Genomic DNA, 72,089 nt, shown 5'->3' with positions numbered 1-72,089 from the left:
CTGTTGTTATTGGTGCATTAAGTTGTCAAAACCCTGGTGCTATATTTGTTGGAAATGCTGATTTTGGGTCAAACCCAACAATTTCTAGTGACATTCTAGCTAAGGCTTTCCAAGTGGATAACAAAGTGGTGGATATGATCAAGGCAAAGTTCTAGAGCTTATTTGCATTTTATTTTTGCATTTTATTTTTGTGTGAGGATGTTGATAGATATTGGGATTGCTTATTGCTTGTTCGATTTTACCTTATGAAAGCACATTTGGACCAACTTATATGATTTTTAAGATTCGCTACATATATGTTGAAAAACTTCAAGATGGGTATATTTAGCACAACCCACCGGTTTCACCGACGATACAACCCTGCGAGGGGCTGCTCTCCCTTATCGAAAAACGACTCTCAAAACCGCTCCTTTGTCAAACCACTCTGATACCAATCAGGCCCTTGATCGAACACACAAACACGAGATTGAACAACTTGTTCGACTATTTTTATTATTATAAAACTAGGCACACAAATTACAATACCTTTAACCATCTATTTATACTAAAACTAACAACTTGCAAAACTAGAAAACTTATTATAGAACACTAAGTCACTCGTAATATTCTTAACACACTAAAATAAACATATTAAAACACTTTCACTTAGCCCCTTCACCTTTCTCGATAACTTGTTTCAGGATTAACTTCCAATAAAGGAGCATGAGTAAAGGAGACTCAAGATGACATGGATAAGCATATTAGACAATGTTTTCTAGACTTACACCTTTTCGAGAACATGATTGAAGATGGGAGTTTTGGAGACGTCGGATTAAGTTTATTGACTTGTAGAGGACTATATAGATATGTCTTTGTCATGTCTTGGAGTCTTAGCCCTAGCATTAGTTTTGTCTTAGTCTTAGCTTTGCTTTAGTGTTTATCTTGGCGTGTAGATTTTTTAGGGAGTGTATGGGTACTCTCAAGGTAATTAGTGATACATTTTCCTTTTCCTTTTGCTCTGTCGTCAATCGCTAAAAAATTATACGAATTCGAATAAAAAACATGAAATTCCGGAATCCAAATTTTGAATGTCTGTATTTTTGGATTTGGATTTGGATAGCTATTTTGAAAGGGTTTCGGATTTCCAAATATCCAAACTATATCTTTTAATTTTATAAGTAAAAAAAGTTTTTTAGAGGACGACCTCTCTATTCCTTTTGATACAAGATACATTTACATATATGATTATACCTTATCAATACTTTTATTATAAGTGAGATTTTACTAAGCATGTTTGTTTAATCTAAGATTACTTATACATGTAGTTGTTTATGAAAAAACATTTATACTTGTAGGTGGTCCATGAAAGTCCTTGTGCAAACTTATGCAAGATATTAAAAGGGTAACTTTGAATAATAGTGACAAAGTTTTAAAAATGTTTCAATTAAGTCACTTAAGTTTTTAAAAATGTTTAAATTAGGGATGAGTTGGTACTGAACTACCAATAGGAAAACTTTTATTTTTTCCTTTTATTATGCTACTGCCAACAAGTGGCATTAATTTCAGGTACCTTTTATTTTTAATATAATTAATATGCTTAATTTCATTTTTTAATAAAACTATGTATTTTGGAAATCCTGGCCATCATGTCTTCTCCCTCATTTCATTATTGACACAAAAAATTCCGTTGATGGATAAATTTGAAGGTTTAGTGACTTAATTTGGACAAAAAAAATACATGAATGACTTAATTGAAATAGTTTTGAAACTTGGTTACTATTCTATAGCATTCTCATCTTAAAAATAAGATAGACAAATCCATTGGAGTTGCACCGAACTCACAATATCACTCCCTCAATGAGCAAACTCAGCTTAATGAGCAGCCTCAAACGAATTTACTCAAATCTTTTGGGATCTTATATAACACCCCGGCTAAAGCGGAAACGCCTGAGTGTGATGTACAGATTGCTCGAACGCATGTGACACTATTAGGTGACCATAATAACATTATTTCATTTAAATCATCATGTAACACAAGTTTATCAAATAATACAAGTTGTAAACAAATAAATAAATGAAACGATAAGTTGTTCTTTGAATATCCTATAAGCATGCTATGTGTCTTCTAACCTTCATCCTCATATCTCTATACATGTAGCATATGTATAAAATAAAGTCAGCTATGAACATAGCTGGCAAGAATCCCACGGTTTGATATAGTACGTAAAAACCATACAATTCCATGAAACTTGTGAAATGGGCACATAATAGTTCTTTACACTCGATGCAATGGACATGAGTGTAAAGAACAAACGAAGGACCTTTCCAGTTGGGGCTACCAACGTACTCGGATATGAGGTCCCTTTTCCACTCGATACAAATTGACCTGAGTGCAAAGAGGGGCGTATGATCATACTTATTGAGATAACCACTTGAAATCTACGTATGTAACAAATAAGCAAGTAAGCACACAAGTCCATGATATGAATTGTAGTTTGTAAGCAATATCGTAAATACTTGAAGTTTTGTAAGATACATATGCTACCCCAAAATATGAAAACGTTTAAAAAAGGGTTGTGAGAAACTCACCTCGAAATCGAAGACAACTTGTAATAAAAGTCGAAAGCACAATACGAAACCGAAGCAACCGAACTTCAAGAACGATAATAAAACAAAAACGAAATCTAACTAACGGGATTGAAGAAATTAAGTAATTTGGTCTTAGGTGTCAAGCATCATTTAAAATAATTAATTAGCACTTAAAGATGTCGTGTTATGGTTTATTATTTTAAAGCGTTTTGGATTTTAATATTGTATTTAAATTTTACCGGTATTTTAATGAACTATTTAAACTAACGCTATTATAGACTAAGGGTATTTATAAGGCACGCATATTTATCTCGAGCAATAATTGTGTTAATGGATTAAAATTAACGAATTATGAATCAACGTATTATAATCTATCCTTAACGGTTTAAATCATTTTAATATTATAATCTACCATAGCTTTGCTATTGGTGGGATATACTGAGTACGATAGATGATGATGATGAACCTTCACATTCATGTGAAATTTACGATAATTTCAAGGTATGGATTTTAAATGGAAATTTTATTTTGCAAAGTAATTATATTAACGAAATTTAAGTTAACAATTTATAAAGCTAGCAGGTTTAAAGTCAATGAAATAAAAGCTAACGAATTTAAGTCAACGGGTTAAAAATTAACTTTAACGGTTTAACAATTTATAAGGAATTAGAGTAACGAAAATGTAAATTAATTTTAACGATTTTAACGAGTTGTAAAGTTAAAGAATTGAACGGAAATATATATTAATTTTGTTTTCATGGTTTAACGGAAAATGGGAGTTCGGTTTTTGTTGAAAATGATAAGTTATGATTTATAAAAATTTTATCTAGTTTAAACAATAATTTTATTTGACTTAAAAAGATCATAATTTATTTTAAGTGATTTTTAATATACTTATTTGGTTTATTTAAAAATTAATGGAAATGGTTTGAAACTAACAACAAACAAACAAAATATTAAATAAAATAGGTCCTGACCCAGGTTCGAACCCAGGTCTACATTCACACACTAAAATAGTCTAACGACTTGAACCAGCTTATAACTTGTGTAAAGAATAGAAACAGAAATTTATAAATTATTATGAAAACTTCATCATCTTCATTATCAAAACCCTAGCTTCAATTCCGTTAATTCGTTCAATGTTTGCTCGAGTTATGTTAGGGGTTTATTAGACGGATAAAAATGATGTAAAAACATATAAAAATTACCTTGTAATGTTTCAGATTGTTGGTGAACCTAAGTTGGTCGGAAAACAGACTTGTAGACCGATTATGCAATTTAGAGAGTGTGTTGTGTTATTTTGATGTTTGTACGAGTTTAGCTTGATGATTGCAGTCCTATTTATACTATCAATTGGAGTGTAGGAAGTTAAATTGCTGTTAATGCGTTTTGGTTTAAATCCGGCAGATTCACGACTGTTAACAGGTCAATTACAGCTAATTAGACGGTGTTATACGTTAATAACGATGCTTACGGGTTACTTATTGCATTCCAAATTTGTTATAACGAATTAATTGATCGGATAACGAGTTTCAAGGCGAGATTACCGGTTGCCGGAGCCGAACTCCGGCTTACCGGAAAAACGCGAGGAAGGGGTGGGGCTAAGGGGTAGGGCTTGATTAATTTATTATAATAATATATTAATTTGAAAACTTTACGCTTTAGTCCTTCAAGTTTTAAGTACTATTAACTTAGAATTCAAAGTATAATTACATTTTAAACTTCGAACTTTGTTATATGTTATAAACATGAATAAAGAAATTATAACTTGGGTAATTAACATATTATTACGACTCGTTTAAATAGAAGCTTTAAATCCCGTAGTTTCGATATTTGAACGAACGAACAAACGATGAACGTAAATCCACGTGTATATTATATCAATAATGAATGTTAATTATGAATATAATGAAACGACGAAATAGGTCGGTTTGAAGAACACGAATTCAAACCCAAATAAAAGAATAATGAATGACACGTAAAATATATGAAATGAACATTGAGAAAACACATATATATATATATATATATATATATATATATATATATATATATATATATATATGGGACGGTTCAGTGAAGAAATGAAATTAGAGTGAGAAGTTGGAGAAATGAATCCTGGCCGTTAGATATATTGATCAAAGGTCTACATTTATTATGCCAGTTTGGTAATTAATTATGCTTGTTTAAGAGGTTTTTTTTAATGAAAAGGATACAATAGTCTTTTTTGTGATACAATCGAAATAGGAAACTATCATAGTTGTGTAGAAAGTTGCTAGTTATAAGCAAATATTCATTTGACTTTCCATTATCCATAATTTGATTTTCCATATTCCAAACCTTCATTTAACATTATTATTATTATTATTATTATTATTATTATTATTATAGCCATTCTTAGTTTCAATTCCTAACCTCACTAATCGAATCTTTAAATTTATTGATTTGATTAAAAATTTAAGATGTTTGTGTTGGATAAATCATGGATAATTTACTATTTTGATATATGGTCATCCATGTGTTGGGTCCATGTTTAAGGATCCATCACTCTTTTGCTCACTTGGATGGAAGTTAGTTTCAATTATTTTTTTTTGTTAAAATCGTGTACACTCACATTATTATTATTATTATTATTATTATTATTATTATTATTATTATTATTATTATTATTATTATTTTTACAAATGAAGCTCCTTAATTTACAACAGACGATGCTATATTAGTATGCTTGATTCAAAGTGTAGGGGTAATTCGTCCATGTGTAGGCATGCTCGATTCTTATGTAGGTATGCTCGATTCATGTGTAGGTATATGATCGATACGTGTGTATCTATTCTCGATTCCTATGTAAGTATGCTCAATTCATGTGTAGGTATGATGTTAGATTAATATGCTCGTTTCATGTGTAGGTATTATGTTAGATTAGAATGTCCGATTCATGTGTAGGTATGATGTTAGATTAGCATACCCCAATTCATGTGTAAGTATGATTTAGAATAATGTGGGCACTGAATGAATCAACTATGTGGGTGTATATAACTACAAGATTTAGTCTTGATGAGAAGTTGTTATTGTTTTTAATATTTACTTTGTATGTAATTGTGTGTGGCTAGTATTAAAGATGTGTTGATGTCAAATATAAGCTAATAGATAATACAATCTTATTTTGGTTTAGGTTATTATAATGTATGTAGGATTGTGGTTGTTGCAAATGTAATTTATTTTGAATGATAGGTGTATGCAATATGTTTCTGTGAAAAATGGTAGAAATGAGAATTTGGTTGTGTGTTAAATGTAGATGTATGTTATGTAAGAGGTTTATGTGTAGGGAATCTTTATTTTACGTATGATTAAATTGTTTGTGTAGGATTTATGTCAGGCGTTTATGTATACCTGCTTACGTATTAATCATGTGAAGTACATTTAATATAAGTTAATTATGTAGGATTTACTTTGTAGTATTATTTTTATAAGTGTTTGAACAGTATTTTTATACGTTTTGTTTGAACCACCTGCCGTATTTATAGGTAGGGACTTTTTTTTATTTATTTAAGGAAAGATGTTAATTATATTTATTTGTTTTGTTTTTTCTTATTAAACATTTGGAAGAAATTTTTGAATATTCAAATAAATCATTAATACTTACCATATAAAATAAATGATGATATTTACTAATATGTCCCTACAATTAATTAAATGAGAAAAAGAAAAGAAAAAATCTGATTGCCTTGAATTATTTCTCACGCTAATATGACTTCTCCATTGAACTAAACCCTATATATATATAACAAGGACTGAAAATTTTAAAATGGTCGGGTTTTCGGGTTCAAAAAGTAACGAATGTTACATCTTACGAGAAGGGATACCTTATACACTTCTAGAAACCACAAATAATAAATCTTAAGACCAACAAATTTGGCTTGATACCATTAAGTCCATAAACTCTTTTATTAAGTAGACATTACCGTCATAGTTAAAGACCAAGAAGAAAAATAAAAGAAATTCAAGATGACATGATTTATCCTCGATCATGTGCGGAAATCATGGAGAAAATCAGTGAGGGGCCTACGATGTTGAGGACAACAACAGTGATGGGTCACATAAAATATTTCTTTTTAAGTTATTTCATTTTTGCAATTTCAGTAAGACATAAAAAGGTTACGAGAAATAATTTTGATGCACAATAAAGTTAAAATAAAATAAGAAATTAATTTAAGATCACTAAAACCATATCCAAGAGTGCCTGATTATATTTTACGTACATACTGCTTATCAAGTTATCAACAAACACTAGAGAGCACGCTTACGAAAAGCAAGATCATATATACCACTAGTCAGTAGTCAGTATTTCGTTAATTAACTTCCGCGCATTGGAATCAAAATGTGAGTAAAGTCTTTATCAACAAAATCAACGACAGATATTACAGATGGATCATAACATCGAATACCACTTGACGGCCACTACCTCAATATTTGTCAATGGAGCATTGGCGGATATTGCCGATATACACACTGCTAATGACAAAATGTTTACCGATGGATCACCAAAGTAATTTCTTTTAGTTATTACTTATTAGTTGTTTATGAAAATTTCTAGTTGTAAAAACAGTATTTTATTACTAATTAAAGTCTTACTAGAAATATCTAGAATACCTTATAAGATAATAATCGATGAATGATTTTATTAGTTCTTGACATTTTTTATTATTATGATTCTTTAATAATGAACCATTAACCTTTATCTAGGCCAACACTTACCAATTTTGCATCTTTCCAACGCTGTCGGTTAACTTTTCTTTTTTTTTTTTTAGAACGACCAACTAAGTAACGCAGGATACTCCGTATCCCATTGGCTAAAGGTTGCCTGAGCCGGTCACGAGTCCGGACGGACGGAGCCCCTAGCGGTCCACCTATTGAGGGATTCCCCGGATAAAACCCGACCCCCACGCCCGCCAAACGGCACGACAGCGATGAGCCGGTAAAACCGGGTGAGATCAGGACTCGAACCCTGGCTAGCCAGGGTCATCCCTCATATTTCTCATATAAATTGGTGATAGTGAGGTTTGAACCCCCAACTTCTTACTAGTAAAATGAGTGCTCTACCATTGAGCCACATCTAATTTATACGCTGTCTGTTAACGAGCCGTCTTTTTACTTTTTTTCTTTCCTTCTTTTTTTTTCTCTTTCTTTTTTAATTATATAAACATCGCATGGAATAATCAAATTCGTTAGTATTTTTTGTTTCTTATTGCACATGGACATGGGTGATTGCACATCTTCAAAACGGATTCCCTTCCATTGTTTCTTTTAAAGATTCTCCTTAGTTTATGCATCATGAATTGTTTCGCTATTTTTTTTTAACTACAAATTTCTTTATTTTAATTATTGTCGTCTGTGGGACTTGAATCTAATATTTTTCCTTCTTAAACTCATGTGTTAAAAGGTTTTTTCTTTACCAATGAATATTAATTAAGTATTTGCATATAACTTTTTTAATTAATGAGTATTCAACAAGATAGTAAGATGAATTTGATCAATAACTTAGATTTGTTGCTGTGAAGATTATTTTTATATAAACTAAAAATGTTAACTAAAAGAATTATATTATTGTCTTTCAGCGTTAAATGTATTTTTTAACAGTATTTCATATATACAATTCTTTTTTGTGTAATAATATTTAGATGTTAACTATCCTTATAATTTACTCTTAGCGTGCGTTACCCTTAAATAATTTCTTCACTGTCGAGAGTTTTTTTCACATTGGTTACAACTTTTCATTCTAGATGGTAGTATTGTAAAATAACAAATTAATCAAATATATAAAATCTGTCATTATGGACCATAAAAAATATAAGTGAAATAAGATTTTTATTTTCTTTTATCGTTTATCGACAAGCACTATCTAATTTACACCTATTCTACTTTTAAAATCATCACACCTGCACTACACAAGATTTGAACCCGTAATTACTTGATTAGAAAGTACACCACTTTATCTCAAGATTTCTTTATAAATACCTAGGATTTTATTAGTTGATTAATAAAATCAAACCGAGAACTATGACCGAATATGGGAGATGATGGTCATGTATTTCGAGACATTACCTTACATGTTTTTTATGATTGTTTTACACCTTTGGTTGCCTAATTTGCCCTCTTTCACTCTCATAAACCTTATGATAACCCGTAGCCTAGCTCATGGTTGAGGTGGTCTACTACCCTAGCCCGCCACAAAGGCAACGATGGAGGGGTTGATCATGGTGATCAATTCGTTTGCAAGAGCATAAGTTGACGGTTTTTTAGCGGGGTGAGTTAATTGTTTTTTAGGCTAGGTGAGTTGATCATGGTGATCAATTCGTTTGCAAGAGCATAAGGTGTCCTCCTGAACACCCCCGGATACTTATCATCCTTTATGAGGTTTGCCCCATCATCTTAAACAACATATGAGTGACTTTGATACCATTTGTAACACTGGTCTCTCATACCAATATTGTTTATTTTGCCCACAAAGAGCTCATAAATTTGTTTTTGGTGGCCCAGGTGGAAAATTCCCATAAGGTCACCATCCTGATACTACTCTCATTTGAGGCGCTTAGCTGTTGAGTTCTTATCTTATCCACTTGTATTAAACCCAAAATGTGTTGGTGATTTAAGAGGCGGTTCATTCCTTATAAACCAATAATCTTTCATGTCCATGACAAATTGTAATTGACCTAGTGTGTTACAGTTATCTAAATGGAACATTCGGCAGTAGATTAAGTCTAATCAAATCTGTATTGAGTACTTTGGGTTATTATTTCTCTCTGTTTAGAGCTCCAACCAAGTTGTAAAAGCAGTTAGAGACAAAATAAAAAAGAAGATTTAAGTGGAGAGGTAATAATTGAAACGAAAGTAATTTGTTTCTCGGAAAAATATAATACTTTCTAAAGACCGTGATGGCACGGCCGTCTCTTGGGTAAGCTAAATGAGACCATGGCTTTAGGCCTTCATTTTTATAAGGCCTCCATTTTAAATAGGAGCTATGTATTATAAGATTTTGAAGTAGGGTTCTTTTAAAATTAGTAACTCATTGATGTGCCACAAGCTAAAGATGATTGTTTCATATCCATTATTACTATATATCATCAAAATTCTATAATTCTTGTATACTCTCTAGCCTTATACGTATAACGAAAATAAGAGAAAAATGCCTCAAAATTTTAGTTAGTTTTAGGCCTCCGAGAACGTTGAGCCGGCCCTGCGTAGTGGTTTGGGAGTTGGCAGGTTGCGCATGGCTAATACGACCTTATTAGCCAAGTGATGGTCTATATACAAAATTGGTAAGTCTTCATTACGGGTAAAAATAATATTAGCTTTGCATGTGGGTGCTCGAACTTGGGGTTGCATTCCCATTAAATGCATATTAGGCAGAACTCGGAAATGCATTGTTAGTTTTAGACGATTCACTTTGAATTATGATTTGGACTTCATGGAGAGACTAAAGTTTCAATATGGTAGAGTGATAAAAACGCAGTTTTTGTTGCATTTTGGGACTTGTGAATTTAAAAACATTTACCGAACTTTACTTTCTAAAAAAAAAAAATCGATGTGCTAATTGGTAATAGTAACACTTGGCTAAGTGGTGGAAAAAATTAGGTTTGGAGACGGAAAAGACAACTAAGTATGGGTCAACAGACACATAATTTACGGAATTATGTAAATCTAGTCTCCAATGTGTCTTTCTTAGAAAGATCGGATATGTTGCTATAGAAAAGGTCGGATAAAGAGGAAACTTTTTCCCATATAAAACCCTTCGGTGGGAAATTTAATAGTGAAGGACATCCGGTTTCTGATTTTACACTAGCAAAAATGGGTGCCTATTAAGGTGAATTACTTGTTTTGTTTAGAGGTTGTTTGTCATACCTTGACTTAGGCCCTACATGTGTGACACCCGATTAGTACATGTTTTGTAAATATATTAGAGTTGCGAGTTTATTTTAGAGAAATACTTTGATACAATAAAATATTAATTTACATTGAAAATTTGTCAAGAATTAAATACCCCCGAGCATTTAGTTACATAAGATCCGTTTGATTAATATTACAAGGATTTCATTTATCAAAATTAAGCCATCTGAATATGTGTTTGTCTACCATTTGCGGGGATAATCCTAATCCTTGTATAATGTTTCTTAACTTAGTTACCTACAATGTTTAAAAATGCGTCAGCGTTATGCTGCTGAAACATTGACAGACTCTAAAAGAGTTTAAGGTGCTGTTTATTTTTTCAGAGGTAAAATATCTGCAGTCTGTGGACCACATCTGCAGTCATCTTTAGCAGAAGAGGTGGACCAAACCTCTGTAGTCTGCAAGAAGAAAACTGTTTGTTTTTTAACGTCTGCAGACTGCTAAAATAAAACATAAATCTTTAAATAAGCTGAAATTTAAATAAAAAAGTCATTCAACATCGAAATTTAAATAATAGTCAAACAACAGTGCAATAATATTCATAAAACAACAAGAACATTTTTTTCAAATAATGTATTAGGTACTTTGCATTAACTGCTCCACAATTTCATCTTGTAACTGCGTCATATATTCACGATCTGATGCAGTGCCATGCGCTTCAACCTCGTCTTCATCAGCAACGTGCACATGAGTATTTCTGAATGACACATTGGGTTGATCGTATTGTTCAAACAACATATTGCTCAAACCTTCTTTCCTAATAAAATTATGTAACGCGAAACATGCAACTGAAGGTTCCTTTGTGTCTCCAATGAAAATGGTGCTATCCTCTTTAGTATAGGGAGTCGTGCTTTCAGAACACCGAAAGCACACTCAATAACGTTCCGAAGTTTCGCATGTGCACTGTTAAATTTTTCTTTATTTGTCAATGCACGTCTCCGACGAAAATCTCCAAGCCAATACTTCACATTACGTTACGGAAAATCCTCGCGTGTGTGCATACGCGGCATCACAAAGATAATATTTCTCTGTGAAGATATACAAGTTAATTAGAATATTAAACTAAGATAGAAATAACTAACAAATAATAAATATTCAACAACCAAACCTAAACATAATCAATTGAGCAGCGGCAGCGTGGCGTGGAAGTGGGTGTCACCGGTGGTGGAGGTCGTGGTGGTGGAGGCCACGGTAGTGCGGTGGGGCTATGGAGGAGATGGTAAGGGAGGAGAAGGTAGAATGAAAGGGGGCTAGGTTTGGAATAAGATAGAAGATGCAGAAGATGTAAAAAGGGGTAGGTCCATGTCTTCTAGGATAAGAGGGCGCAAAGACGTTTTTTAATGAAATGTCTTCAGAAAAACAAACAGTCTGCAAGCCTAAAGATCTGCGCGTAGTCTGCGTCGCGCAGACATAAGAGGCCAGGAAGATCTTCAGACAAAAAACAAACACCACCTAAGTAAAATTTTCGTTAAGTACAAGTATAGTTTTCTGTACAGCTCGGCGGGGATATCTTTCTATCCTAGAATTTGTACCACTTCCATACACACACAACTAAAAGGTTCTTCGAGAGTCGTGCCAGTTGGAGAATTGGTTATGACCAACAGTAGCATGCCTCCTGAGGTCAGTTATGTTTGGAATCAGACACATGTGCAATCGATCTAAGTTGCTTTTATTTTTTATTGTAACGCTTTTAGATATCACATAATCTCATGTAAATGTTTGACTGACTCTTTATGACAAACAACTTGTTCATCTTATAGAGTAAAATCTGTTAGATTGGTTGTAAAGGATTAACTATTCACCTATATTGTCTATTCGGTAGTTCATTTGAAACCTTTATGATTTTCTGATGCTTAACCTATAATTATATATGTTTACATAAATATCTGGATCTTATCTCTTGATCTAGCTGTAACATCTCGAATTTTTCGTATTTGAATTCGTTTATGTACAACCCGACTTGGAATGTAATTCGGATCTTTAGAATTATTTAAATTTTGTATTTATTAGTATTTAACTTGGTTTAACTTATTTTATATTCTCATAACTTTCAAACTAGTCAAACAATGTTTAGAAACTTTTAAAATCGCTTAAAATGGCTAAAAAATGCATTTATGAAACTGCATGGACTAAAATTGACATTTTTGAAACATGTTGAAAAATCTTTCACGCCACGCCACCCTCCTATGTTGGCTATGTGACGCCTAGAGCCCCTTTATGCAGCTGGTTGGGTTTAGATCGTTTTTGGTTCGTTTCTAATGCAAAATCGGGTTATTTTCGGCCTAAATTGCATGTATAAAACTTTTTGAATAAGCTATTAAGGTTAGGAATCGACGAAGAGGTTCTGAAAGTGAATCAGATTGAGCTACAAAAAAAACACTTGACCCCGATTCATGTTAATATTCATTATCTCCGCTGTAAATACGAATATGATGTTTTACAAGTTGATTTCATCATTAAATGAATACTCTATTGCCTAATAAACAAATTTAAGCCTTTAATATTTAAAGTAACTATTCTCTAACCCTATATCTGACTGAAAACTCAGCCACCATCCCTAAATTTCATCACCTTGGTCTCCACCATTGATTTCTCTAAACAGTTGACTTTTCAAAGTTCAATCATTAATCGTTTGACTCGTGTTCTAGCTCTATTTATTGTGAATCTGGATAAGTTATCTAAACAAAAAACCTTTTGTTTCATCATAATACATAAAAACCCTCTATCAATTTCATGAATCAAAGGGCTTTTGATGGTCAATTGTAAACCGACCCGTTTAGGGTTTTTAATGATTAAAAACCGGTATTTTCTCAATTAAACCCTTTTCAGGTCAAAATTAGTTTTTGCTACATAAGAGTTTTGTGTTTGTTATTAAATTTCACATCTAAGGATTTCGGACCCGACTTTTCAATTCTGATTCGACTCATCTCGTCTAAAATACCCGTTTAACTTGTTTTAATCATATCTTTTGAACCGTAAGGCCGTTTGACGCGATTCCAGCAGCTAAATGTTCTATCTTATTAATATTATTTACTGTAAATTTTGTACGATTTTTGGTTGAGTTCGGATCAGCAACTATTTTATTATTATTTTATTATCTCTTGATCGCTTTAATTGCTAAGGTGAGTTAATCACTACCCCTTTTTCCATATTTTGCTTTGGGGAAGTATGCATTTACATCAAATCTCAATTAAAATCACAAATCATGTATTGCTTATTGTGTTGTATGCAAATCGATTGTTATGTGCAATGTGTATTAATTGTTTATTTTATCGCATTCGGAGAGGTCCATCATAGTTTATCTCATTAAGTTTGATCATGCGCCGTCTTAGTAGCCAAAGCTCGATTCGCTAGGAAATGGTCAAACGAAACCTACTTCTTACATCAATTGTATTACTCACATTATCGCATATGGTTTGTTTGCTTTATTATTAGTACATATCAAATTGATGGTTATCTCACTCAACATATTATTGACAAACTATATTATTTTTACGCATATTGCAGGTGCTATATTGGATGATTGGTAGTTGATGGAGACATTTAGTTATCGGACTTTAGGTTATTAAATAAAAGAGATAACTGTATTGTTTTGTTTTGCTTATATTCTTTATTGTAATTTCTTTGGATGATGCGTGTATTTGATTTGAATTTTAATGAAGTAATGTTAAATATTGTCATCAATTATTGTATGATGGTGTCTTGTAACCTATAATTATATATGTTTACATAAATGTCTATGATGCGAGATCAGCCCATTAAATCGTCCCGACCCAAATATTTATTTGTTATTTATAAATATGATTGTTAGGTCTTTTGTTTAATGAGTTTTTGATTAAGTTTTATATAAAAGAACATTGTTCTTAGAATCTTTTGTTCAATTTATCGTCTTTGATTAATCATAAGTCTCATGAGCCATTGAACGCTTTCGAAACTGCATCATTTGGTATCAGAGCTTTTTGTTCTCAAATGGCTTGGCGTGATGATGAATACTTTCTTGCTCGTAGATTCGCCTCTAGAGCAACGACATAAGTATGTTTGATTCGCGTGCCCCGGTAGAAATTGGAATTCTACTAGCAGAGTCGCCGCGAGAGGCAGCACTAGAATCCATCCCAACCTGAGGGATCTTGAAGAGATCAAACGATTCCAACAATGAGTTCGCGATCTTGAAGAGATCAAACGAATCCGACAACGAGTCCGGGATCTTGAAGAGATCGAAAAGCTCCGAAAACGAGTCCGCGATCTTGAGTTACTACGGGAGTGCAAGACGGAAAACGATTCGAGCACAATCGTCGGGGACAAAGGTGGCGACGGAGAGGAGCATCCGCTTTACTATCACCCACCTCGGTTCGACGAACCGATCTATCATGAGTGTGTGTCGGAAGACGGTCCAAAGTTTGATGAAGGCGGGCTGAGGTTCGATGAAGACGGGCCAAGGTTCGATGAAGATGGATTTGATTTCCATGAAGACGAGTGTTTATTTGTGGAACAATCTCTTAGCGGGATTCTTGGTGATACGGTGGTCTGTGGTGGTATAATGGTGGTTAAAGGCGGTGATGGGATAGTTACTGTAACATTTCGGGTTTTCCGTGTTCATATTTGTATTTGTTTATCGGGTTACAAACATTATTTGGATCTTTTTATTAATAAAGTAATGCAATTATTAGTGAAATAATTATTTTTATCTTATTTTATAATTCCTTAACTTTTATTTGAGCCAAATTGCCCTTAGAAACTCTTGAAATCACTTAAAACGGCTTATAAATGTGTTTTTGGAACTACAGGGACTAAAACTGTCAAAAGTTGAAAGTTTGGTGAAGCTACACCTTCACGCGGTGCGAAGATGTCAGCCTTGCATCTTAGCGCGGCACGAAGATGTCACCAGATCAGCCATTTTCGTTCTAAATCTTCGTTTAATGCTAAATCTTTCCTAAATCAACCCTAAATCACTAAAATTGAGCCACAAGTTATTGTATTTAGTGTGTAATAATATCTAGGTTCATATTCAGTAATTTGGTTAATATATCGATGATTATATGACCCGATTTCATTCTTAATTGTGTGGTTCGGTTAGCAAAATCGACCCGTTTCTTGTTCAACAAGTTGATTTAACCTCTATTTAAACCCATCATAGCTCCAAACCCTAATGGTTACTGCAACTAAGCTTTCTCAGCCGTCACCTATCATCAACCGACGTTTGCTTGCTCGTTAATCGTTATTGCTCGTTTAAGTGAAGATTCGTTAGCTGCAGTTTGACTTTATCGGTTCTATCATCTTTGACCTTGATTTCCCATTAATCTAAGCATAATCCGGGTAAGTTGTTAACTGATCAAACGTTCATTAATACCCACTTGTCGATAACCCTCAATCAATTTCTGAGATTGAAGAGTATTGACGGGTCAATTACAGTCAAACCCGTTTAATGGCAAAATAGTCAATAACTTGACTTAACGTTTTCTCATACTTCTGCTCGGATTCAACGTTCGGTCCAGAAGACTTTTATTCTTTTAAAAAAAATTGAAGGCTACTAACCAAAACCCGACTTCCGACTCGCTTTTCGGATTCTAGTCAGTACCAGCTCGCTTAAATCTTAAATATAACATAACTTGAGTTCTAAAAGTCTGTTTGGATTGATTCTAGCGGACACAAGTTCATTTTTACTTGTATTATCATATCTCAAAGATTCGGATTCTGATTATTTATATCGTATGACGTGTAGTGGACGACTCGCTTATTCGTTAGCTCGTTTAATCGCTTGTCATTAATCTAATGTGAGTTTTATCATTCCCCTATTTTACTAAATTTTCACAACGTTTTGGGGACATATGCGTATATCATATCATATTATATATATATATACATATATATATATCAAACAAATAGCAAACGTGTAATTGTGTGTGATTAATCAAATATACTTGTTATGTGCTTACTTGCTTGCTTGCTTATGTGACGCATTCGTGTTCAGAAAGGTCCCGCATATCCCCATGTATTGGGTTCTCATTATTATTTACTCGCGCCCGATTCGCTTGGCAATGGTCTTATTATTATTATTATTTTCTCATGGTTGATTTATCGACGCCCAATTCGCTTGGCAATGGTTAATCGACAACTTATTTTCTCATGGTTTGATTTCATTACCGCATTTATTACGTTTTGCTTATTTCTCTTATTTATTATATTAAACATTATTTTATTGCAAAACTGGTGGTAAACTCACTCAACATATGTTGTTGACAAACTCTGTTTTCTACACAAATGCAGGTTGCTATCTAATTGAAGTTGAAGTATGGACACTTAGAAATACCTTAGGGTTTTAATGAAGACAAACATAAGTTTAAATTTGTTATATTTAATTATTTGAATTGTTTCGTTGTATTTGAATATTGTGTTTGCATTTGAAATAAAATAATTAAATAGATGTTGTCACTTTTATATTATGATAGTATCTTCGAGCTGTGAACAATCGGATCACGCCCCAATATTTTCGCCTTAGGTTGGGGTGTGACAGCTACGAGTGGTGTGGAGTCGGCTTTGAAAAGTTCAATAAGTTTGCCGTATATTGTGGAAGACCTTATTAACTCGCAACAAATGGGATATACTAGGAATGCAAATTTTCAAATTGTCGAGGAGATAGAGGTTGCTAAAATTATGGGTACAATGGCCGATAATTATGTTAACAATTTAAATATTTCATATACACATGATACAAATAAGGAAATTATTAATGAAAATATGGGTGACATTATGTTGTCCATTCATAGCTCCCATAGAATGGATACTCAATTTGAAGCCCACGTGGAAAAGCCAGCTTTTTAACAAAGTCCGCATTTTAATTCAAGAGGGGGCCTACCAATATTTATAATATGGAGTCCCTAAATAAACAACCGAAAGAATGCAACGAGGTCTATAATTTACAATTGTGTGGGCATCTAGTTGGAACCGAACTATCTAAATGGGCTTCTTCAATGGTGAACATTAAACATTTCAGCGCTCCCTTTGATCCAGGTGATACAAGTTAAGAGTCGAGCGAAACAACACATGAAGTTGAATCGTTTGGGTGGATCATGATAATAGCAAATATGAATCGGGTTGATGTTCCTTTCGATCTAGGTGGCTTTTGGTCTGAACACAAAACTCGAGGGCGAGTTTTTTTTAAGAGGGGGAATGTGATGCGGGATCAGTCCATTAAGTCGGCCCCGCCCAAATATTTGTTTGTTGTTTATAAATAGAGTGAATAGCCATTTTCGTCCCTGTGGTTTGCGATTTTCGCCACTTCAGTCCAAAGTTTGATTTTTTGTCAATTTAGTCCTAGTAGTTTTCATTTTTAGCCTGTTATATCCTCCCGTCTAACGGCATCCAAGTATGCCGTTAGTTTAAGGGTATTATTGTCTTTTTCTTTTTAGTTTTAGATTATGTTTAATTTAAATCAGTTTTCTTTTCCTTATAAGACCAAAAGCAGAACGATGCCCTAGCTTATCAACCTAATTGTTCCATCAAAACTCTAGATCATCAATCATGGTTTTCTGCTCATGTGGTTGGCCTACTGTGATTCGTACCTCATATACGGAGAGTAACCCAGGAAGACGGTTCTTTTGTTGCAGCAAACAGGTAACTTATACAATTGTATTGAACAAACATTTGAAATTAGGTTTTTTTCCCCTAATTTTTGCCCTAATTTTTGTTAATTGCAGCCAAGGAGTTGTGGCTTTGTTGTTTGGATGGATCCTCCAATATGTCAAACATGTACTAAATTGGAATTGAAGACCAAAAGAATGAAGTTTGCATTGACTTTTGTTTTGGTTGTTTTTTTCCTTTATGTATGTTTCCACTGAATGTTGAAGTTGTCTTGCTAAGATCTCTTTGTTGTATGGTCATCGTACCACTGTATTGTCTTTTGTAGTACTAATTTTATGATATGAAAATGTATGGTCTTTGTTTGAACATATGGTTAGATTAAACAACTCAATGTTTGATTAAGTGTTTTGTAAAATGTTTGACAAGCTAATTGGTTGGTTTTGTGTAAAATGTTTGACAGGTCAATGGTACCACTGTAGTTGACTTTTGTAAAAGTCAACTATGCAGATTGTATGTTTTTGTCTGCAAAGTACCAAAATTGGTTGCTTTTGTATGTTAAGGTCAAATGACTTTTTGCAATCTATGAACATAGGTCCACCTGCTTGTTCAGATCAAACAAACAGGAAAAAAACAGACAAACAAATAAAAACCAATACAAATTACCAAAATGCCCTTTAACTACAATCAACTATGCAATTCAAACAATATACCATTAGCCATTCCAGTTGACATTTGTAAGGTCAACTAACCAATACAAAAGATTACAGGTTTTAACATAAAGTAAAAAGTACCAAAAACATCCTAATACCAAAAGATTACAAGTTTTAACATAATTAAACATAGTACCAAAATATTACAATACCAAAAGCAGTTTAACATCCTAATATTACAATACCAAAAGCAGTTTAAACCCCTGAACAGCCTGCTGCATCAGTTGCATCAACTTGTGTTCCTAAACCTCCTGCTTCTCTTATATCTCCTGTTTTCCTCTTCTTGCAAGATCTCTTGTTGTGTCCTGGTTGCTTGCAAATATCACATGTAACTGTACGACCCTTCCTTGGCAATTTCTTGGCTTTACCAACCTTTTGACTCAGTAATTCAATTTCCACAGCAGATTTCTTTCTATTCTTTTTTGGTCTACCAATCTGCACATGGTGCTTAGGAGCAGTCAATTTAGTGGGCCAAGGGGATGGTGCCCATTCTTCTTGGCCATTGATTGGATCTATGGTGTGTGCATAAACATTCTTCCATGTCTCCAACCAATACACTTTGTCAACCCATTTCTCTGGCACACCATCATCCAATCCATGTTCACCCATATCAAAAATACATGCCACTGCATGCTTGCATGGAATCCCAGTCAAGTCCCACATTCTACATGTGCAAGACCTTTGGTCAACTGTCACAACATATTGCTCTTGATTTGGACCACTAACTTGATACTTTGTAGCCCCATTCCAAATGACATTACACTTAGTGGCATCCTTCTTGATTTTTTTAAATGAAACTGTAACATTTGGTGTTAATGGACCTTTACATTTTGCTATCTTCATATGCACTTTCACAATTCTTTTCATTAGGTATTCCCTAATGAACTCTAGGCAACTAATGATAGGGAGGTCCCTTCCAGGTGTCAACTGCCTATTGAACACCTCACACATGTTGTTTAATTGCAAATCACTTAGTGCCCTACCTATAGTATAAGCATAAGTAATTCAACTGACAAGGATGTAATTAACAATAATGTAATGAACAAGAATGTAATTAATAACATAAAAATACCAGTAAAATGTGATAGTGACCAATGCCTTGGTGGAATTTCCTTCAACCAATCATATAACTCCTTATTTTCTGTTAACACCTGTTTCATTGCTTTATTAAATGTCTGAGGAGTTGTTGCATATACACACTTCCAGTACAGATTCTTTGCAGCTTGACCCTTCCACTTTTGTTTCATATTTTCTTCAATATGTCTTGCACAATATCTATGTTCAGCATTTGGGAAAACTTTTTGTATTACAGGTATTAAGCCCTAATTTTAAAACAAAAATATTTGTAAGTAATATGATATAAAACATAATCAAGTGTTAAATAATTACCTTCTGCCTGCCACTCATAAAAGTGAAATTAGAGTTAGATGTCAAATCCAGATCATCAGCTAAAATCTCCAAAAACCATGTCCATGAATTGGTATTTTCTGATTCAACTATTGCATATGCAACAGGATAAATACCATTGTTGCTATCAACTCCAACAGCAGTTAAGATTTGGCCTGGGTATATCCCCTTCATGAAACAACCATCTAGCCCCAATAATTCTCTCCCACATAATTTAAAGCCTTCCCTCAATGGAGCTAAACATACATAAATCCTCTTAAACTGTCTAGTTGGGCTGCTAGGATTACATTCACTTTCAACATCAATCTTGATAGTTGTACCTAGCATAAGTAAACAGTTTTAAGATACATAAGTAAATATTTTAGCAAAACTACACTAAAATACATAAGTAAACAGTTTAAGATACTTAAAAATACATACCTGGATTGCATCTAACCACCTCTTGACAATATTCTCTAAGAATAGCATACTGACCACTAAAATCATGCACAACATTCTTTTTAGCAACTCTTTTAGCCTTGTAAATCTGGTTAGGGGTGACTTGAACTTGCAACCTCCTTTGAATATTTTTTTGCAATTTCCTCATACTTTCATTTGGGTCCTCTTCAAGATCTTCCTCCAGTTCCTTTGCCAACCACCCAACCGTGCATAAGCTTACAGTTCTAGTTTGTAAACATTGATGCTCAGTATCTAATGTTGTCACACACCATATTCTTTCAGCCCCATCAAAAGACACATGTAGGACCCATGGGCAAGTGGGAGGAGGAATCTTATTCTTTTTAGGTTTGGATTTATGGCTGGAACTACCCTCTTGGGCCCCACAATTTTTTTTACATTTTCTTTTCCTTCTTGGCATGAGATTCTCTTCCACCTCATTTGTCTGGTTATCATTATTTTCACAACTACCCATATTTAAATTTCTCCCCAAACACACTACACGATACCTAATCTTGTCATTCTTCACAACATGAAGTTGTCTCCTTGAATGAATTGCATGAGTCTTCACCATTTGCTTTATCTCATCTTTACCACCAAAAGTTTGACCCAAGTAAAAATGACAATATTCTTCATCAGTTTCTTTTGAGTGTGATTTTCTCTTTTTTTTCTTGTTCATCCTAATAGCTCTTTGCAACATAGTATCATTATCAGGATCACTAAGACTATCAATATCATGTAGATCTAAATCATCTAACTCATCTCCTTTATCTTCAACATCTTCACCTTCATCAGATATATCATCCACGGCTGCTCTAAATAATTCTATATCCTGATTTGGGTCATCCATACTGTTTTCATTAAATATGAAGTCTGAATCATAATCAGAACCTTCTGCCTCACTATCACTATCAAACCCCTCTACATCTTCATCAGATTCAGGCACCCTAACATTATGTAAATCTATGTCATCTAATTCAACTACATCATCATCTGTAGGTTCATCAGATTCTAATTCATCATCTATTTCCACATTAAAACAACTTAACATTGAAGCCTCTTTTACCTTTGATATAATGTGTGAATGTTCCACATACACCTCAATTACCTTATGCACACTAATATATCCTATGAGGCTAAGAGCATCAACATCATTGGACAAGGGTCTTAAACCTGAATCTAAGTCCCCTCCGGGAATTCTAAAATAGAATTTCTGGTCAGTAAGAACTTCCTCTTCGCTGTAGCCTAATTGTTGTACCATATCATTCACAATAATCACTGAAAACAGATCAGCATTCACTCTATCAACAAAAGTAACCAAACCCCCCTTGTATGTAGTTTCTGGAGATTTCTCGAACTCTCCCCCATGGTGGAATTTAATAGTAAAATGGTCTGGAAAATTCCCTGAAACCGATTAATAGATAATAGTTAGGGGTTAGGGTTTGGAATTCAAGGGTTTCTTTGATTAATAGATAATAGTTAGGGTTAGGGTTAAGGGGTTAATACATACCGTATTCAACGTCTGGATCGAAATCATCACCAGAAGCTCTGGTATCCCACATTTCCATGTTGTTCTTCACTTAATCGCTGGTTCTTCTTCCCTAGTTCTTCACTGTGAATATCGTATCTAAGTTTTGTGTATTCAGTTAATATAATAATTAATTGTAATATCTAAAAAGACGATTCAGTCCCTGAGGTAATATCTAAAAAGACACTTCTAGCCCTCAGGTGATAAAGAACTAACGGCATACTTGGATGCCGTTAGACGGGAGGATATAACAGGCTAAAAATGAAAACTACTAGGACTAAATTGACAAAAAATCAAACTTTGGACTGAAGTGGCGAAAGTCGCAAACCACAGGGACGAAAATGGCTATTCACTCTTATAAATATGATTGTTAGGTCTTTTGTTTAATGAGTTTTTGATTATGTTTTATATAAAAGAACACTGTTCTTAGATTCTTTGGTTCGATTTATCGTCTTTGATTAATCATGAGTCTCATGAGCCATTGATTGCTTCCGAAACTGCATCAGTCTGGATTGTATCTCCTTATCCAGTTGCAAACCATACTGGCCTGGTTTTATCATTTCAAACCTCATTTATAAAGATTTGTTCTGTTTATAGATTCAATACTTATTTTCCAATAAGATAAAAAATTTAATTTGAGACTGATCATATCATGATGAGACGCCCGTATCATCTTAGTTTGATCCGTTTAACTGGAAAAGGTTCATTCGGGGTGTCACAAGTTTGAGACGGTCCATTTGAATGAGACGAACCGTATCGCTATGAGACGGTCGTATCATTGTTTGACTTTGACGTAAGTTTGGATGAGACGGACCGTATAATGATTAAACGGCTGTCTAATATCTATGTTTGGCCCGTTAAGGATAAAAATGAGTTTGACAAATTTTCAATGTGTGTTTAAGTGTTCTATGACTTTATGCATGTATGAAAACATTTATAAAACTTATGTAAATCATTTTGATTGAGGTTCAATCGATAAATTCTTATGAATGGTTTGGAAAAGCTCCTAACGCCTTTGGAACTTGATCAAATGTCTTCTACTGTCTTAGAACACCTTGAACTTACTTAGAACTTCAAGAACACTTGTTTAAAGTTTATTTTGGTGTATACGATGTAATATGATGTTTGGTGATGGATATGAACGAGTTATGGCCTCTATTTATAGCTTAACATGCAAGGAATGAGTCACATATGTGTTTTGCCACGTTGTGGTCGTGGATTAACACATATTTGCTAACTCAGCTGATGAGATGGACTGTATCAAGATGAGAAAGTCCATCACAAATCTAAGATTGGATTAGACGGCCCAGTTTCAAAATAGTAAGCGGATGAGACGGTCCGTCACAAAAGAAAACTTAATATCCAGGTCATGTTTGATATGAACCGTATCATAATGAGACGGTTTGTCTCATCTAAAATTTGCTTAAATACAGGTTACACCCATGACTTTAAGTTTGGAAGAATGACTAGATGTTTCCCTCAACTTCTAAAGGCAGCAAAAATGGCACAAATGTTTTAGGGATGCTACATTATTGTTGGTTCATATCGACTAAAATTGTGTTATCTTGTAAAGGCATAAACCATGAGGATTTTAATTGCGTTTTATATGGAACCTATTCGGAGACATGGCTGCATTTAATGGTGAATTTTATTTGTGTGAGATTGGTGATGCATTCATGAGTCAAATTACCAAACTCGGTTACCTTTAACTTAGTTTGGGGAATTCTCAAATACCCGTTGAAACAAAATCTAAACAAGGAAAAGTGTGAGGCAATCCAAGCAATCACGGTAGTAACATGTTGGATGATTTTGAGACTATAACAAGCAATTCTCGAATACAAATTCGGTTGATGATGTAAAAGCCACATGTTTCCTATGTGTGAAACATAGGAGCAAAAGATTGACTTTTGACTAGGAGAGAATGTGCAAGCTCATTTTTACTAATATTCCGTTGTAAGTTTTTCTTGTTCCGTTTGTGTTCATTATGTACTTCTTTATTTTATATGTTTTCGAGCTTCTTGCGTCTTTCAAGAAATCCCCTCAATATAGTTTAATAGGTTAGGTTCAAATACATAGTATTCTCAAACTAGGAAGTCTTAGGAAAGGTGTCAAACGAAATCCAATTGAACTCAATCTAGCGATATTCGAACCGTCTCGTCGAACTCTACGATATTAGATTTTTGGTTTTCACTTTTCAATTTCTAGCTTGTAAATTTTAGATTTTTTTGGCCAGATCATTGTGTCTTTTCATTTATCATTGTGTGTGTATGTGTTTTTAATTATTGTCATTGTGTTATATTTTGCTTAAAATTGTGCTACATTTTACGATCCATTGTGCCATTGCATCCTTTCTAGATTTAGGAGATTGTGTCTGTGTATGGTAACTTAACCCTAATATATTCCATCTTTCAAAACCAAAGTTTTATTTTTTCGGTTTTAAAACTATTAAAAATTTTGTTTACATATGCATTTACATCGTAACTATTACTATTAATAATTTTATTCTTGTATCCATTGTGTCGTTGATCCATAGCTCAAAATATTGATGTCATACACCCAAAGACTTCAAGTTAAAAAGGGAGGTCTTGAGCAGGCCCGACCTTGAAGGCGTGCGAGCCGCATCTTAGGCCGGGGCATTTTCTTCGGGGGCCAATTTATATATATATATATATATATATAATAATTAATATGCATTATATATATATATTGTTATATACATTTAAAAAATAATTAATATGCATTATAATTGGATTTTGATCACTCATAAAATTATCAGGTCTAAACAAATTTTTATTCTAACTCCATTGGTTAAGTTAGGTTATTAGGCCCAAAACCATATGGTAAAATCAATAATAATAATAATAATAATAATAAATGTCACACCCCGACTTAGGGCCTAGGTGTGACACCCGTAGTCGGTACCTAGTGTAAATACATCAGAGTTGCGGGTTATTTAGCGGAAGTCTTTTATTATAATAAAATATTGATTTATTTTAAAAATCTCTTTGATCATAAATATCCAAGTATTTGGTTTACAAACTATGTTTATTCTTGTTTACAATATTTTACTTATTTAAAACTGAATCATCTCCATCTGCGAGCATCTAATTTCAAGAGTGACTCTAATTCCTTGCTATCTGTGCTATACTTGCTTTCCTGTAATGTGGAGAAAAAATACGTCAGCGATATGCTGGTGAATTGTTGACTCTGAAAACACCTATAAACATTTGACTGACAAGATAGTTTTGGAACAAACTCAGCAGAAACGTATCTTATTTCTAGGAACTTGTGTCACTGTCATATACACACAATTATGGTTCTTCGGGAACTAATGCCCATTGGAGAACTTTTGTTATGACTATTTAGCCTGCGGCCACGTAGCCTTGATTGAAAGACTAGACAGTTATGTTTGGATCCAGACACATGTGTACTCGTCTGAGTTGATTTTATTATCTACCTTGTGACTTAGGGATCACGTAATCCCTTAAAATTTAGAGATCATGCAAACATTTGACTAACTGTTAAAGATACACAGCCAGTCTATCTTAATGACTGATTAAACAAGGTTTAACATATTCACCTGTGATTGTCTTTTCTGAATGATATGGTGATCTCATTTGAAAACCTTTGTGAATGAATGATGATTGATCTATAATAAAATATGTTTGTATAAATACCTGGATCGTCTCTTGATCCAGCTACAGACCTTTAGTCTGGTTTTGATAGCTTTAAACCTTGACTGATCATTTGTTTGAATAAAATATTTAGACTCGTAATCTTTTCATTTATTTACAAATTATATGTTGAGTTTCTTCTTCATGAAAAACATCTACTGTTAAGTTTCTTCTTTAAGAAGAAACATTAAATGACTATAACCCTGGTATGTAAAATCTTACGTTTCTTAGTCATGAAGAAAACTATATCTCTTACATATAATGTTTCTTAATTGTGGAGAAACTATTTCTGACAATATCCTCTTGTATGTAAAAACTTATGTTTCTTAATTATGAAGAAAAAATATTTTAACTATAACCTTTGCATGTATAAAGCTTTTGTAAATATAATTATGATCAAGGTTTGGGCTATACCCCTGACTATGGTCTAAGCCATATAATATAATAATAAAATAATATTTAGGCAGAACCCCTACCTTACACGGGTATTTAGAGTTAGTTGCCTATGATTGATCGGGCAGCACTTCTACTCTATTTCGTGTTCTAGAGCTTCGGAGCTTGGTATGTTTCATGAGACCGGCACGCAAATCAGGACTAAGTGTGTGATTCGGTGTGAGATGGGAATGTCATGCCCCTCCCCTTTTATAGCTGATTTTGGGAACCATCGCATGGCGCGATGGTCCCTTCTATTGGGGCATCGCGTAGTGCGATGTCAGGGAATGACGCGTGGCATGCTAACTCAGCCCTAGCGTCTGCCATGTGTCCCCCAATCGTGACACGTGTTTGGTGATTCCTACAACTCCATCGCGTAGCGCGATGGTCTTGTTCCTGGGCTCATCGCGTAGCGCGATGGGTTCCTGAGATCACATTTTCACAAGTGCAAAGTGCGCTATCAAAACGCCACATTACGCCCATCGCCCGAGTCCGAGTCCGAGTCCGTGCGCGTGTGAGTCGGGTGCTTCGCACCCTCAGCTAGGATTATGGAGAGTGGTTAGCCACACAAGAACATTACTATGGAAACTCTCTTTTTTATAAAGAGCGTCCATTTCTATTCTTGTTTTCATGTGGGATGAAAGTTCCCTTTCTTATTTATACCCATGTGGAATGCTTACACTTTCTTCTATCTTTCCATGTGGGATGGATTTTCTCATTTCCTTAAGATGAGATACTTATTTTTCTTATTCATTTTTCCCATGACTTATCTTAAGAATATTTTTAATCCTTCAACTTTCAAATTTGACATTTTTAGTTCAAAATAATTATGGAATTTTTTAGGATGCTACAATAAATAATAATAATCAGTTAAAAAAGAAAAGAAAACACCAATCAAAATAAGGCCTCTGGCGACGTTTTGTCGTTCTCGTTCCCCCTTCCTAGTTCCAACCCTCATTCTTTAGGTCCCTGACACCAGTCACCACCATCTCCAGCAGCCCACCATTGTCGGCACCACCGAACATAATACCGGTCATTGCAATACCAACCCAGTGACTTACCCGGGTATGATTTTAAGTTTTAGCTATTTGAGTATTTTATTTTATGATTGTTCCATTATTCGGTCGAACGATTGGATATTTGGATAATATAAACTTCGAAAAGGCGATCTAACAATTTGTTGTCAAGAATGCTAGAATCATTAATTAGCGGTTAGCGATTATTGTATTTGATTATATATATATATATATATATATTATTGCTATAACGTTAATGTCGTTTAAAAAATTAACTTATATATTTCGTTACTCGTTAGAGTCTGTGACCCTTTTCATTTCAACTCGACCGAGGTATCAAAATTCTCGAAGACGGCCCTTATCTTGAGTTAAAGTCCTACGTGTGACAAAAATTAGGGGATTAGGTAGAGCCATGAGATTTTCTCACGTATGATGAGTTTTCTTATGAGAGTGGTCTACATTGCTAGGGAAATGAAAATGAGCAGGTAGGTTAGTGACCCGTCAGTGATCCAAGTTAGCCATTTAAAGAAAAAAATTATACTCATTAAGTCATTATACTTATATGATCAATTATATGGATTAAAATTTATTTAGTTTATGACCAAATTACCAAACCTAAATCTAAATTATGCCTAGTAATTAAACCGCAATATTTTGGAAAAGTAATAAATTAAATTCTATTCCATTAAAACACGTATTTTACGATTTCATCCACTGTATAAGCAAACCATTTCTTAAAACCCACCAAAACGCGTATAAAATTTGAAATAAAATCACTGACCGAACACATTAACGCGGTTGTAATCCCAAAATAAACATAGTTTAGGAAACACCACCACCACCACCACCACCACCACCGACGATACGTGGTCCAGTTACCGTCTCTTCTTAGTTCATCCTCGGCGAAACAACCAACTGTTTCCAGACAATAGTCAAAACCTTAAATTTAATGAGTCGGTCCCTCATCCGTCATTCCTGCCACGGCCTTTAATATTTACAGACAGTACTACTATAAATAAATTCAGAAAAGCAAATAAAACACATTAAACAATTCAAGGAGTTTGTTGATCCTATTAAGTAAAGGCTAAAGCAATCTGCTTAGTGTTCTGTTCCCTACACACAGATCTCTATCTCTCATTCTCTTGTTCACTATTCTATTTTCATTTCATAAAAATGAGACAACAGAGGATTAACGCGTCGTCGTTTTTGGTGTCAGTGTTTCTCCTTTGTTTACTGTCACCATCCGTTAATGGTGAAGACCCGTATAGGTTTTTTACGTGGAATGTCACGTACGGTGATATATACCCTCTTGGAGTTAAACAACAGGTTTATTTTTTATTTATTTGTTTATTAAATCTTGTTTGTTTCTGTTGATGATTTTGTGAATATTGTGTGTTGTGGGTGCAGGGGATTTTGATAAATGGACAGTTTCCAGGGCCGCAGATTGATAGTGTGACAAATGATAATTTGATTGTGAATGTTTTTAATAGCTTGGATGAACCGTTTCTTCTTTCTTGGTTAGTTTTCACATTATCTATCTGTGTGTTTGGTTAGGTATTGAAGGACTAACAGAACTAAAACCGAAACTTTTGGGTTAATAACTTTTGAAAATCGATTGGTTTTGGTTAATTGGTTACTTCTTGTGGGCTGGTTTGGTTTAGAGTCCCAACCGAACCCAAACTGAAATTTTCAGAAGTTGCTAGCCGCTACCAATGCGGTCGACTGGTGAGTTGCAAGCTCTGGGTCTAGTCGGGGAGTACTCGTTCAGTACTCGGCCTTGGTGGGGAGTATTTTGTCGTGTACTTGATCGCCTAGACTGATTTTTACAACAATGGCTAAGAGTTTTTGAAATCGATTAGTTGGATATGTCTAGTCGGTCGGTTTGGTTTTTGGTTAATTTTGTTATTTTTTAATCGAACTGTCTGTTAACTGTTTGCTTATGTTATTTTGGTTCGGTTTAGTGCCCAAGTCGTAGCTAAACCTAAAGTTTTGGTTAAGAAGTTTTGAAAACTGATCGGTTTCGGTAAATCTGTTATGTTTTCTGGATGGTTTGGTTTTCGGTTAATCGATTATTGCTTAACCAAATGGTTTGTTAAATTGGTACCGTTTGGAAGCGTAACCGAAACCAAAACCGAAATTTTCAGTTAAAAGTTTTTGAAAATCAGTCTGTTTCGGTTTATAGGTTACTGCTTAACTGAACTGTCTCGGTTAACTCGGTTCGATTAGGTCCGTTAATTTGATTACAGCTCAGTTAACTCGGCTATTTGCTCACCCTGCATCTTGTTAACTGGTAGGAATGGGATTATGCAAAGGCGAAACTCATGGCAAGATGGTGTTTTCGGCACAAACTGCCCGATCCCACCGGGCCAGAACTTCACTTATGTTCTTCAAGTTAAAGATCAGATTGGTAGCTTCTTTTACTTCCCATCTCTTGCATTCCACAAGGCTGCAGGAGGCTACGGTGGCATCAAAATCGCCAGTCGATCCGTTATCCCGGTCCCCTTCTCGCCACCAGCTGGTGATTACACTATACTTGCTGGAGACTGGTTCAAACAAAACCACACTGTAAGTGTAAAGCATATGAACTTGAGTGCAGTCCACCTGTTTGATGAAATGCCTAGCTGAAACTTGAAAGTGGACCGGTTTGTTGTGTTAACTGTTTTTTTTTATTTTTATTTAACAGGATTTAAAAGCGGTTTTGGATAGCGGGCATGATCTTCCTTTTCCTGATGGTATTTTGATTAACGGGCGAGGATCAAACGGATATACATTTAATGTTGATCAAGGCAAGACTTATCGGTTTCGGATATCGAACGTTGGTTTGACGACTTCGATCAACTTCAGAATCCAAGGGCATAAGTTGGTTTTGGTTGAGGTTGAAGGAACTCATTCACTACAGAACACATATGATTCACTTGACATCCATTTGGGCCAGTCTTATTCGGTTTTGGTCACTGCTGACCAACCTCCTAAAGATTACTACATTGTGGTCTCGACCCGGTTCACTTCAACGGTGCTCACCACTACCTCGGCTCTGCGCTACAGTAACTCAGCCGGTGGTCTAGATGGTGTGCCTCCTGGTGGACCCACCATTGAAATTGACTGGTCAATTAACCAAGCCCGGTCACTCAGGTAAACCGCTTGCCAAATGTTTGATAAAATGCTTAACTGAGTGCAAAAGTCACACGAGTCTAACTTGTGTTATTTGACTATGTAGACGAAATTTAACTGCAAGCGGGCCGAGACCAAATCCTCAGGGTTCTTACCACTACGGAATGATCAACACGACTCGGACAATTCGGCTTGCGAACTCTGCACCTGTTATTGATGGCAAGCAGAGATATGCTGTCAATAGTGTCTCGTTTATTGCACCTGACACCCCACTTAAACTTGCTGATTACTTCAAAATCTCTGGTGTCTTTGACCTTGGTGGCATCCAGGACAGCCCGAATGGCGGTGCGAACCTTAAAACTGCTGTTATGCCGGCGGACTTCAGAGGGTTTGTGGAGGTTGTGTTTGAGAACCCTGAAGACACGGTTCAGTCATGGCACGTCGATGGTCACCACTTCTTTGTTGTCGGGTAATATTATTATTTTTGTTTTTTTAATATTTGAGCGTTGACTACATGTAAGTATGTAACATGTGTGTTCCTAATAGCGTGTACGCCATTGTGACATTATGTAACCTGTGTGTTCCTAATAGCGTGTACGCCATTGTGACATTAAGTAACCTGTGTGTTCCTAATAGCGTGTACGCCATTGTGACATTAACAGGATGGACGGAGGGCAGTGGTCAGAGGCTAGCCGAACAAGCTACAATTTACAGGACACAATTTCACGCGTCACTGTACAGGTATTTCGTTTAGAAGATTACAATGCATTGCAAGAACATGAGATACTATATATACATATAGATATGATATTTGGTTTTGCGGTTGTGATCATGTGTAAATATTGTTTGTGATACTTATTTTTCACTTTGGTTTAGGTGTACCCAAAATCATGGACTTCGGTCTACATGCCATTAGACAATGTGGGAATGTGGAATGTGCGGTCAGAGAACTGGGTTCAACAATATTTAGGTCAACAGTTCTATCTTCGTGTTTATTCGCCTGCTAATTCGTGGCGAGACGAGGCTCCTATTCCAAACAACGTTATTCTTTGTGGACAAGCAGTAGGACGTCAGCCTTAAAACAAATTTACGAGTTCCAACATAAGCGTTTGTTAGGGTTGAGGTTATGATAATCGATGTGTGCTATTCAGTTGTTGGTTCGGAATCATAGTCATGGTAAAATGTAATGACAATTCATACTTATTGGTTTAGCAGCTATGGTTTTCTTCAGTTTAACATTCATTATTTATTTACTAATTTGTTTTAAAAGCTCACTAGTGTAGTTGATTATATGCTTTAAAGGTGAGGGATGATTAGCCTGTGGTTTTCATTACACCATGTCCTCTAGTGGTATTAAGTTGTGTAAATGGTGTTTCTGTTCATGAAAGTTTTGATTCCCAGGATGGATAATAACGTATGCTTAGAAGTAGGATTAAAGAGTGTGGTAACTATTAAAAAAAGGTTAATTAACCAAAGTAATAAATATGAAGAAATAAAGATTTTCAACCTATAGTAATTTAGCCTACAAGTCCTTTAACAATAGAGACGGGAATTTCTGACACCTTAGTTAACTTATGAGTTTTGGTTTAATGTAAGTAAGTTTGCGTCAACTCTAGGTCGAATTTGCAAACACGTTTAACTAAACGAACGAGTTTTAGATTTGTAGTTTGTATCCGGGTAACCCTCATTCCACAAACTACTTTTAACCTTCCTTACAACTTGCCTCAGACCGTTTTTCTTTAATATATTTTTTTTCTGGACTTCTATATTAATTGGTTATGATGTATTGGTAGGGTGAAGCTTGTTGGAACTTGAAATTTTGGCCCCATGCTTCTACCATTGATTTGATCACACATAAATTTAATATATTAAAGATATTTTGTATCTATGGGGATGGTAAAAAAAGATAAACTAACAATTTATAATAATTTTATAGAAAGAAAAAAAAAGGGAATTGATGTACACGCAGGAGCATGTTCAAATGACCTAATCAAGAACATGATTACAAATTAAATTCTAAATCGGATGATTCAGTCTAAAGCCTCCATGACTATCACGTTGTAAAAAAAAAACTCACTAACAAAGTAACAAGTTTCAACCCATATAAGTTAGATAGTTCAAAAGTTAAAAGTAGAAAATATTATATATGAAATTTTTTTAAAAATATGCCTAATGTCCTCCCAACATCGGTTGGTCGGATAACCTAGAGCCACAACCCGGAAAGGAGACTGGGGGAGTGGCCGTAGTGTTGTTGGACTATCCATCCTTCCGAAGTACGGATATCTTATTTTCATGATTTTTGAAATTTATTTCAAAGATTATAGTTTTTGATTTAAGGAAAAAATGAGTAAAATCATTGAAGTATAACAGTTATGAGACAGATATACCTTAGATCTTCATTGTCTCCGAACCTTTGTGACGAGTAACCAATCCAATCATTACCTTTCTATGGCCTCCTGCCTTGACGGAAATAAAAATGACTCCAGGACTCCAGATTTCATAACAAGACTCAGAGATGTTGATAAAAAGGAATATTTTATTTCATAACTGTTCTTCCCGAAGGAAGAACTTCTGGATATTTACATCATTTTCCCATAAGGGGGAGCTTACTCACACATAGCTAAGATTACAAGAAAATTAAATTTTTGGGAGAGTATTCGATGCTCTATCCCTTACAATCCTCACATTATATAGGAAAAACAATGAACATAAAGTTCTTTTTGTTTACGTAAGTGCTTACGTAATTATCTTCATAATTGAACCCATGTGGGGTCCTAATTACGTGTCCTCCATTATTCGACTGAGAGGTTGTCGCTTTGCCTGCTTTTTTTTACATGCTTGCTTTTAATCAATGAACCCATGTGTAGGGTCCAATTCACGTGTATCCTCCATTATCTCGTCTCAGAGGATGTCACTTTCTCTGCACTCTTCACATGCATGATTTTCTATTAGGCGTGCCAGTTCTTGACACAATAATTTTTTAGTGGCCGGACCTACATCAAGTTGATTGAGAGTGATTCGTTGCTCAATGGTCTCTATTGCATGTTTTTCATGAACATGCAGGGGGGTTCCACTGTAACTAGTAATTATGCAGTTTTGGCTGCAGTAGTTAATTTTCTTAAAACTTCCAACTTTAATCTGCTGAAGAGTCTTTAAGATTTTCAGATATCCATTAACTCTAATGGAGACCCAATTGCTGATATCTTCTTTTTCTTCCATGACTTTGAAAGGTTGGACATTTCTTGTTTTAGCTAAGCCAACCTCTAACAAATGTAAGGCAGGAAAGCTTTTTCCTTGATACCAATCTGGTAATGCAGAGGTGCATTCAATATAGATGTTGGCATCTTTGGCTGCTGCAATATTTTTTCTGAAGGTTTTTATAGCCTTCTTCATGCCTTCTGTGAACAAATTGATTTCTTGTAAATTAGCAGAAGGATATATACATTTAATTAGTCCAGCAGAAAATGCTAGAGAAACTAAATGAGGATCAGATCCTGGACAGAAGTTGTATAGACTTTTTGATGTCTTGTCTTCTGTGTATATATTTTCGACTTCAAAGTCGTTTGGGCTAAGAGTCCTAGCTTTAGACCAGACTGATCGGAATTCGTCCAAACTTAGTAGGTCGATTTCTTCATTCTGAATCTCTATTCTTTTTTCTGATCTTCTTTCAAATGGTGAATTTGAAAAGTTAACCGGTGAGGTTCTTGTCGTCTTTACTACAGGTATAGGAAAGATAGAAATTCTTAATAGAATTTCTTTTCTTCCAAATTCTGCAGAAAATCTCGTGGCTTCTTGTTGGGCTTGTAACAAGGAGTTGAATTTTTTGTAGGGAACTGATGTATTCTGGACATATTTTGAGACAATAGCCTAGTCTGCATAAATTCCTCTGTGGTCTCCATAAAAAATGACGTAGAATCTTGTATTTTGATTTCCTGGAGATGTCACCTTTTGAGCATAGGTGGTTTTAATAGTTTTTGGCAAACTATCAGCCGTAAACGGATTTGAGTTGTCTTTACCGGAGCCGTTTGCTTCCAGACTAGAAGATGATTGTGGCTCATCTTTTGCCTCATGTATGCTTTTTCCCAAAGCATCAGGGATCAACAGACTTGATTTTTCTTTACCTTTAGCTGTTTGTAAAGGAATAGATTCTGTTTTTAGACTTTCGTCTTCCTGTACAGAATTTACAGTTTTGGTGTTAAGCAAATCATTGTATAACACAATTTGCTGTTGCACAGCTCGTAATTCTATTAAAAGAATTTTTTTTCTTTTAAGCGTAGGGCCTTGATTTTTTCTTTTTCTTCTTCCATCACAATTCTTTTTCTAAATGAGGGTGTGATGAACTTTTGAAAGAGACGCATTCTATTTATAGAAAAAGATTACGTCATTGCTTACGTATTTTGAAAGTCACGTGTCAAGCTATCAGCTAGCACGTTTTTTGGTTCTTCAAGATGTTCAATATTAAAGGAATATCTTGAAAACCACATCTGCCATCTGACTAGGCGTCCTTGCTTATTATCTCCTGAAATTTTTGTTTTTAGGAAATAAGTGAAGTTTTTATTATCTGTCATGACTAGGAATTTTACAGGGGTTAGATAAATAGAAAACTTTGAAATGGTGTTTTTTACTGCCAGTAATTCTTTTTCATTACTATGGTAGTTCATTTCAGCTGGTTTAAAACTTCCAGATGTGTATTTACAAATTTCCTCTCTATCAGTTGTTTTTGCCTTTAAGACCCCACCCCAAAAATCATTTGAAGCATCAGTTTCAATTATAAGAGAGTCTTCTTCTTTTGAAAGATAAAGTCTAGGAAAACTTTTTAAGTTTTTCTTTATCTTTTTAATGTAATTTGTATCGGCTTCTTTCCAATCCCATACATAATCCTTTTTAATTTTACCTGTAGCGGCTTTCTGAGCTCTACAAGCTTCGGAATGTAGCTTTCGGCATAAGTTAAAACACCAAGAAATCTTTGCAGATGTTTTTTATCTTCTAAAGTATTTGAAAATTTATGTAAATTTTCCAAAATATGTTTTTGTGGACAATGAGTTCCTTGATCTATTTCAAGACCTAAAAAGTTTATCTTTGTTTTAAAAAGATTTGCTTTCTTTTTTGACAAAATAATTCCATATTTTTCAATTGTTTTTAAAACAGATAAAACATGAAAATAGTGATGTTCCTCAGAGTTAGAAAATATTCTGATATCGTTTACGTAGACGGTACAATAATCTTCTAATCCTCTTAAAGCATTCTGCATATGTCTTTGAAATATGCTAGGTGCTTGTTTTAATCCGAAAGGAACTACCTTCTATTGATAATGACCATCAGAACATGTAAATGCAGTTAAAAACTGAGATTCTTCATCTAATAGTACCTGTCAGAAACCACTTTTGCAGTCGAAACTAGAAAATATGGCTTTTCCTCTTAAGAGGGTTAGTAATTCTTGCATACAAGGAAGATTATGACCGTCTCCTATTGTTGCTGAATTAACCGCTTTATAATTTACGACCATTCGCTTTTTTCCTCTTCTTTTTCCAGCTTCATTTTCAACTAGAAACGCTGGTGACATATGAGGTGACTTACTTGGAACAATTAATTTTAGCTCAAGTAACTCTTTAATTTGTTTGCTAAACTCCTCTCTATCTTGTGGACTATATTTTATTGGTTTTACCCTTATTACAGTCTTATGATTTATTAATTTTATTGACGCTTTCATCTAGTTTTTGGATTTTTCTCGGTCAATGGGATTTTCTGAGCATATTTTTTCAAGTAGTGCTTCTATTTTTTGATATTTTTGTATTTCTATGAAATATTTTTCTTCTGGTTTTATAACTTCTTGAGTTATATTAGTACCAGGTATTTGCTTTATTTTTGAATCTTTTTTCATTGACTCGAGAAAATCGGGGTTCCCAACGCGAAGTGCTTTGGTTATTTTCTTAATCAGAATCATTTCTTGATTAAGATGGAAAGATATTCTGTCTAACCATTGTGTAAAGGGTCCATATAGCTGACAGAAATTATTTCCAATGAGTAAATCTATTCCTGATTCCTGTTGATAAATGGTAGAAATAGGGAATGGTTCTCCTAAAAAGTAAACTATAAGATTTCTACAAACCTTATTTAGTTTAATCATTTCTTCATTAGCTATTGTTACTTTAATGTCCTTGGGTGTGTTTTCCCAAAGTTCTTCAGGGATAACGTATTTACTTGCTAAACAGAGGCTTGCTCCGGTATCAACATAGCAATGTAAAGTTATTGTTTTATATCCTTTTAGAAAAATTTTTCCTTTAATATAAATAGAGTTGGGATTGGTTATATTAGCATAGACCAATTCCTATTGTTTTAAAATATTTTGACAAAAATGTAATTTGTCTAATTCATTTTCTTCTCGCTTATGGGTTGTAGTCATTCTGAGTCAGTAGAATCGCCAGAAGAGTCGTATTTGACTGTTAATAAATATACCTAAGTATACCCATCGTAAATATTTTCAGAAGGAAAATATCCTTCTTCTTCAGCTTCTAAAATGAGCTTTGTTTTTTCTGTGAATTTTTGTCGGTTAGGACATTAGTTGGCATAATGTCCTTCTTCAGAACATATCCAACATCTGCATTTTTTCTTTCCTTGCGGACAAATTTTTGGTTTTTCTTTTGAAAAATATTTACCTGGCGTAAATTTTTTCTTCTTGGTTTTCCAAAACCTTCTTTTTGTTTTATATTTTCTTTTATATTTCTTTTTGAAGTATTTTTTATCTTTGGGTGGGTCACATCCAATGGATAATTGAGGTGTTTCAGTTAAAGTACTGCAACATTTTTTGTTAAATTTTTTTAACTGTTTTTATTTATTGGAGAAATCACAATAGACTACTATTTCTTCTTTAACAATTCTTGTAGCAAATCCGAGGGAATGCATAGTAAAAGAATTCTTTTCTTTATTCCATCTTTCTTTAGCTTTTTCTCCTACTATGGGGATTTTCATTAAGTAGGCTTCTATCCAGGAATGATATTCACCTACTATGGGAATTTTTATGTGTACAAGTTTTACTCAAATAAACAAGTGAAATCGTCTAAAAGACATATATCACATAATTGTGCTTTCGTAAGATATTGTCTTGCTTTTTCCAGCAAATTTTGATTTTCTTGGTCGTTATTTGTAAGAAAATCAAGACCTAAAAACATCATATACATGGCGTTTATTAGTTCATCAAAGAGGTCTATACCATTCATGTTTTCATTCCAGGTTGTACCTTTAATGAAATCTTGAATAATTCCGGAAGATTTATGTTTTATTAGTAATAAAACAGCTTTAGCATTAGAGAACTCTTCTGGATTGGATTGGATAATGAGACTAATCTCAATATTCCATTTGTCTATAACTTCTTTTCTTTTTTCAAGATCGAAGATACAGTCTATTTTAATGGTGTCAATTGTGGTTGAACTTCCATTATTAGAATTTGGTATACCTTTGTGATAAGGCATAGAAAATTCTACATTTTTCTTTTTGTGGCTAGTATAACTAGTACTGGCCCGATTTGTTCTACTATTGTACATAGGAGTGTATTCTTCAGAAGAACTTTCATCTTCAGTTATAGGCTCTGGTGTTGTATCTTTTTCTATTTTAGGTTCTTTTACTACAAGGACCTTTTCTGGAAAATATTTATCTCTAAGACTTTTATTTTCCGCAAATTTTTGTTCGCATTCTTTATCACTTAGTGACATTAGTTGAACTAGTTCATGTATTTGTTCAGCTGAGCCTGTCTCTAGCTGGTTATCAAATATTTGTTCTAGTTTTTGAGAGATAAAACTCATTTTTTCGTTTTGTTAAGCTCTTGAATTTCTCTTTCAAGTTTTAACTTTTGCTTTAATAACTCGGATAGAGTTTTTAATTTGTCACCTGAATGCATACTCCAGTCATTCTGAATTATGCTGAATTTTTGAATTATGTGACACTTTTGTATTTGTAAATCAATTTCCAAATTTAATAATTTAGACATCTCATATGGGTTTCTTACTTTTAAAAAGTTATCACATGGATGTTATCCTTTCATGTCAGCTTTTAAAGAATTGTATTTTTTAATATTCTATGGTTCTTTCGTACCAAAAGGCCATTTTAATCTATTTGGACATTTAGAACTTCCTAATGACGGATTTCCTACATTAAAGTTAGGAAAATAGTATTTTTGAAATCTTCCTCGTTCGTTGAAGATTTTTGTGTGTTGTTCTATCTTTTGAGGCTTAGCTTCCTCTAATTTATCAATTTTTTCTAAGACATCCTTAATAATCTTTGCGGCTATAGTCTCTAGATTTTCATTGGTAGATAATTTTTCTACTTTATTAATTAAATCTCTAATTAATTCTTCTAACTTTAGAAGAGAACTCATGTTGTGGTTATTAGAGTTCTTCTCGCTTTAAGCTTAGAGAGTTTCTTTCTAGCAGCAACTAATTCTTGTTTGAAGAATCTTATATTCTGAGCTTTTATGTTATCCTGTAACATAAAGTTATATCTAGTTTGGTTTATTCGGTCTTCATATATCAGAATTTCACTTTTTTCAAAGTTAATTGCATCATCTAGAGCTTTAACTGCTTCTATGATTGGCGTTAAAGACATTATATTCCTATAACCTCTTTAAGAATTTATCCATACTTATCTATTATTTCTTACATAGATCGTATTAATTGTACTTTTGTAGAAGTAGAAGTTGGTTCTCTAATTCTTAGAGTGTGTCCAGAAAAACCGTGTCTAGGTCTAGACTCTAAAATTTGTTTATTTCGAGCTATGTTAATTGCCCAATTTTCTTGAAGTTGTGAAGGTTCAGTGAATTTACTTTCTTCTACTGTTCCTATATTTGAGAATATATCTTCGATTGTTATACTCTCTTTTTCTTTATACTCTATTGAATGAGTACTGTTGGTAATAGCATACGATATTAGATAATTAATCGTAAATACTTTATTTCCTGGTACCATTAGATCAGTTCTTTCGCACTGATGTATGAAATTAAGAGTTTTGTCGAAATCTTTTGAATCTCGATGTAAAGCAAATTTAGGGTATACAGTAAACATAAATTTACCATAAGCTAAATTTCCTTATACTGCCCCTAAGAGAGCATCTTGTCTGTTAACTATTCTATTATCAACAACAGCCATTTTTATAGGAAAATTAATTCCATCTCTGAACTGTGCTTTTAGTAGGATTTTTACCGCTCCTATATGCACCATGTTCATTGATTTTCTTAATTCGGGTTTAATAATCAAAAGTCTTTTTGCTATCTCTCCTCTAGTTAAGAGTGGCAAAAATACTTTTCCCGATGTATCCTTTATGTCTACTGAAAATTTTTCAGTATTAAAGCAGTAAAGGATTTTATTTTTTCTTAAAAAGCCTTTGAAACTAGGCTTTGCAAACTATTAGGTTGATTAAAAACCTGTCTATTATCAAGCTTAAACTTATGCTTGCTTATTTTTGTTAATTGGTCATAATTAATCATGTAATTTGACTGAAAACCTCTTTCATTTTCATTAAAGTTAATAATTTTAGTATTTTGTTCGTATGATTCTTCAGAATCATCTTCAATTAAAAAATTTTTATTTTCTATTTTAACTGAGCCTAAGGTTTAGTGTTTAATTTTTATTGAGCACAAGACTCTAACATTAATTTGTAAGAATTTGAGCACAAAGCTCTGATAACAGAAGTGGGCGTGGTGTTGTTGGACTATCCATCACCCCCCCCCCCCCCAATCTTTCGTTGTTTATCAAATTATTAAAAACAAAACAAAAAAAGCCTAAGAAGCTAAATAATCTCAACCTTATGAGTTTTTTTTTTTCCCTAAAAGAGGGTTGCGGAGAAAACCATTTATCAAGATATGTTTTTTTTTAAATTATTTATCAAAATGGGTTTTTTTAATGAAAATCTTATATTTTAGTTTTCTCACCCCTAATATTATTGGTTAACTTCACTTATACAAATACTTTTCATTAAATATTCATTTTAAGGAAATGAGCTTTTGTTAACGAAAATCTCAAAATTTAGTTTTTCGCTCCTAATATTATTGGTTAACTTCAAGTATACAAATAATTTTCCTTAAATATTCATTTTAAGATCAAGAACTCAAAAAAGTATTTTTTTTTTCTAAAAAAGCATTTTCTTGAAAACTATTTACTAAAATAAAACCTTAATAACTTTTTTTTAATGTAAAGAAAAAAGTTATGCATAATATTAAATTTACATTTATAAATAAGGTGCATTTTAATACCCATTTTTTAAACAAGCTCATTTTTAAATTCTTTTTATACCAACAAAAGAATTGAGTCATATCCTAACAATAAAAGAACATTTTGTTCAAATATATCTCTTTAATTCATTAAAAATTACTTAGTATACTCATTGTGGGTTCCGGTTCGTAATGTATGATGTTTGTGAATTTAATCTGAATTCGATTTTGTAATTTCGGAGAATTAGCCGAAAAAGAGGTTTTATAAAAACGTATAAAATTTGATCGTCTGTAGAGATGAGCTGCGCTTAAAGTTTTACTTGAGAAAAGAAAAAAAGCTTTAAGATATTAAATATTTCTCTATCATCCTAAATATAAATAAATAAACAAATAAATAATAAATAAAAAGAAGCTCCAAGTTATGATCAATATCTCCATACCTATCTTTTCTTTCGCTAAAAGCGATAAATATAGTTTAATGTTCTTTTATTATATTTTGTTTGCATCTTTATTTCTTTTACGTAGATTTAATCAAATTTAATTTATTTTTGTAAATAGGAGTAGAAAAAAAGAAAAAATAGTCGTTCTAAAAAAAAAATTCCAAAACTCTATATTTTATGTACGATGCATTTTAGGAAAAATAAATTTCAGAAAACGTTTTTCAAAAAATAATTTTTTTTTATTATTTCTGATTTTATGATAAATATTAAATCATAATTATTTGTTTAGTTAGGGTTAACCAATAATATTAGGAGTGAGAAACTAGAATATGATATATTGATTAATAAAAAATCCATTTTGATGAATACTTTTAAAATAACCTATTTTAATAAATAGTTTTTATCATAACCCCTTTTTAAAAAAAAAAAACTCAGCTAAACATATTAAAAGTTAAACTTGGAAATGTTTTAAATTAAATTAAAAAGGATACTAAATATTAAAGATATAAATATATTTTTCCGTCTAACACTATGACCTCTTACATCTTCACAATCTTTCCCTTCTGGCCCACTACACTAGCTTCCCTTTTCGGCCCCTCTTGTTCTCCCGAGCACAACATGCTCGTTGGCCGAATGCCCGGATCAAGTGGTCTAATAAATAAGAGCACCACATACAAGCCCATGAATGCTCTGCATCATACGCTTCGGGTTAGAAAAAGACTCAAACTTAAAGTCTGGCCCACTCGTCCCTTTATTGTATGTTAGTTTCAAGCTCAATAATGTTAAATGATCAGGTAAATCGATGGCTTGTTACAAAGAAAAAGAAAAAGAAAAAGAAAAAAAAAACTCTCAAAAATGAAAATGAAAATGAAAATGAAGTAAAATAATAACATATAAATCAAATAAACCTTTTTCCCGCAACGGCTTATAACGATCACCGCCACCCTTCCAACTTGAACTACACTCACATAGTCATATATATATATATATCCCACCCCCAATTTTGATTCTTGTTTTAGAAACCCTAATCTCTGATTCATTTATCATCTTGCGCCTCAAATAACCTTCGTTCTCGCTCTGATTCATCTACCGAAGGTAATTAGGTTTCAATCCATCACAATCTCTTGTTAATTTTCGCGAATTTACTGTTTTTGCTTGCTTCAGCTGCTATCGATCACAATCTCTTGTTGATTTCCGCGAATTTACTGTTTTTGCTTGCTTCAGTTGCTATCGATCACAATCTCTTGTTGATCTCCTCGAATTTCGTGTTTTTGCTTGCTTCAGTTGCTATTGATCAATGCTGATGTTACAGTTTAACAGATTGCAGAATCGTTGCTTTATGTTTAGTTTTTTAATTAAAACGTTTACTGAAAATCTAATCTGCTTTAGTGCTATAGACTCTTAAACCGGTTTCAAATGTTTTTATGTTTAGTTTTTCTTCACTGGTTTACGATCGGTTTCGGTAGAGAGAATTACAAACCGGTTCCAAACCTACAGTTCGATCAGTTCCAAAACGGTTTCTACATAATTGGTTTCGGTTCGATTTTCGGGCCGGTTCAGTTAAACCAGTTTTTCGACTACGATCTGTTTTTGACTGGTTTTGGCCTGTTTGGAACCGGTTTCGGTGGGGAGAATTACAATCCTACGGTTTCAATCGGTTTAAAACTGGTTCGGTTGACCGGTTTTTTTGCCCACCTCTAGTGCTATCACTGTTAGGGTTTACTGAACTCCTATGCTTTCATTGTTTTGTTATGGATGTGTTGTTGATCAGATTGTATGGAAACAGGTAAGAGCTATATGGAGCTGTCAAGAACTGGAAATGGAGATGGCGATAGGTTGTTGTTGGGTACTGATAACAACGAGTTAGGTCATGAAGGTACCTCTTGATTTTGCTTTACATCCTCTAGGCCAAAAATTGGGATCTATATATGATTATACATCTTAAGTTCTTATATTTATGTTTAATGTGAACGTAGGTGTTGAAAATGCTGAGGAAGTGGTTAAAATTTCTAGTCCAGATTCTGAAGTTGAGCCGGAGATAAGGGAGACGAAAAACCTTTTGCAGTTTCTTGAAAACTTGGGTGCTCGTGATGTTCTTGATAAGAAACGGAACGAGTCACAACCAAAATTAATGTGGGAAGTTTGGGAAGAAGAGACTGAGAGATGGCTGGACCAGCATATGCGAGAGGATAGTAATTTGGAGAATTCGAATGAGATAATGGAAGAAACTGTTGATGCATCACCAGATTTTGTTATGCCACTTTTAAGGTACCAAAAAGAGTGGTTAGCATGGGGATTAAAGCAAGAAGATTCTGCTTCAAGAGGCGGGATTCTCGCTGATGAAATGGGAATGGGAAAGACGGTGCAAGCTATTGCTCTTGTACTTGCTAAAAGGGCGCTTTCTCGTGAACTTAGTGGACCTGGACCTGCTGAGCTGGCAGCTAGCTCCTCCACATTACCTTGTGTCAAAACAACCCTTGTGATATGCCCATTGATTGCTGTCATGCAATGGGTTAATGAGATTGACCAATTCACCGCAAATGGAAGCACTAAGGTATTGGCATATCACGGGCCCAACAGAGGAAAAACACTTTTTGAATTCTCGGAGTATGATTTTATCATAACTACCTATTCTATTGTGGAGAGCGAATATCGGAAACATTTCATGCCACCAAAAGAAAGTTGTGAGTGGTGTGGTAAAAAGCTTTATGCAAGAACAATGAAAATTCACACTCAGCGTTATTGTACCGGTGTCAAAATTGTAAAACAATCAAAACAGCAAAAAAAGAAAGGAGAAGATCTATCTGATGAAGAGGATGATAAAAAGAAAGCAAGTAAAAAGAATACAAAGGGTAAGAGAATGATGGAAAATTCAGAAACAGGTGATATGATATCTTATTTGCACTCTGTAAAATGGACTCGTATAATTTTGGATGAGGTATACTTTCTTAGTTTCTTTAGAGGTCTATTGTTTTGAAAATCTTTACATTGTTCTGCGTTTCTATATATCTTTTTGTTCAAATTATTCCACAGGCTCATTACATAAAAGATAGACGTGGTAGCACCACACGAGCTGTTTTTGCTTTAGAAGCTTCCTATAGATGGGCTTTAAGTGGGACCCCTTTTCAGAATCATGCTGGAGAACTATACTCACTTGTAAGTTCTCTTCATCGTAAGTTAGTTTACAGTTTGTTAACTACGAATTCTGAATTCTACTCTTTGCTTGTTTTTTATAGGTTCGCTTCTTACAAGTAACTCCATATTCTTATTACTTCTGTAAAGACTGTGACTGTAAAGGGCTTGAATACACGTAAGGTTCTTTTTATATTCAGGCATATCTATAGTTTATGCATCGAAGTGACTTTTGGAGATCACAAATTCTTTTATGTGTTGGATTGTAGTACAAATTCTTCGTTGACATGTTGCCCTCATGGACCAGTAAGACATTTCAGTTGGTGGAATGCAGTAAGTTATACGTTGCATGTTCTTATGCTTTGTGAGTACTAATTGTTTGGGGTTTAACGTGTTCTTGTTTGAATTAGTTTATTGCTCTTCCCATTCAAGATAGAGGGGCTAGTAGTAGAGCTAGAGCTATGGTTTTGCTTAAAGATAAGGTTTTGAAATGCATTATGTTAAGACGTACTAAGAAAGGCAGAACAGCTGATCTTTCACTCCCCTCTAGAACAGTAAGTTCTGATGTTAATTTAGAAAAAAAATGTTTTAATGTACCCTTTAATTGTGGTACGTTGGATGCCATTTTCACAGATTTCTGTGAGGCGTGACTATCTTGATGCTACGGAGAACGAATATTATACATCACTCAAGATGGAAAGCCGGAACCATATTCACAGGTAACTTTTTTTTATCTCATGGCCCCTTTTATTGAATCTCAAGTGTGTAATTATTTAACATTTGACGGCTGATCATGAATCTCTTATGTTATTCATGATTATACCTGGTATGATATTTGATAAATATGAATCGAGTTTAATGAAGTTTTTAAGTTTCTGAAATAATTTATGTTTGCAGATATGCGGAAGAGGGAACACTTATGAGCAACTATGGACATATCTTTAGCCTCCTAACACGCCTGCGAAAGGTGATCAATTAATATTTTATTTATCTGATTGTTAATTTTGGAACTGCATATTTTTGTGACTTAATTCTGACCAAGTTTGAGTATTATTATGTAAGACCTTGGAAGTCTTAAAAGATATTTCTGGTTATCTGTTTATATGGATGCGTGTTTAATGAACCAAAAATGTGCTTAATGCATGAACTATTTCCTACTCAATTTGTTTTTGAAATATTGTAATATTTATTTTTAACAGTAAACATGAGCAGACTGAATTAAATTATCTTAACACTGCAGGCCGCTGATCATCCTTATCTTGTGGAGTACTCCACATCAGCTGTTGCAAGAGGAACAGGCAAGAACAAATATAATAATGAACAAGCTTGTGGTGTATGCCATGATGTAGCAGAAGAGCCTGTGGTACACTAGTTTCCTCTTGATTTTCACTTTAAAAAAATACTCTATTTTAATAAACCATAAATAAATATCAGTGTATAAATACTTCCAGGTCACATCATGTGAGCATCTCTTCTGTAAGTCATGCCTGATTAATTTTTCTGCTTGCTTTGGTCAACCGGCATGCCCTTCATGTTCAAAGCCGCTTACAGTTGACTTCAGTGCAAATAATCATGATCAAGAAACTCAGAAGCCTAAATCAAGTTTGAAAGGATTTAAATCATCTAGTATTCTAAACAGAATCCCTCTTGAAAATTTCCAGACAAGCACAAAAATCGATGCTCTGGTATGTCGGTCTCTGTTTTAACATATTTGCTCTGGTTAACCAAACCGTACCCATACAAAATGCTAGTTTAGACCTGTTTTTCGAATTGACTGACTGGCCTGTTAACTTTCAGAAGGAAGAGATCAGATTTATGGCTGAAAGGGATGCTTCTGCTAAAGGAATTGTTTTCAGCCAGTTCACTTCATTTCTTGATCTAATACACTATTCTTTGCAGAAGGTACAATAATACAACTGATTATGTAACAAGGCTTTCATGTAGGGCTGTAAAATGAACCGAACATTTAGTGAACCGTTTGGTGGGAGGTTCGTTTATGTTATTTATTTAATAAACGAACGAACATGAACAAAAACTTTTGCTCATTAGATAAACAAACGAACATGAGCATATGTCTTGTTTGTTCAATTATGTTCGTCAACATTCGTTAATATGTTCTTTTAAATTTTTTCGGCCCATTACAAATTTGTTTAGTTTTAATTTTAGGCCCAATGCATTGTTGTTCACATGATCACATTTACTTTTAGTTGGCTTTAGCATAGTTATGTTCGTTCATCTATGTTCAGTTATGTTCGCTTGTTTATGCTGTTAAAGAATGAACATGAACACATTCAATTTCTAACATGGACAAGAAAACTTTTCTCGCTTAGTTGCTCGTGTTCGATTGCTTGTTCCCTTGAATTTAAACGAAAGGACACAGACATGCTTTCATTCTTGTTTGTTTGGTCCGTTTACAACCCTACTTTCAAGTTTATTGTATTCAAAATACATTATTTCCTATTCAATTGTTAGTACTGTATATGAAAACAAAAAATATTGCAAACTGACCACTCAAAAGTCAAAGTTGACATTTTACACTTAAATTCAAAGTTTGACCTTTTCTACACTTAAAGTTCAAGGTTGACTTTTGAGTTGATCTTTTCTTTAACTATAAAATGAACCAAGATGAAAGCAGAATGTTGTAAATCTGCAGAGTGGTATGAAATGTGTTCAGTTAGATGGATCCATGACAATGGCTGCTAGAGAAGCTGCAATTACCAGGTTTACTGATGAAGGAGACTGCAGAATCTTCTTGATGAGCTTGAAAGCAAGCGGCGTTGCTCTAAATCTCACAGTTGCCTCACATGTAAGTCGTCATCATCATCTTACATTTTCTTTTAACTGTCATTACTCATTTCACTCAACTTCTTTAATCCTTAGGTATTCTTAATGGACCCGTGGTGGAACCCGGCGGTAGAGCAGCAAGCCCAAGATAGAATCTACCGAATAGGTCAATACAAACCAATCAGGTTAATTTCATACTTTCATTTATCTTCATATAGATGACTAAACGAGTCGCGTCAAGTAATACATCAAAATGTATTATCCACTAAATTAGTAAATGTATTGCATAATGCAGGGTTGTGAAGTTTGTGATAGAAAACACAGTTGAGGAGGATATCCTGGAAATGCAAGAGAAGAGAAGATTGGGGTTTAAGGGGTACACTTATTATTATTATTATTATTATTATTATTATTATTATTATTATTATTATTATTATTATTCTTCACTTTACTAGCATAATAATTAATAAATACTTGTAGTTTATTTAGTTTTGGTTTACAGGACTATTGGTGGCTGTAAAGATGCTCTGGGAAAGCTAGACCATAGTGATTTGATTGGATTTTTTTTGCGTGTTTAGGTATAAACAGTTTGCTTTTTTAGCATGTTAAAAGTGTATTTTCGGTATTTAGTATAACAGTATGTGTGTTTTAAATGCCGAAAATACACTTATACCCGTTTTATAACGATGATTGTTGTTCAAACTTTTGTGTGGTTATATAGGTAAACAGACAGTTTTTCTTTTAACTTCTTTCTCAGTACCGGGCCGTTTTATCTGGTTTTTACTTAGGCAGTGTGCATGTTTGTTGTGGGCGTTAAACCCACCAGCACCAAAGCCACATCATCACCTTTTGGGGCGTTAAACCCGATAATTTTATGATCAAATCCATCTCCGTTAAACCGCTATTGCCACTGAATGTGTTATCATACAAAAATATAATTTTGTTTTCCCTCCTACTTATAAGCCATTTAGAAGTTCATTTTAACAATGTGGGACAAACTTATTACTCATTTCGCAATGTAGACAAACCCATTTTCCATAGTTCAAATTCTCAACCACACAACTCAAAGTATTGATATCGCATTCATCTTTACTCTTCGGACACGATATATTTATGTCCAATACTAAAATTTCCAGCATGCACTTTCAGTTTTTCAAATTGTTAATATAAATGGATTTGAGCATCACACAGTTTTAAGAAGTAAAGTTCTGTATCAACACCAAAATTAATAAATAAAGTTTAGTTGTTTTTTCATGCCTCACTATTAGTTTAACAAGCCTCTTATTCTTTCATATATACGTGTGCATATACAAACATACACATACATGTATATAGCGGAAGAGAATTAAGAGATAACTCATCCTTAGAGAAAAAAAAACTTAAAAACTTCTAAAAAATTATTTTTAATTAAAAATAATAAAATATTTCAAATTTTTGTTTTTGCCATTATTCTTATATTTTGTTACCCTTCACTTGAAAAAAATAAAAAAAAAACGTAATGCACATACGTATTACTATGCGATACTGTTGTATTACACATGTGTATTACTATGTATTTTTATGTTCAATAGTGTTTAATTGTATATATTCAATATTTGTGTATTGTATATGTGCAGTAGTGTTGTATTATATGCAAAAATAAATAAATAAATAAATAAAAGTCGATGTAGCGCACATGTGCATTAATGTAGTATTACACATACGTACTAATGCTTATTCGATGTGTGTATTAGTCTTATATTGCATATATACAATAATGTGTATCAAATACGTGCAATAGTGTTGTATTTTGCAATATAACACTCTTGCATATATGCAATGCACACTATTACACATGTGCACTACACCGACGAGGTTTTTTTTTTCTTTTTTTCTTTTTGGGAACAATATCAACATATAAGAATAATGAAAAAAGAAAAGAAACTACAAAATTAAAAAAATAAAAATAACTCTTTAGAAGTTTTTAAGTTTTATTTTTAAGAGGAGTTTTCATTTGATCACATCCATGTATATAGTATGGGTGATTAACACACATTTCCACCTTTAATTGGGGGGTGATTCTCCTTGCAAGCAACATATATTGAAGAACAAATAAGTACAAAAACTTGATTCGTTATTGATTGTTTAACGTATCGTATCGTTGTATTGTAACATTTCGGGTTTTCATTTTTCGTATTTTATCAATAAAGGATCCCGCACTCGTTTAAATTTTTTTCATTTGTTTTTAATTTAAATTGTTAATATCTATCAATTATTACAAAAAAAACCCTAACTAACTTTTTAACCCATTTTACATCCAACTCTAAAGCCTGGGGGCTAAATTGCAAAATTATTTCACAAACCCATCTCTTTCTCTTCTTCCCCGTCGCATACCACCCCCCCTCCATGATTTTGACTGGGGTTAATTCATCCAATCAAGCCGTATAATCCGGAATTGACAACCCAACCATGGATTCATAGTCATACAATTTGGAAACATGATGCCAATTGACAGTAAACATAACCAAAACGAATCAATTTGATTGATTTCGCATTAAACCCGACGCGGACCAACCTTGGACCCATTATCCTATATATACGTATCCAATTTGCAATTAACGATCACCACAACATCCTTACATCACCACGACGCAAAACCCCTACCTAATTGCATCGTACCTTGCTGTTTGATTTCGAGTTTGAAGCCACAAGCCCTAGACCCCGTGCTCCCTTAATCTGACATCCAAAATGGTAATTAAATTATGTGTTGAGTTCGTTTTTTTATCTGGTAATCATAACCCCAAACCAATTTTAATCATTATTGAGTTAACCTTGATCAATTGGAACCAACCCGATTTTAGGGTTATTTGGGTTAGGGAAGATCTGTGGGTTCTGGTTATGTTTAAGCGGTTTCATCTTTTAAGCAAGTTAGACACCTCCCCTAGTGGCAGGTGCATGAGCATTTAATCACCTGAACTGGCTTGGGGTGCGGGTTTGAGTCTCCCCAGGCCTGGTTTTGTAAGATTTTTTTATTTTAATGTTTTTCCTTTAATAATTGTTTACTATATTGAACTTGATATCAATTTTCATTCGTTTAACGAACCGAACCCCGTTAAACTTCCATCATAAATTATCGATTTAATGCTTTCGTTCTTTTATATATATATATATATATATATATGTATGTATAGTTATAACTTTATATTTTCTTGATTTAAAGTCCTAATCCAATTTTAAAAGGTAGCTACGTTAAAAATGGGTTTTTACCCGTCTAACAAAAGGTTCACCATTAATCATTCACAACAAAGGCTCGTTTATTATAAATTATTACATGTAACATATACATGTAATATGGACTTTTATGTAAAAGAAACTTATAAAAATATAAATATTGATTATGTTTCTAATTCAACTTTATAAAGTAGTATAATATATATGTAACGGTTTATCGATCCCAAATCCCTAATATACCCATCTTATCGTGTCTAGTTCGTTTATTTCGTTAAGATATTCATTTCATTTATACTTTTAAAGTAGGACAAGCTGTCGGAAATCCTTGTGTGACCAATCAACTCGCTTAAACCTTCTATCGGTTACCGCCTCTATATTTCATGTGAGTTTACATACCCTCTTTTTCCATCTTTTATATTTTCGGGGTAGCATGTAACATCCCGAAAAATCCCATATTAATTTTAGGCTACAGATGCCAACTTTGAAAATTGAGGGATCAAAAATATTCTCAAGTCAAGTAATAGAAAAATAAATAAATAAATAAATAATAATAATAATAATAATAAGAAGAAGAAGAAGAAGAAAAATAAAAACATCTTATGTTAAAGAGATAAGAAAGTTCATCACACATGAAAAGAAAATGAAAAGAAAAAAGAATGTGAAAGCTCTTTATAAGGAAGAGAGTTTAAAAAGTAATATTCTTATATTTCAAGATACGTGTGTGCATATATTTACTTCTAGAAATAATAATAAATATTCATTCTATAAATAATTATTAACCTATGAATATATGCATGTATTAGAGCATTCTCAGTGGTTTCTTCATATTATGTGAGGGAGTTCTTCATTTTTTAGAGATGGTTAAAAATGGTTGTAAGAGAAGGAGAGAGAAAATGTTACTGTTTATGGTTAAATTTGGAGAAACACACTGTTCACGTCTATAATTTTTTAATGTTTTTTAAAGTGGTTGTGAGTGAAGGAGAGAGAAAATGTAATGATAAAAGTATAAAAAAATATTATTTAATTGAAAATGAGAGAAAAAAGATGATGTTTTTAGTATAATTATAGAGATGGAGATGAAGAATCGACCGGGAATGCTTTTATGAAGTCAGTATGCATGTAAATAATAATAAATAATAATTATATCATGATTTAAATATAGGTGGCTTAACAACCTTTAAAATTGGAAAATGAGAATTAACAAAGGGTGGCCACGTTTTTGTTTTGATGCCACCAAACAGTTAATGTTTCTTGTTAACTGCCACGAATCATTAAACTTAACACGTATTAAATTTAACAAGGATATATAACCCCAAAAACTCATAACTCTTAAACACAAGGCTTGGTAACGAGAAAATATGAGGAACATATGTATCGAAAGAAACAGTAATAAATACGGGGTGAGCCGGTAACACTAGTAAACACGGGTCTAGTATAAGTCGAATCATATTATCGGCAACGGAAGTAGAGATACATGGTTGCGTCAAATATTTTGTCCCGATGAATCACCAACAAAATCAGCACGAGCCACTTGAGAGACGCCTTAGTATTTTTGGACAATGGATAGATCAAGACATAACGAGTTACCAAAAGATAAGGGACTAAAAATGGACAGGTTTGAAATTCTGCATCTTCGCGCGACGCGAAGAATTTGAACATGGCATCTTGGCGCGACGCGAAGTAGTAACATAACCGTTGAACGAAACGTGGCGACACGTCACGGGACACGTGTCACCACAAGGTGACACGTGGCAGGCCGAGGTGACACATGCCAAGCCTACTTGGTAACTCACCGAGCCTACTGCATCTTCGCGCGACGCGAAGATGCCACTTTTTGCCTATAAATAGGTCAGCCATGGGGGATTTCTCATTCATCCCTCACACCTCAAATCACACACAACCTTGATATACGTGCCACAACCCTGACATGCCGATATCCCAACGATTATGGCCTCGAAGTGCATGCTAGAACTCTACATAGTTGATCTTTTGACTTTCCACCGTCAAGTAAGAGTACTGCCCGAGTGAAGCTTAGGCATTTCATATAACAAGCCATACAAGGTAGGGGTTCGGTCCGATTATTATAAATGGCTTAGACCCTATTCGGGAATATAGCCCGTACCTTAATCATATAATAAAGTGAGAAAATAGATTTTATAAGTTAAGATTATAGATAAAATATTAATTCACTATTATATATAAAGAGATATTTCTTATGATAGAAGAAACTTGAAATATATGTTTCTTCATGAAAAATAAACGTAGTTTATAAATGATTTAACAAAAAGAAAGAACTAGAGGTCCTTATATTTTATAAAAGAAATAAATGTCAAGGTAAAGGTTATGCAAACGGACTAAAGGTCTGAAGCTAGATCGTTGATCTAGTATTTATAAAAACGTTATTCTTGTACTATAGGTCCGAGGTAACAAGACAATACAAATCAGTGAGAAAAACCGAACAAGAAGAAAGGTGAATACGTCCAACTTTTATAAAACAAGTATTTAAATGTTTGCATGAGATTATGTATCCCTAAAACTTTATAAACAAAGGTAATCGCTGGCCCTCAGGCTATTGTATACGTTTGTTTGGATGCTTACATATGTGGGCAGAGGGTGGGCACACCGCACCACACTTGCTAATGCCTCCGCCACGTTGGGCCGGACCTAAGAAATGTCCGAGAGGGGATTATCTCGTGTATTGGTAGTTGCTAAGTCCTCGATACTGCGGTATTGCTGAGCGGTTTCAAGTATAACTGGATGTTTATAATAGTAAATTTTGACTTGGTTATTTCCTAAGCCACAATGGGCCAGGTCATAAGATACCCGAGGGGAAAACTAAGTATTTAAATGTTTTGTGTCAGCATGTTCACCAGCATATAGCTGACATATTTTTCCCAATATTTCAGGAAAACAGGTATTATACAGGTAGCAAGGGTTTGAGTCGCTCATGGAGATAGAAGCTAGCTATATGGAGATGATTCAATTTTTAATTATTAAAATAATATGAACAGATTTACCAAAAGTTTATAAATCAAATACCTGGATATTCATTATCCAAAAAGTTTTTCAAAATAAATTAATATTTTATCTACAACCTCGGATATTTAATATATGAGAAGTTGTTAAAATAAATAAATAATTTAACATAAATAAAGTCTTCCGCTAAAAACAACCCACAACTATGATATATTTACAAAATAGGTACCAACTATTGGTCACACGTCTAGGCCTTAAGTCGGGGTGTGACATAGCATGTATACCTTATTAACTTACACATGTTTTATTTCCTCATCTATTCAAAACACAATTCAATTTATGTTTGTATGTGATTGTTGCATGCTTTATAATTATGCTCTATGTGCTTAAGCGTTTATTTTATGTTTGGTGGTTGGTATCTCATCCTCATCTATTCTCATCTAATATGATCATACACTTACCCAAGTACATTGATTTTGTATAATTAGGAACGTGTCCACATCTATTTAGTTGTTTACATTTTTATAGAAATTGTAATGCTCATAATTTACATATGAATTGTGATTTTCCTATACATATATATAACAAAAACTTATGTAATTTTTACCAACATTCATGTTGGCAAACTCTATTTTCATACATGCTACAGGTTCAAGTAATTGATATTGTTTAAGATTGAAGAGATTAGTTTTTGCCTTAGGAGATTTATTATAAATTCAAAATATGTATTTGATTATTGTAATTGTGTACTTGTTTAATGTTAATGAAATTAAATAATTGTTTTCGCTTTAATTAGTGTCTTTTGAGCTACCGTCCAATCTATGTTACGCCCAGACATGTTCCTCCTTTGGTCGGGGTGTGACATGCATCGTCACATAGTTATTGATTCGCCATTGATCGTTAAGCATTTGGTATCGTCTTATTGTAACATAACTATTGATTTATCATTGATTGTTCAACGTATGGCATTGTTTTATTGCTACTTGGTTATTTATTTTTATTGATTTTTTTTTCAACGTATGGCATCGTTTTTATTGTTGCTATTTTTCTTTTGTAACTGAGCAAATTTTTGGCTCACCCTTATTTCTTTTGTTGTTTTCTCTTATTTTTTTAGTAGTTACTCTTGGGAATTGAGGGAAATGTGTGATGAGAGATATTAAAATGTTAGATTATTGGAGGGAGATAAAGTAAAAGACATTTGAGCATTGAATGTAATAGACCATTGTAAGACATAAATCATATTAGGGTTTTGAGACTCTATTTACATCATCTTTAATGAATATGATTAACCGTATTGTGTGATACGTCAGCTCTAACCTGGCGGGGGGTGTTACATTGTAAGTCTGTGCAACAATGTGTAAGGGGTATTATTGTCTTTTTGCATGTCCATTTGGGTTTAATTGTTCATTGTATTTGGATACAAGAACGAAGATTTCCCTTGATACTTTGCTTGAAATATTACACAATTCGATTAACAAAAGTTGGTTGTTGGTGAATTAGGTGCATAATGTGCTAAAAGTAGTTATAAATTTATTAACTAAAATTACGCTAATCTAGACACTAAGTAATAATTCTAGACTCTTAACTTAACTAAAACTACTAACCGGCAAGTGAACCGGTCGACTCTAGTACAGCTAAGTAAGTCCGGATATCGAACCCAGGAGACTCTTTTAATTACGTAAACTAGCTAATTAGACTCAACTAACTGACACGACTATTTATATTATGTTGGGGGGGTTTTCTAATAGCTAATATTAAATTAATCACTAAGATTTAAAGACGACTTAAACCTTTCAGATGATGACAAGCAACCACCTAGGCTAGAATCCCTAATGTATCAATTATCAAATAGTTGGAAAATGCTAAGTTATGGAACTGGGAACTTAAATTATTCACTTCAAGAAAACCCGAACAGGACCCCTGACCCTTCTCAAGAAGACACCTATGGATCTCTATTAAGCTCTTAAAAACACCAGTTTAATTAGAATCGCTTATGGTCGCTAATTATTTTATGACAAGTACCTCTATAAGAAATCCTACCTAACAGCGCCGAAATCAAAGGTAGTTTAAAGTATTCACTCGACTAGATAAACAAGGCTGGAAAATCATACCTAGACGGACTCCTTACGAAGAACTAAATCTAGCAATCTTAAAATACCAAGACTTATCATATAATCTATCACCTTACAGCTATTTAGATTAGCAGCACACTTAAGTCTATTTGATTTATTAATATTGTTCCTATAGTTTTATTGCAAATCAACCATAAAATAGTCAAAACACACAGTAGATGACCTAACAGAATTCTATCATATGACAGACAATCACCAAGGAAACTGTGAAACAATAAAACTCGTAAAACAATCCTAAGTAGACATATGCATCGAATAAATAACAAGAAACCTCTTACTTAATCATAAACCATAACAAAAACAAAGTCCAAACTAAATCCAACGTCAACAAAAATTCATCATAAACCTAGGTGGTCTAAGGGTTTAGCTAACAACCATACTCAAGAACAAACCAAAATAAATAAGTTCAAATAATGAATTCATAACGGAAACAAATAAATTCAAACCGAATAATAAGAATGTTTGGATGAGTATGTGTTGAATCCAAAAGCTCTTTACTCGAACCAACTGCTTTCTTTCTCTTTGTCTTTTTTGCGTCTGCCTCCCCTGCTTTTTGTCTCTCATTACGTGACCTTATTTATATATTTCTCCATGCCCTCACTAACCGACCTTTTATTTGGGTTGTAGATTCCCCTGGCCCAATTGATGTTTATTTGTGGTCTACAAGAATCAAGAATTATATCATTGTGTTTTAATGATGGGGCCTAACATGTCATCAACTTGAATTTCATGTGATTTATGCTTCATGAATCACCACTGCCACAAATTAAGTCACAATAAATTAATAATAATTCTTTTACTTTCACAAATAATCTTAGCCATATATTATTATATTAAATCTCACGTTAGTACAGTATGATATGCAGAATGTGTTTCTTTTCTAAGAAAACTAATATAATAATATTATATAATTACACATGACTTCAGAGTTAGGGAATTGTGTCAGCACGTTTCAAATAGAAACATCGAAAGACATAGGAACATGTATGAAGCTTCATTCACGCAGTAAAAAGAAAATGCTACACTTTAATCATTGTTTCTGAAAATCTTAAAAAACTCACATATGAGTCAATTAAAAATAACATTCAATAAAAACATGGCTCAAAATGCGAGAGTTATTTATATAATAATATGTATATTTTAGACTACATCAGTGCATCACATTAAATTGACCAAACAGCCATGTGTTGCAGCAGCTGCAAGCAACTAAATTTATCATACAGCACTTGACTGTATTGTGTAGCACGCCATCCCTAACCGGGTCAGGGTGTTACATTGTGAGTCCGTGCAATAATGTGTAAGGGGTATTGTCCTTTTGCATGTCCGTTCGGGGTTAATTGTTAATTGTATCAGGATAGAAGAACGAAGATTTCCCTTGATCCTCCGCTTGAAATATTACATAATTCGATCAACAAAAACTGGTTGTTGGTGAAGTAGGTGCATCGCATTAAACTGACCAAACGGCCACGTCTGCAGCAGCTGCAGGTAACTAAAATTTATCATACAACACTTAATAAAAAATTATATTTTTTTATACTTTTAACATTTCTTTTTATTTTGTGTAGTTAATTAAATTGGTTGGGTTCATGTATAGGTCAGATTAATAGTACTTAAATAAATATACTGTAACATTCGTTATTGTCAAATCCGAAAACCCGACCCATTTTAAATTTTCGGTTCTATTTTTAAAGATATATATATATATATATATATATATATATAGGGGAGGGATATTTTGAGAACCTTGTTGAGTTGTAAGAACTTAAGAACTTGATTCTGGACCACACATTTAATTAAATGGATTGAAATATATGGTTGAGATTAAATCTGACAAATAGTCAAAGTAGGAGAGAGAATAACTATATACAGTGATTACACAACTTTAAACGTTCGTTACACATATGTAATAAGTCGACTCGGTGCGTAATAAAATTGTAATTTTTTACGTGTATGTAACCTACATATATTACGCATGTGTAAAAAAAAATTCGAAAAAAAAAAATCGTTACACTGAGTTCTTTCAAGTTCTTAAAACTCAAAGGGGTTCTCATTTGAAACCTCCTATATATATATATATATGGTGGTAATCATTTAAGAACTCCTAATTTAATTAAAAACTTAGAGAACTAATCTCAACTATCTAATGTTAATCTCATCCATTTGAAGTTGTGATCAACGGCTAAAATCATAATGGTATTTTTGTAAATATAATAAAAATAAAGGCAATTAAATATAAGAGACAAGGGTATTATAGTAACTCAAGTTTACTAACCAATTCCTATTTCCTCTTTTATTTCCTAAAAAAGTGCATCTATCATTTGTTTATTTATTATTGTTATCTCTTTTTTCTCTCTCAGCTCACATTCCTCACTTCAGAAACGATAAATTCTATTGACCAATGATCAAAATTTCAGTATATTCCTGTTGAAATATGGCGGTTCTAATACAATTACATATATGTAAACTCTATTTTTGTTGCACAAACATTTGTATGTAGATGCCGGTTTTAATGCATTTACATATATGTAAACTCTATTTTATGTTGCATAAATATTTGTATGTAGATGTGGGTTTTAATACAATTATATGTAAACTCTATTTTTTGTTGCATAAACATTTGTAAATATTTGTTCAATAGGTCTATATGTAGATCTTAATTATGTTTTTAACTTAATAAATTCTTGCATAAATTTTGTAGCATACACATACCTAAACACTCACGTTTTCTTTTGCATGCACATGTGTAAAAACTTTGTAATGTAGTTATGTAGAATAACACTGGAAAGCATTTTTCATTTGATATATACACGTAAAACATGCACATATGTAAAAACTTTGTAATGCAGTTATGCAGAATAACATTGGAAAGTATTTTTCATTTGATATATACATATAAAACATGCACATATGTAAAAACTTTGTAATGCAGTTATGTAGAATTAGATTGGAAAGCATTTCTCATTTGATGTATACATGTAAAAAGTATTTATTTATGTATAGAATCACGAATATCAACAGCGTGTGCATCCTTGTTTTAATATGTATAATATAATATTTGCATATGTGCATATATTTATAGACATAAATATTTATTTACACACATGTTTGACTTTGAACATGCTGATTTGCATTCGATGTTATTTAAAAAAAAGGTTCATTCCTGTTATGAAAAGTGACGTAAGATAATTAATTAATTAACCGTTAATTGAATAAAAGAAAAAAAAAGAACTGAGAAAAAAAAGACAATTAATCAGTTAAATAGAAAGAAAAATATTAGCATGTACGTTACAACTATACCCTTTTTATTTAATTTTTTTTTCATATTAAAAAAATAATGAATAATTTAGATTGGTTCTTAGAGTTATTAAAAAAAGTAAGTTCTTAATTGAGACTAACCCTATATATGTACGTGCCGCACACACACACACACACACATAAAGCAAGGTTAGAATAAGAAGTGATTATTTCATAAAAAAATGTAAGAAGTTATATGGACTATTAGATATATAGGGGTAGGATCGAAAAAAAAATGAAATATTTTAATTATAGAATTTATTTAGCAAATTAATTATCATCCTTATCTTTTGCATCTTCTTCAACAATTAAAACACACACAGTATTCTTCAACAATCAAAACCCAATACATTACATTCTGGATCCGTTCAACAACCAAGAAACACACCAACCAAGAACAAAACTTGAACCAACCAAGAATATAAATTTTTCTTTCTGTTCAACAAAACTTAAACCAAAACTTGAACCACCGTCGCCGTTCAACCAGCCACCGTCGCCGTCACCCTTTAACCAGCCACCGTCAGCGTTCAACCAGCCACCGTTGCCATTCAACCAGCCACCGTCACCGTCACCGGTGATCGTGGTGACTGTTGCGGCTCTAATTCAATTACTTAGATCGGTAAATCGTGGTGGTCAGCGGTGACTGTTGCGCCTCTAATTCAACTGTCGCCGGCGATTCTCTTCAAGACAGCCGCTACCACCGGGTTTGACTCATCATTAGTCGGATTTAGCCCCACAACCATCGTCATTGTCGTCTTCAACCTCAGATACCATCGTCATCACCACCATCGTATTCAACTGTTATTGTTTATTTGTGGTGGTGCGGCGGAGGACCGGTGGCCTTTAGCGTGGTGATGGCGGGCTCCGGTGCACGGGTGAACAGAATGATTAATTGTTTGTTTGCAAATAATTTGAAAAGGATGTTGTTACGTGGTTTGTGACGATAAACGAGTATGTGAAGTTGGGGAAAATGGAGGTTGCACGCCAAATGTTTGATGAAATGCCGAAGAGGAATAACGTGTCGTGCAGTATTTAAAGTTGATGCATTAGTATGATGTTTATTGTGTTTTTCTTCATCATGTTCAACATAGTGTGTTGCACGCCAACTGTTTAATGAAATGCCAAAGAGGAATAACGTATCATGGGGTGTTTAAAGTTGATGCATTAGTATGATGTTTATTGTGTTTTTGTTCAACATAGTGTGTTATTATTCTTGATGTTCTTAGTTTGGTGTTTAAAAATTATAACACACTGAACGAATATGCCCCTGGAGTGTTATAAAACAAGTATTAAAATAAAACACACCGCCTAAAAAACACACTTTTCATCTAGACCATCAGATCATTAAATCTAACGCACCAGATTACTTCCTACACTTTTTAGACACGCTCCACTTCTTATTATAACTCCACCCTATACATATATATCTCAAGTTTCGTTTAATATATTTTATATTCGTCGATTTTTATTGAAGTCGTTAAATCGACCCGATTTATCGTTTACGCGTATTCTTGCTCATTATTCATCATTAATATTATATTTGTGATGAGTTACGTTTATCTTTCGTTCGATTCATTTTCATTTTATTCAACTCACGAAACTCCGGGATTTAAAGTTTAAGGCTTTAAATAAATTGTAAACTATTCGGGTATAATACGAACATTATCCAAGTATATTAATTTCTTATTACATTCCAAAGTTCGGATTCAATTTGTAAATTACCCTTTTAATTTTTTTTATCTTAAAACAATATCAAAGTTCAAGGTTCAATTGGTATTCATGTTTTAGTTTCTGTTTTAATAAATTTAGAAACTTGAAGGACTAAAAGTGAAAGATTAATTGAAATTATATTATTAATTAACCCAGCCCGTCACCCCCCCCCCCTCACGCCATTCGTTTTTTCCGGCCGTCGAAATCCGGCGAGCCGCGGTTCCGGCGAGGCCCAATCACCCCTTAAACGCGCATATTAGCCAAAACAATTCGTTGTAACGACTTTAGAATTCAATATAATACGTTAGTTCTTAATCATTTTGCGTTATAACGGCTTGAAATCATCGAATTAATCCCGTAATGCCGCGTAACCATCGAAAAACGGCCAAATTACAATTAACCTCAATTAACGATTTAACACTTCAATTGACATTATGAATAGGCTTATACAATCGCCTAAACCTACTACAATCATCAAAATGCACTAACAAACTCTCTGTATTTCCAATTGATCATCAAAGTTATTACTCCGGCCAACCACGATTCTCCGTCATTTCGTAACATTGCAAGGTAATCTTTAAATGATTTTTGTTAGTTTTTAGCCGACAATCAAAACCCCTAACAGATATCAAACACACATGGACTAGATTGATGGAATTGAAAACTAGGGTATTGTTTAAGAAGATGATAAACATAATCTTATAACTTTTATATTTTTATTTCTGGATCATAACCAACTAATTATCTGGTCTAGTGGTTAAGCCTATGGATTGTTAACCTCCAGACCTGGGTTTGAACCCGGGTCATTGCACTAATTTTTTTATTTCTCTTTTAAACTCTTTTTGTATAATATTAAATCAAATAAATAATTAAAATCATAATAAAGAAAATAAAATTATTTTTTAATTAAATAAATTTTTTATAAATTAAGTATGAATCATATTTTATCTTTCCTATCTAAAAACCAACTTTCATAATCGTTAACCCATTAATATAAATTCGTTTGTTAACTTTAAGTCGTTAAGCATAAATTCATTTGCTATAATTCGTTAAACTTTAATTAGCTTTTAAATTCGTTAAAACCGTTAAGTTAGTTTCATAATTCGTGACCTTTAATCCGTGAACTTTATAATTCCTTAGTCTTTAATTCGTTAAACTTTAACCTGTTAGAATTTTTTTTCCTAGCAGGGTCCAAGGGGCAGAATCCCTGGCTGGGGTCGAGCTGTCAGGTCAGCTTGGAAAAATTTTATTTTAATTAATAAGCCTATATTAAAAATGCATCAAAAAAATGAGTCGGGTTAAGTTTTACAATAATTTGGATCGCATGTAAAACCAATCGCATCACATGGCTAAAAGGAATCGCATTGCATGGATGCAACCAGTCGCATCGCATGGATATTGCATGGGCAAAACCAGTCGCATCGCATGGACAAAACCAGTCGCATCGCATGGCTAATTCTAATCGCATCGCATGACTCTAAAAAAATCGCATCGCATCTCGTGCAATGCGATTTCTTTCCGTGCGATCATAGTCCTCTTTTCCTTTATTTTACCATTTTCTGGCCATTCTTCTCCGTGACCCTTCCTTATGACCCGATTTTATTCTTTTTATGGGTTTTGGGTCATACCAACTTTGGCTACCCGAGTTTTACAAAGCCCGAACGTTACTTTTCCGTCCTATATCAGACCCGTTAGCTCACGACTCATAAAGTTTGTATTTTTCTTACATCCTACAGCCCGATCTACCATTATATCAGGTTGCTTGCCAAAACCTACCTCAAGACTTATCCTTTTTAACAAAACTCACCTTACAATCTCGAGTTTGGTTTAGATCTGGACCAACCCGCAGATCTGGACGTGTTTCTTGTTTGGTGGTGCTAGATCACGAAATTACTTTGTTTCTCTTGGGTCTTAGAAGGATATGGGAGGAAGAGAGTTTGTGTGTGTTTTGAGTGTGTGTAGGGAGGAAGGAGATGGAGGATGGAAATGTTAGAGTTTTGGGAGGTTTGGGGGTTTAAATACCCCAAATCCGTGGGCCTTAGGCCCGTAACCATCCCTTGGCCCATCCTTCATCCTAGGCCTGCCACTCAAACCCACTATTACTTAATAAAATTAAATAACGACACATATATAATAATAAAAATGTTCTTATTTATTATTCTAAAAAAAATACGGATGTTACATTGGTCTTCTTTCTCTAGGCAGCAGGTGGAGGAGGAAGTGGTTGAGCAACTCTGGAAATTGCGAACGGCGTGGATGAAGAAGTAACTTTGGATTGAGAGGACATTTTTTAGTATAGTTTTGTAAGGTATCGGTTTAGGATGAATGGAAATATGGATTTGAAGATGAAAAACACCACTAGTCCCATGGTGGGTGCCAAATTATTTTGGTAAAAAATTACTGAAGTAATAATTGAAAAAATTCGTTAAGTGAGGTAGAGTATTCTTCAACAATATGGTAAGTAAATGCGGTAAAAGTAAAGGTGAACACAATCGAGGAAAAAGTCTAGGATCTTGGTGAGGATTGTCACACCCCAACCTAAGGTGGAAATGCCGTGACGTGATCCGATTTCTCACAGCTCGAAGATACTATCATAAATAAAATGTGACAATATCTAATTAATTATTTTAATTCAAATGTACACACAATAATCAAATACAGCAAAAGAATTCAATTAAATAAATACAATCAATTAAATTTAAGTTTGTCTTTAATATAACCTATGGTCTTTACTACTAATTAATTATTTTAATTCAAATGTACACACAATAATCAAATACAGCAAAAGAATTCAATTAAATAAATACAATCAATTAAATTTAAGTTTGTCTTTAATATAACCTATGGTCTTTACTAGATATCCATACTTCAATCTAAACAACCTGCATATGCGTAAAAAAATGGAGTTTGTCAACAACACTTATTGAGTGAGATGATCACCAATTTTGAAATATTAAATAATAGCATATATATATATATATATATAGTTGATAAATGATAAATGATAAATGATAAGTGCGCAAACCAACCATGTGATAATAATCAATCGAATCATAACAAACATGCATATAACCAAATCGTGTGTGCCAATGAAATCGTTGCCAAGCGAATCGGCATTGATTACAATGACTAAGGTTGTCGTTCTACCTTTGCCAAGCGAATCGAGCTCCGGTTACTAAGAGGTCGTATGATCATACTAATGAGAACCCTCTACAAGGGGATATGTTGGATCTCTCCGAAATGTTATCAAGTAAACAATTAAACATGTAACAACTAGCAAATAGTATTCAACTAATATTCACACAATGATTATCTTTGCGATTTTGTGTATATATATAGATAGAAAATATGAATAAGTACGCATATGTCCCCAAAACGTTTGAAAACAGTAGATAAAAAGGGGAATGATCAAACTCACCTTATATGGAAGGCAAGTGATTAATAAATTCAACAAACGAACTAATGATTTAAGCGAGTCGTCCAATATGCGTCCAACGAGATTAATGATCAGAATCTGAAACTTTGTGATATGAAACTATAAATAAAAACGAACTTAATGCCGCTGGAATCAATCCAAACGGATGAGTAGAACTCTAGTTATGTTGAATTAAACGTTTAAGCGAGTCGAGTCTGACCCGAATCCGAACTTCGAATTGGGAGTCATATTTTGGTCAGAACCCTTAAAATTTAATTATGAGAATAAAGGTCTTCTGGACCGAATGTTGAATCTGAACAGAAGCATGAGAAAATGAAAAGTCAAAGTTGTTGACTGTTTTACTCTTTATCGGGTTTTAAAGCAATTGACCAGTCAATACCCTTCAATCTCAGAAAATGATTGAAGTTTATTGACTAGGGAATATGTATGAACGATTTTACAGTTTACAACTTACCTGGAAAGTGAAACAATTGATGGGAAACGGAAGTCAAAGATCCTAAAGCAAACAAAGTCAACGAACAAGTCTTGAATATTTAACGAATATGCAAAAACCGAAGGGTTGGAGGATGAACAGAGGTAGATGACGGCTGGAGGAGATGCATTAGGATTGGATTAAGGTTTACAACAGGGAATTATGATGTGTTTATATAGGAATAACTAAAACAAACCAAACATGGGCTTTTTGGCCCGTTTAATCAAGTATATGCGATTTAAGGAAAGAATCTTCGATTTATTCACAAAGATCTGATCTTGAACAAAGGAAAACGAATTAGGAATGGTATTTTAGTTGTATGATATTTACTTGGACCTTAATTCACTCTAACATGCCTAAAATAAACGATTTTATACCTTAAACGAACTAGAAAACGAACTAAGGCTTAAACAATCTGTGCAGGTACCCCGTTGCGCTGCGCGACCACCTAGGGTGGTCCCGTCGAGCAGCGCCCCGGGCCACAATGGGGAAAGTTTCATTTTTTTGCATTTTTAGTCACTGTAGTTTGATATTTGGTCCATTATTGAACTTTTTATGTTTTAAATAAGGATTTAGATATTATATAAAGTATGAGGGGTATAAATTGAACATTAGGAACTTAAATATATTATTTTTGTTTAATAATGAAAATCTAAATTATTCCCGGTCGGTTTAAACGTAAACGAAAATCTGAGATGTTACAAGGATCTTCGAAAAAAACCTCGGGAGGGTAAAACTATCCCATGTCTCTATTTATTAATAAGAAAAAAGTGATTACAGCTCGAGAGTTTTGATGAGAGTGACAACTAAAGTACAGTAATGAATGCAATGAGTGAATACAATGTGTTCTAAGTCATCTCATCAAGTCTCCTTATATAGGAAGTAAAAATAACAAAACCATGCTAAAAATCTGGGAACCCTAGCCGCCATGACCGATTGAAGACCCATTCTTCTATCTACGTGTATTTCAACTGGTTCTCCAAGATTTCAGGTGAGAATAAGTCATATTAGCTGTTATGAGCCGTTACAGACTTGAGTGACCTGCAAGCATAAATTAAATAAAACATATAATCGATTAATTCAGGATCCCGGAGCTAACTAGGAATCCCAGCTACCAGAATATACGTCGGGATCATGCTAGAGATAAAATGGCCTCTAACATAAGTAATTAGAACATTCACATCCTACCCATCAAATTATGTGAGTGTGGTTTTATAATTTAGGAAGTGTTTTAGGATGTTCTGAGTAGAAAGAAGAGAAAATTCCGTAATTTTTCTTTATATTTGAAAAGTTTCTATAGCACCCTATAAATTTTTTTAATATTTTTTGAAAGTGGTTTTGAGTGAATGAGAGAAAAAGGGTATGATAAAGGTATAAAAAAAGTATTATTTAATTGAAAGAAAAAAGAAAATATAGTAATTTATAGTGTAATTTAGATTTAAAGATAGTGGAAATGATGTGAATGCTCTTATATCTTAGCGGAGCTTTCTTTCTTTCTTCTTTTTTTTTTAATTTTTTATTTTTTCGAAAGCCTTTAACTTGGCAGGCCTAATATAAATCATTATAACACAATCTTCCTGACTAATACCTTATATAAAAATTTTAATCTAAATAAAATACATAAAACTTCTATGAGGAATATTCCATACGAATTCGTATATTCGTTTTCCCATTGTAATGCTATTCTAACATAAAAGTCAATATTGTTATATAATATACCGGAACGACTAGCACGTGGGTGCATCTAAGACAGCTGTCAAGCCCATCGCTCGCCACTTTATCATCTTATCCCTAATCCATCAACCTTGCTCTCTATAAGGACAAGCTCAAAGCATTCCGTCCTTTTCAGGTCGGTCTACTAACTCATCATCTTACACTGTTATTGCAGAGTTGCTAGTTGTGCAAGAATATAGTGGTGCAGGTGCATACATTTTCTTTATCGGTCTTAGCACAAATCAAAATCTATTGCGTTGCTAAACAAGGTATATGATTTCTTATATAAATACAAATCTGTTTGTGCAATTAATTTGTAATTTTGTATAGAAAAAAAATGTGACTGATGTGGCTCAAGTTCGAAATTTAGTTTATGTGATGAAAACTTTACTACTTTAGAAAGTTGACATGTTTGTAGATTTGATTGTTTAGCATAAATGTTTCTTTTCTTTTTTGGTTGATATGTTCGTAGATTTGATTGTTTAGAATAAATTTTCCTTTTCTTATGTGCTATTTATTAATTTAACTTTTGAGAGTTAATCTGGTAGTGCAGAAATTAATTAAAAATTAAGGGAATAACAAGGATTAATTTACACCAGGAAATTATTTAGTTTACATATATTATCAACTCTTGGATCAATTTTATATCTTGTTGAATATCTATTTATTGATTTAGGATAGAGTAAAGACATGTCATTCCTATTATTATTGGATGTAGCCTTCATTTTACAAAAACAGGTACACCATTTAATTATATAAAGAGAGAAAGATAAAGAAGTATTAACAGAGAACACATTTTTTTATCGTCGGAAAAATGTGCAACATAAATAATTCATTTTTCAATTTTAGTTTTTCTATGTTTACAAAATGCACATTTATATATATAAACATATTAGATTAAAAAAGAAATTATTAAAAATTAAAACATATATATATATATATATATATATATATATATATATATATATATATATATATATGGGAAGGATATTTTGAGAACCATCTTAAGTTTTAAAAACTTAAGAACTCAATTCTAGGCCACACATTTAATTAAATGGATTGGAATATGTAGTTGAGATTAAATCTGGCAAAAAAGTCAACTTAGGAGAGAAAATAAATATATAAATAAATATATAAGTGGTTACACTAACTTTTACGTCCGTTACACATGTATAAAAAGTTGACTTGGTGCGTAAAAAATTCTGCAATTTTTTTACGTGTATGTAACTTACATATATTACGCATGTGTAAAAAAAATTCGAAAAAAAAATTGTTACACTGAGTTTTTTCGAGTTCTTAAGACTCAAAGGGGTTCTTAATTGAAATCTCCCATGTATATATATATAGGATGATGCTTTCGTAACCTTCACATTTCAATTAATTTTATAATGATCGTTGTTAAAAGTGTGAGTAAAGCAAAATCTATTTTGAAAATAAAAATGCATTTATAATATAACTAGGTAATACTCCCGGCGCATTGCGCCAGGCTGATGGTGTAGTCAACAAAAAAAAATTCGTCAATGCTTAAATACAACAAATTTACATACTAAAAAAAACGCGCGTTGTGGTGACAAACCGACACAAATTCGTTTGGTACTGGGTTGCAGTACCGAAACTAAACCAAAAAAATAATTACATAACAAAATCTGCTCGTTGACGCTTTGAAACAACGCAAATTCGGTCCGTATCAACATTACTGAAACTAAATCGTAAACATAAATCAGTAAGCATAAGAAATGTATTAAAAAATAACTTAATAAGCAAATTTAAAATTATATCAATGATACATTGATGATAAAAATGCAAAATCCCTTTTATCAATGTATATAAGAATAACTATTACGAAATATAATTCAAATAACTGAAAAAAAAATGGCAAAAGAAAAAAATGGCAAAAAGTTGGCTGACCTTGCATCAGCAGAGACTTGAACCTGCAATAATACAAAGTTAGCAATCTTAACAACAGCAACTTAACTACCATAATATATTTACAATCCTACCAAACAAAAAAACATAAAAGGCAAACAAAATGCTTCTTTGTGACACCAAGAATTGATATTTATCTATATATATAATATATAATGATGTAACAACTAAAAAGACACGTTTGCAAATGAAAGCTCCTGGTTATTAATTTTTGGTTTCAAATTACCTTCAAATTAGTTTTATGAAGTTGCTAGCATTAATTTCCACATAATTCAAAATACATGTTTTTTTTTTGTTTTTTTTAATTTTCAAAACATACTATTTGTTATATTTCTTTTTGTGTGTTGCTATTCTTACCAATGTAGTATTAATTTCTTTCTTTTCTACCCAGCATATAACCAAAAAAATGTAGTTTGTGTGTGTATATGTATATATAGCTAAGTATAAAATGAAAACCCACTTGAGTTGTGAAGACTCTAAAAACCCATTCTCAATCACATGTTTTTAATTAATGTTTAAATCTTGTGGTTCACAATTAAAGTGAATAAAAAATGTAAATATAAATATAACTTTTTCTCTCTTCTGAAAACATATATAAAAATTAGTAAAAAAAGGTTAAAAAATAGCAAAACATTTTTTTTTTGATGTTTCGATATTTTGTATTAAATGTTACACCATATATTACATGTAATAAAAGAAAAAAAAAACGATGTTACATAGAGTTTTCGAGGGTTTTCACAACTCAAATGAGTTCTCATTTTAACCTTACCATATATATATATATATATATATATATTGTTCTTATTTTGTGTAGGCTACAAAATAAATAAATAAAATGTGTAAACTGTTGTAGAGCCTTTTGTGATTACGTGACTTCTTATTGTAGTTCGAAGGGAATCATTTTAGTTAGCGACTTGATTGCTGTGCTTTATTATTTAACACAGATCTTACCTCAATTTTTTCAAAGATAAGAACCATTTGTTGGAATCGGTGACCTTGGAAATATAACTATTTCATATATGGGCAAATCCTTTCACCATATATGAACAAGCATGGGCTTCTTCTCAGCCATTTAAAGGACCACAGGTGCTGCAGGCCCTTGGAGCGATGATGATGAAAAACAGTGCATATAAGAGAAGATGCACATGCTGCACAATGGGTTTAAAAGTGCTATGTTTATACTGTGTTAAAGTGTAGGCCCTTGGTGCTACGGGTGTGTTTTTTAATCGTATCCGAATATCGAACCCGACCCGAAGCAACCCGAGACCGAATAACACAAGCCAGATGTACCCGGCCCGATTAAACTCCTAACCCGAACCCGAGAACAAACATTCGGGTGATTTGAGTTAGAATATCCAAAATCGGGTTAACCCGAACAACTCAAATAGTTGGTTCCGATGTTTTATAAGACATTGGGTAACCAAAGGTCTCATGCTCTCAAGTATTGGCTGCTACATGCGTACATCACTAATATTTAGTCGTGGCATGCTATCATCATTCATTCACAATTAAAATTTTCAAAATCCTAAATCTCTAGTGCTTATATGTATTGATAGGTGGTTCCTATTTTTCATTCCAAAATCCCAGCCACACATAACATAGTACCCGAAAAAGCTGTGAAGCAATTTTGTAATTTTAGCACTTTTGTAGTATTTAATCATGCTATATCTAACTATTTTAATGTTTATTTGATTTGATGTATTAGATGCGAATGAGCAAACTTGAAAATATTTTTATAGCCGTGAAGAGTGAAGACAATGAAAATGAAAACCGTTTATGTAAGTTTATTATTAATTTTATGTTTTAAACATTTTATATTTCTATTAAGTTTTGGAATTATGAAGGTTTTGGGTTTTGTTAAAGTTGAATACGGTTGTATGTTGAAATTGACTATATTATGGTTTTAAAAAGGATTGAATTTTGTGGTTTTATGTATGATCGTGTTAAAGGTGAATTTTTTTTCTTCTTAACTTGAGTACCCGAAACCCGACCCGTTCAACCCAAAATCCGAACAACCCGACCCGAACAACCCAAAGAACACCCCTACTTGGTGTCATCAAAACCACTACCAACTAATTCTCATATTCACACTTTACAACCACATACTATATATTACAGAAGATCTGGTTGAATGTATCAATGTTTCACATTACTTTAGTGGACGATCATTACCGTTGACTCATGAGTATCCGGTCTATTAAGTAGGCCCAGCCCAAATGTTTATTTTTATTTATAATTAAGATTGTTAGGTGTTTTGTTTTAGTTAGTTGTTTATGTTAAATTAAAGATTGTAAGCTTTTCGAGCTTGTTGCCGAAGCTTTCAATTCATATGCCTATGAATTAATCATTCGTTCTTGAGCCATTTGATTAATATTACCGTGGAATCGCTATCACAACTCCATACTGTTATACTTCTATAAAGATTGTAACTGTAAAGTGCTTGAATATACACAAGGTTCTTTTTGTATTATGGCATATCTATATTTTATGTATCGAAGTTTCGTTTGACGATCTCATTTATGTTTAAACTGTCCAAGCCCCGTGACGCTTCATTGTGAAAAAAATTGCTTAAGCACTTGTATACGCATCCAGTTTAGGACACTTTTAAAATGTTATTTTTTACATCTATCAATAATTTACTCTATATAAAAAATACTTTATTTCATGGTGTATGTTTAAATAATAAATGTATAAAATTAATATTCTATTCCTTTTGACATAAGTACGGTATTGATATTCTTTTTAAATACCTTATATTGATTTATTTATTTATTTTGAGTAGGGGCCAGCAGCCCTCCCTCCAATACTGGCCCAAAACCGACGGTAAAAAGAAAAAGTTTTCATTTGTTTCTGGGCCAAATTTAATTCTTGATAGGGCACAACGAGCTAGGATAGCATGCGGCCCACCACAAGACTTCACATTTATACTTAACGCCTTTACGCAAATCCGGTCGATTTCCGTCATATTGATTTCCGTCATATTTCTTATCTTATTGAAACTAAAACAAAAAAAAGGCATTCGGTATATTTTCGTAACGTTTGTTATTGTAACAGAATTAAAACAAAATTTGGCGAATCAACGTGAATTCGGTTGGTTTCCGTCACATTCTTTACTATATCGGAATTAAAACAAAAAAAAAAATTTGGTATTTATTCGATTTTTGTTACGATACATGAAGTACAAAAAAAATGTTGTGGGCCAATATGGTGCCACCAATTGGTCCAATGGGGGCTTAGCGACACTAAAGGGCAGCGGTTTAAACCATAGCATTTAAATCCAGGTGTTGATAGAACTCGAGCCCTACAACGTGAATCGACGTGATTTCGCACATTATCGGTTACACTAGTTACGACATAGAAACCGTCGGCAAAACCTGAGCGTTAAAATTGAAAAAAAGAAATTAGACAAAGTAGCATATAAAAAAATAAATATTTAATGTTTATTCGGTCGATAACCTAGGGCTATGGTAAAACCTAAGCGCTATCGATTCCGGGCATTGAGGCGATAACTTGACACGAGTTTGGTGGGTTTCGGAACGTTTGTTACGGTATCAAAGCTAAAAATGAAAAAAATAAAAAATAAAAAATGCGGTGGACTAACGAGGTGACGTCGATTGGTAAAATCAGGTGTTGATAAAACCCAAGCGTTGAGGTTGTAAGTCTACACAAATTTGATAGATTTTCATTATTTTCAACACGTCAACGGAACTAAAATGAAAAAACAAACAAAAAGCCAAATTAAAGGACCAGGTGCCGCCAAGTGGCATAATCATCACTTAGTAGCACCAAAGTTTTTTCTAAAAATGAAAAAATAAATAAATAAATAAAAATGAGGTGGACTAACGGGGTGGCGTCGGTTGGTAAAATCTGGTGTTGATAAAACCCAAGCGTTGAGGTTGTAAGTGTACACAAATTTGATCGGTTTTCATTATATTCAACACGTTAACGGAACTAAAACGAAAAAACAAACAAAAAACCAAATTAAAGGACCAATATGGTGCCGTCAAATGGCATAACCGTCACTTAGCGGCACTAAAGTTTGTAATTATTATATATAATAATAATATTGTATTGTTAAAGAAAATCCTAATAGTAAAAAAACTTTTATTTGGAAACTCTTTCAATTCCTCTCTTTTTAATTTCTTTATTATTTATGTTAAAGCGTGTTGTTCACTAAGCAGTTAATGTGGAAAAATATCGAATATCGGTCGACGACCGATATTTGAGACATCTGTTATTGTGATGAGATATCGGTATTTC

At 33.3% G+C, this 72,089-nt stretch overlaps 4 protein-coding genes across 4 annotated transcripts in view; 3 read left to right on the top strand and 1 right to left on the bottom strand.

Annotated features, from left to right (window-relative positions):
• The window catches only part of LOC143546951 (putative germin-like protein 2-1), a 989-nt gene extending 712 nt beyond the window's left edge, over nucleotides 1–277 (top strand). Inside the window, exon 2 of the mRNA XM_077038493.1 lies at nucleotides 1–277. This exon is cut by the window's left edge and continues 381 nt beyond it. Within this exon, the coding sequence (XP_076894608.1) occupies nucleotides 1–155 (155 nt within the window). The 3' untranslated portion in view covers nucleotides 156–277.
• An 18,721-nt stretch (nucleotides 278–18,998) lies between these two features.
• On the bottom strand, nucleotides 18,999–22,213 carry LOC143546966 (uncharacterized). The gene is made up of 5 exons (XM_077038503.1): nucleotides 22,156–22,213; nucleotides 20,631–22,049; nucleotides 20,193–20,530; nucleotides 19,876–20,125; nucleotides 18,999–19,786 (listed from the first exon to the last, which is right to left on the bottom strand). The coding sequence occupies exons 1-5, from the start codon at nucleotides 22,211–22,213 to the stop codon at nucleotides 18,999–19,001; spliced, it is 2,853 nt and encodes a 950-aa protein (XP_076894618.1).
• Nucleotides 22,214–28,425: 6,212 nt separating this feature from the next.
• Nucleotides 28,426–31,608, top strand: LOC143546959 (L-ascorbate oxidase homolog). Its single transcript, XM_077038498.1, has 7 exons — nucleotides 28,426–28,621; nucleotides 28,703–28,812; nucleotides 29,590–29,860; nucleotides 29,979–30,427; nucleotides 30,513–30,875; nucleotides 31,069–31,147; nucleotides 31,283–31,608. Exons 1-7 carry the CDS (start codon nucleotides 28,469–28,471, stop codon nucleotides 31,484–31,486), a joined length of 1,629 nt encoding a protein of 542 aa, XP_076894613.1. The 5' UTR covers nucleotides 28,426–28,468; the 3' UTR covers nucleotides 31,487–31,608.
• Nucleotides 31,609–42,841: 11,233 nt separating this feature from the next.
• On the top strand, nucleotides 42,842–47,538 carry LOC143546965 (ATP-dependent helicase rhp16-like). Its single transcript, XM_077038502.1, has 15 exons — nucleotides 42,842–42,920; nucleotides 43,021–43,982; nucleotides 44,078–44,200; nucleotides 44,281–44,354; nucleotides 44,446–44,509; nucleotides 44,587–44,730; nucleotides 44,810–44,895; nucleotides 45,074–45,143; nucleotides 45,417–45,539; nucleotides 45,628–45,861; nucleotides 45,974–46,078; nucleotides 46,830–46,982; nucleotides 47,057–47,145; nucleotides 47,256–47,336; nucleotides 47,463–47,538. Exons 1-15 carry the CDS (start codon nucleotides 42,842–42,844, stop codon nucleotides 47,536–47,538), a joined length of 2,463 nt encoding a protein of 820 aa, XP_076894617.1.
• The last annotated feature ends 24,551 nt before the right edge of the window (nucleotides 47,539–72,089 follow it).

This window comes from Bidens hawaiensis, unplaced genomic scaffold (assembly GCF_021521415.1).
Source record: "Bidens hawaiensis isolate Kalapana, Puna unplaced genomic scaffold, B.hawaiensis_p1.1 tig00014524_1, whole genome shotgun sequence".
Classification (NCBI taxonomy): domain Eukaryota; kingdom Viridiplantae; phylum Streptophyta; class Magnoliopsida; order Asterales; family Asteraceae; genus Bidens; species Bidens hawaiensis.
This window is presented reverse-complemented; position numbering and strand designations above follow the sequence as displayed.

Bases quoted from the DNA above. Each gene is read 5' to 3' on its own strand.
- LOC143546966 (XM_077038503.1), bottom strand. From the start codon at position 22,213: ATGGAAATGTGGGATACCAGAGCTTCTGGTGATGATTTCGATCCAGAC. The intron at 20,531-20,630 runs GTATGTATTTTT...TACTTATGCTAG, and splicing joins GGTGGTTAGATGCAATCCAG to GTACAACTATCAAGATTGAT. The intron at 19,787-19,875 runs GTATTTTTATGT...CTTATACTATAG, and splicing joins GTCACTATCACATTTTACTG to GTAGGGCACTAAGTGATTTG.
- LOC143546965 (XM_077038502.1), top strand. From the start codon at position 42,842: ATGGAGCTGTCAAGAACTGGAAATGGAGATGGCGATAGGTTGTTGTTG. The intron at 44,201-44,280 runs GTAAGTTCTCTT...TGTTTTTTATAG, and splicing joins CTGGAGAACTATACTCACTT to GTTCGCTTCTTACAAGTAAC. The intron at 47,146-47,255 runs GTTAATTTCATA...TGCATAATGCAG, and splicing joins GGTCAATACAAACCAATCAG to GGTTGTGAAGTTTGTGATAG.
- LOC143546959 (XM_077038498.1), top strand. From the start codon at position 28,469: ATGAGACAACAGAGGATTAACGCGTCGTCGTTTTTGGTGTCAGTGTTT. The intron at 28,813-29,589 runs GTTAGTTTTCAC...GTTAACTGGTAG, and splicing joins GAACCGTTTCTTCTTTCTTG to GAATGGGATTATGCAAAGGC. The intron at 31,148-31,282 runs GTATTTCGTTTA...ACTTTGGTTTAG, and splicing joins TTTCACGCGTCACTGTACAG to GTGTACCCAAAATCATGGAC.